This window comes from Callospermophilus lateralis, chromosome 5, assembly GCF_048772815.1.
Source record: "Callospermophilus lateralis isolate mCalLat2 chromosome 5, mCalLat2.hap1, whole genome shotgun sequence".
Classification (NCBI taxonomy): Eukaryota; Metazoa; Chordata; class Mammalia; order Rodentia; family Sciuridae; genus Callospermophilus; species Callospermophilus lateralis.
Window position 1 is genome coordinate 149,122,735 of NC_135309.1, and position 72,089 is coordinate 149,194,823.

Below are 72,089 nucleotides of genomic sequence, written 5' to 3' on the forward strand. Positions count from 1 at the left end.
GTGATTGGAATTGGTTGAATTTCCTATAAAGAAAGGCTAAAAATACATAAAAATATATATATTTCAATTTCAATGAGGTGTCTTAATGTGAGAGAAGAAATAATTTTAAATGGAAAAAACATAATGTTTTGGATTTTTCCCTTCAATTTTTAGGGTAAAAATAATATTTTGGTGTTTGTTTCAGCTAGTCAAATTTAAAGTTGCTCATTAATAAGTGTTAGGTGGAATCTAACAGGCTTTGGAATCAATAGTTATAACTGAAGATATGGTTCACTTTAGTGAAATATATTGACTTTCTCATCTTAATGATTTACAAATCAGTGGTATTTTATAAAATAGTAGAATAAGATAATTTATTAAGCTATAATTTAATTAAGAAAAAACACAACTAATTTCAAACTTATTGATTTTAAATTCTATTTCCATAAATTTTGAAAATTTTAAATATTTTAGAAAAATTGTTTTAATATTTATATATTTTAGTTATTTATATTCTTACTTTTGCCTTTGTTTATATTTCTAATGAAACTATATTCAGGCTTGTTATACTTTGAATATGTTTGTATGATATTTTTAATCCTTAAGATTGTTACTGTTAGTAGAAAACAAGTATTGCAAAAAATCTTAATTATCATAGTCATCTTATGTTAAAATGAAGACAAGAAGAGTAAATTCTATTATATAAATATACATTTCCATATGAATTATGCATGCATTTCTTTTATGTCCTCTAAACACCAGTGACACATCATGAACATGATAGATGTTATAGTAATTTATACTCAGCCTTTGATATTTTACTCTTACTTAAATAAATTCATATCTTCAAAAATATTCACAGTTTTATTGTTTCAAAGGCACATTTAGCAATGTAGGCTAATGGGGTATCTTTAATTGGTTTATAACTTTGATTCATAACTTTTAAGGGAATAAACATATGGTATGCAGACCTTCAATTGTTCCCTTGCCCCAGGTCCTTCAAATGCTGGGGCTGGCTATGTTTTGGCAGCCCAGATGTAGCTGGAATTTTACCTTTGCAGATGTGTGAAAAGAGCTATTTCCCTATGTATGTTTCATTAATGTGAGAAACCTGAAAACTCACGCTTTACCGTTGACTCAGATTAGAATAAAATATAGAGATGGATTCATACAAAATGTTCTTAACTTGTAAGATAAATTATTTAAAAGGTGTTTTTAAAGTAAGAAATAATTTATAATTTCAGTTATGTCCTACATATTGAGCTTAGATTTGCTCAGTAATATGTCCCCTATAAAACAGATCTCCTGGAAAAAAACAACACCAACACCACCACTTATTTGATTATTCACTATTTTTCTGGTTATATACTTGATATCCTTTTATGTAGGGGTTCAGGTGACATATTAATTCCACTGGAAGAGAGAAAGTTGAGGCTGTCCAGAGATAACATTAGGAGGGAATCCACCTGATCACTCATCCTTTCTCTCCCTGCCCAATTGTGTGGCCTCCATGACCCAGTCTTCGTGACTCAAGATGACAGTCTGTCTAATGCTTCAGTCTTCCCACTCTGTCAGAGACACTTGGTGTCATTATTATGCTTCAGTGGATTCTTTAGGAATCTGAATCAATTGAAAAATTCTCCTCTTTTGATATTATTTCCTGGTTTACCTTAAAAATTTTGATAATTTGTATTTCGTTTTTAAATTATTATTATATGCCCTGCATTTTGTGGTCTTTGAATTGTTTCAATGTTTACCTTCAAATAAATCGTAACTCATAAATTTTACTTACCTTTCACTCTTCCAAGTTAAAGAAATTTTGCAAGAAGTGGTGCCGGGAGGTTAGGGTAAGGTGTCTAATATTAGGTAAGTTGTTGACTGGTTCACTCAGTATTTAACAAGTTTTGGGGGCTCTCTCTTTACTTCTTTGGATGTTGTATATTATCTATAAAATTAGTGTCAGACTGAACATTTAGATGACTTGCAACTCCCCGCTTTTCTGAATTAGTATTATTTTTTTCAACATTTAAAAGAAATTTTAGTTGTAGATGGACACAATATCTTTATTTTATTTATTTACATGGTGCTATGGTGCTAAAGATGGAAGTTAGTGCCCCATGCATGTGAGTCAAGCACTCTACCACTAAGCCAGAACCCCGGCCCTATTACTATTCTTTTAGATACCTAATTTGGTACCCATTTGGTCACTTAAAGAATAATAGGTACACATTTATAATAATATGTAAATTGCTACACAAACAAAAGAAGAAAATAAAATTTATTCTTCCTTGAATTCCTTTTTCTTAATCTCAAAGAATATTGTGCAGTTTTATGATTGCAGGAAATAGTAAATAATGTGCTGTTCTTTTTGGTTTATGTGTGTGTGTGTGTGTGTGTGTGTGTGTGTGATTGTATAAGCATGGTTCCTTTCACATCCTTCCTTAATTCTTGTGAGTTGAAGGGTTCATATACAAAACTGTCTTAACACAATGGTCCACTCTATTGAGATATTAGTTACTCAGTTCCAATGTATTGCCTTTTTAAATAAAGTAGAGTTTTATTGAGAAGTAATTTACATACCATATAATTCTCACCTACTTAAAATGTGTCACTCAAAGATTTTTATAACACAATAAAAGATAAACTACACCACAAAGTTAAATTATAATTTTATGCTGGGATTGACGAATGCCATAAATTAGAAGAATACCTTGTATTTGTATCTATAAATGTTTCATAATGACCTAACTCATCATTTAACAATGCACATACATGCATATATCCTTTTTTTTGTTCTTGAAGAGGATTACAAGAAACATATGGAAACATAATATTTTTCTTTATATATATAGTGTTAAAGTCTTGGGGAAAACAATGTTATACTGCATCTTGTATGACATAACAAAACATAATCCAGTTATTTAGCCAGGTAGTATCCATACCAAATTATCTCATACAAGTTTTAACATATCCTAGTTCTGTTGCATTGTAGAAAGACAAATTTTACCTACATTTTTGTACCATATTTTTATCATTTCAAAAATGAAATTAAAGAGGGACAATTTTCATATAACATATTTTGTTCATTTTTCTCAAAATACCCAATCCTATTTTGAGGACTTTCCTCCTACTTTACTCATCACCATTTTCAGACCTTCTCTAGAAACATTCTTCAAACTGGAGCATGTGCTTCCCTGGGGTGTGCAGACTTCCCATGGAGTAAAATGTCATAAATAAAAATTTTAAGGGGATCAGTTCATAGAACTTCAACAGTTATATATACTGTTTCTTAAAATATTATTCCTGAGAACTCATCTGTAGTCCAAACACCTCCTTCAAATTCACTTTCCTCCATTTTTTTCACACAAACGCACACAACAATATTTAATCTTATCTTGGTGCAGGCCCCTAAATACCAAAGCTCTTGTGGCAACAAAAAAAGATTTGTTTGAAATATTGGTGTGAGTGATGAAAAGGTGAGTGACTATGAGTGGGTAAGAAATACTTTTGCAAAAGAGGTGGTTTTCAATTCTTTACTTTCAAAAATATTAGCAAAAGACATAGTAAGATTTCTATCCCTTAATAAAAGAGAATATTAAATATAACTAGTGAAAGGTCACTATGTGCCTTGTGGCATAAAACATAGATGGAGCTTGAAGAATTGACAGACATCCTGAGTTTATGGATCTAAGATATTAGTAAATGCCCACACTATAATAACTGACCTAGAGATGTAATGCAACTGCTATCAAAAATACCAAGTTTTTTCATAGAAATAGAAAAATAGTTCTGATATTCATCTAAAATAAAAAAACACTCAGAATAGCAACAACTACCTTAAGAAAGGACAAATTTGGAAGCCTCAAACATCCTGATTTCTAAACATAATAAAAAGCTACAGTACTTACAACAGCATAATACATAAGGACAGACATATAGACCAACCAAACAGAACAAAGAGCCCATAATGAACTCATGCATATGTGGGCAACTGATCTTCAACAAGGGTATGATGAGTACACAATGTGGAAATAGCAGTGTTTTCAATGAATTGTACACATACACACACACACACACAAATGACATTGGATTCATAACTTATACCATGCATAAGAAATCTATAAAATGGCCTGAAATCTTAAAGGTAAGACCTTAAACTAAAATTCTTAAAAGAAAACATAGTAGAAAAGCTTTATGTCTTTGGCCTTGGTAATGATTTCTTGGATACAACATTAAAGGTATAGGAAACAAGCAAACTAAAAAGTTTCCACACTTTAGAGCAAACAGACAACCTCAGAAAGTGGAAAAAAAAAATTCTCAGACCACATATATGATTAGGAGTTACTATCCAAAGTGCACAAGGAACTCTTGCTACTTATTAGCAAAAAATAAGAAAGATTAAAAAGTGAGCAAAGACCTTGGACAGACATTTCTCTGAAAAATATAAACAATTGACTCTTGGGTATTTGAAAAAGAACTCAATATTGCAAATCATTGGTGAAATTCATATCAAAACTCTAAGGAGACATTACCACAAAGGTCATAAAATGACAGTTGGGAATAAGTAGTGTAATTCCACACATGCTATGTATAGAACCACAAACCTCACCCTTGGAGTAGTCTACTTGTCTTCAAAATGAGGTCCCTGGTTGCATGGGACACTAGTATGGGTGGAACTGGGCAAAAGATCACCAGTGCTAAGTTGTTTAGGGTCAAAATTTTATAGACTAGAAAATATCATAAAATCTTTTTTTTTTTATGGCTGATATTTGGATGCTCACATACAACACAGGGGAGGGGGGATAGAAGTTCAGTACATTAGACAAAGGGGAATGAAGGGAAGGGAGAGGGGACAGGAGTAGGAAAGACAGTGGAATGAATCAAGCTCTCCTGTGCTCTAATATGAATACATAACAAGTGCAACTCCACATCATGTACAAGACTAGGATCTAATTATAATAATAGATAATACAATAATTAGATGTACTCCATGTTTGTATGATGAAATATACTCTACTGTCATGTATAACTAAAAAGAACAAATAAAAATTAAAAAATCCTATACACTGATATCACAGCAGAAAGCCATCTGATGAGTAAATTGTATCACTGGAAAAGCAAAGAAATTAAGTGTAGTGTAAGTTGAAGCTTTTCTTTCTCTTTCTTTCCTTCCTCCTCTGTCCCACTCACACACTCCCCCCTCATTTCTTTTTCTTTTTTTTCTTTCTTTCTTCTGCAAGACTGAATTTACACAGTCTGAAATCCGATTTCACTATTAACATTATTCTAGGGGAAAAAAAGGTTATAGTGTCATTCTTAAATTTGATTTATGCCAGCCCCAACTGTGCCAAGGGAGAAAGAGAGGACCGATCACATTTTGTCCTTGGAAGTACGTAATATGGTTCATGTAAAATGACATTCTGAAATACTTTTTTAATGTCATGGGAACTGTAAATGCCACATTATTCTCTGAAACAAACATGAAAGATTAAAAGACAATTTCATAGGGGTTTTCTTTCCCTTTTCACGAAAATTTTTGCCAGATTTTGCATATATTTCCTAATTCTGAATGACTTTCTTAGCTTTCCTACATAGAAACTCTTTACCCAGTATTCTGAGATTATTATGGTAGAAAGATAGTTTGATAGATAAAATATGAGTTAGAAAAAGAAGTCCCTGGGTCAAGGAAAGGAAATGGAATCCCACCTAAAAATGTCAAAATTGTAAATAGAGAAAACCCAGAGTAAAGAGGATGGCAATGGGTTAAATAAGGTTACCTGCTTTAAATACGTCCCAGAAATGGGGAAAAAATAAATAAACTACATGTTATGAAGAAATACAGAAAACACCAGTGGATAATAATTTTAAAATTGGATACTTTTCAAGGTTTTAAGAACATGAAAGAGACACTCATGGCTATACAAAATGGAAGATCTGAAAATCACCTTCCATGAAATATTATTTATAAATATTTTAAGTTTATTATTGGCTTATTTATAGTTAAAATTAAATATATTTTAGAAGAATATTAATACACATATATTTGATTTTATAAGTGGAAATGTATAAAGGATTTGGGGATTGAAGGGTAACTTTAAAATTGTCAAGTCTGATCATAGTTAATCTATTAATCATGCATGAACTCTTCCATCATTCATTCAACAAATCTATTATTAATTAACTGCTGATACAGCAGTGGATAAAGCAAGTAAAATTGCTGGCCTTTGGTGGAGATTAGATGCTGGTATGGGAGACATGGGTGATAAACATGTAAATAAGTCACAGGGTGATAAGGGATAGAAAGAAAAAAGTAAGGGAAGGTCATAAAGAGAATGGATATTGTTGCATGATCAACATGGATGACCAGAGGGAGAAGGCCTGAGAAGGGGACATCTGTGTAAGCTCTGAAGAAGGTGAGGGATGGGATCTGTAGCTACCTGCTGGAGGTGCTGTGCAGAAGTAGCAAATGCCAAGGGCCTGAAGTGCCCAGGCATCATGACAGGTCCCAGCAGTACAGAGCATGTCTAAAGTCCACTCCAGGTAGAAAAGTCATTTAAAGTGTCCTGTTTCAATGAACTGTTGTGGAATCTCAATTAGGGTCACCCATGAAGTATCTGGGGTCTCAGGTAAGTAGTTTCTGGGCACCACAAAACTTAAATAATTTAACTAAAAGTGCCATATTTTAGTGAGTCCCAGTGTGAAGACTTAGGATGATAGTAAATAAGAGTTACATGTCTTATCTTCCTAATCATCAATTCAATCTCTAGTGCTTTGTAAGATTCTGTGCACAAATTTTGTTAAACCAACTAGCATGTTTGCAACATAGATAACAGAGGCCATTTTAATAATCCAGGATTAGATTATAGTGATCATCTGTGTGAAATGCCACTAATAATCACAAAGTATGGGCAGTGAGGAATGATCAATGGATCATAAGTCCTTACTTCATGCTGCAAAATGATACTAACAGAGGAAGTTCCTTGCTAAAACATTCATTCCATATTTCCATAGGTCTGGTCATTAAATTTTTGCATAAAGTACACAAGATCTGGAAGTTGATACTTCACACACTGATGTATCTATCAATGCACTGGTTCAAGTTTTATATTCTGATAATACGACAAAGAACACTTTGATACGGCAAATATTCCTCCTTCATTACGCCTGCTAGTAAAAGACATTTGGAAACTTTGGAAATTGAGTCAAACAAACCTTAAATTGTTGCTCAGAAAACTAAAAATAAATCTACCATATGATCCAGCTATCCAAAGTCTGGGATTTATATCCAAAGAAAGTGAAATCAGCAAAGAGACCCCTGTACACCTAAGTTTATTGTGTCATTATTTACAATAGATAAACCAGCCTAGGTATATATAAACAGATGAGGGGATAAAGAAAATTAGGTATAGATACACAGTGGACTATGCATCACCCATAAAAGAATGAAATTTTTGTCATTTGTAACAAAATGGATGGAACCAGAGGACATTATGTTAAGTGAAATAAGCCAGAAACAAAAAACACAACTACTGCATGATCTCTCTCATCTGTGGAAATTTTTAAAAAGTCAACCTGGATAGAATAATGATTACTAGAGGTTAGGAAGAGTGTGGGCATACGGGAGGATAAAGGAGGTTGGGCTACATCAATGCATGCTATATGTATTTGTGGAAATATCACACTAAATGCTAGTATAGTATACAATTAATACATATTAATAAAAAATAAAATGAAATAATTTTTAAAATTCTAACTCAATCTCTCGGTTTCCTAATAAATGAATCCATTGTTGCTTCCTTATTGTTGTGAGTGAGCTATGCCATTAACACAGACCAAACACATTTGTGTCCTTCCACAATATCAGTATTTATTGACTTAACAATAAATTCACAAGCTACACTAATTTTAGCAGTTGGAATACACTGAATATTTGTGGGTCACCTGGTAGTCAGAAACCTGGCAATCACAAGCTCTTTTATCCCATCCCAATCTTAATTTCTCTTATCTATAACACTCAAGTCACACATCCTACTTCACACAAAAAAAGTATATTACATCACGAGAAGAATAAGAAAGACCTCAGGCAGCATCAGGCTATATATAGGATGCTGTGCAAGAAGAGCACAGGCAGAGAGGTATGAATGCAAAAAATCGCTATAGGTGATCAGATAAACCTTTTAATTAACCAGTTTCACCGAGTTGTCAAGGCAGAGTGTGCAGAACGTAGGCAGCTTCACTGTCAACTTGAGATGTCAGTTTGGAGTGGGGTGTGTGTCATCATCATAGTCAGGAGAAATCTCACTGAGGTGAAGCCTGGGAACAGAATCAGAGGTTTGTCTCTGTGGCAATTTTCCTGGACAAGGATCATCACGAATGACCAGGTGATGGGATTGGGGTGTTGCTGTGCCCAGTGTTGGTGGACTCCTACTCCTATGGATCTGAGAATGAGGGGGTTAAGTTTGGTGAGTTTCATAATCTCCTGCGTCTGGTATTGCTGATAGAATTTGAGATAGCAACATGTCCAGGTGTTCTTAATTTACTGTTGTAAGTTGACATAAAAAGTTATTAATCAATCTATGCCTTATGATTATGCTAGGCAGATGGTGTTTGTTCATTTGCACAAACAAATTGTAGATTCATTCTACCTTGGCACTTGAACCCAAAACGGAGTAACTAATGTTGAATTACTGCTTCACTAAATGAAATAACTCAGAGCTAGCACGCCTGACATCCACACTTCTACACATCATGAAGTAACTCAGGGCAGGGTACAGCCGGCTCTCCGTACTCACCAACAATTAGAAGCTATATTGGTGGTTTAGGCAACAGGACAAATTAAATAGCCAATGGGATTAGGATGTTAGAAAGCAACTGGGTTGAGGATCTGGGTACCAGGGGCTGGAACAAAGGTACCATACAATAAAGCCAGATCTAACTATAGGCTATACCTGGTTAGGCAAAATGTACCTACAGGTGTTGGGAGACAGTTGATCTGAGACTGAGAAGTAATTCAAACTCTAAGACAGGCGTATGTTCATAGAGTCTCTTCACCTCAGAACACAGGGAGGTAGTCATTGTGGAATTCCCAAACAGACACTTAGGTCTATTTCCAGCAGTTGTCTGATCTTCTAGAAAAACCTGGTTTGTATGTGGTCCACATGAACAAAGGTATGTGGAATACTTAAACAAACTTAAAATATTATTACAATAGTCCAGGGAGCTGTGCCTTTTATATCTGACTTATATTTTATAGCATTCCCAGCCTAACTTGAGATATTTCTGGTAAATGAGGTACAAAACTCAAAATATCAATTGAAGCTGCAGACAGTTTTCTCTTTGTGCTTTGTTTAAAAAATATTTTTAAAAAATAATTTAAGATTTAGTTCAGGATATAAATAAGAATCATCCAGGGATAAGCTCCATCCATGAGTCAGCATGACTCAGCAATTCAGTGAGCCTGGGAACTGGAAATGAGTTGGAATGTAATAACTTTCTAGCACTTTAAAGTGAATAAAAGCTTTTGAACCCCTGAAATTTCAAATGTTTGTGGTCGTCTGTTTGAAGACAGTTTTGTAATACAAAACAATTCAGGGAAAGATCTTTCAGACAAGACAAAAAGTTGCTACTGTGTCACACTTAAGAGAAACATATTACTTGAGCAACTCAACCAAGATGAAGTAAGAACTTTTATTAGATGAAATCCCAGAACATTCACAGCTAGTGAAAGCTTGCATTGCCTTAAAAAAAAATTCAGGGAAGAATTTCAATAAGTTCAGTATTATAAAACAAGTGTAACTATCAAGTCTCCAAATACTGTAATCATATAAAGAGGGCATTCTACTTTTTGAAAGAGATAACTACATTTATTTCATCATTGTCTCCAGATCTAGAAAGAGTAGGTGCCACAGTGATGATAGGAAAGATCTCAAAATCAGCTGCCGTGAATTCCTGTTATAGAAAAGCAAACAAGCAGACAAATAATTATCTGTTACTATTGGAATTAAAACTGAACATTGAAAAATTAAGAATTCTAAACCATCGTGAGATTTCAAGTAATTAATACAGAATAACATAGTCACGGTCCACTCAGAATGGGTGGCCAGTTCTTCAAAATGGACTCCAGCAGTAGCTAACTAATAACACCTCATTGGTGAGTATTTGTTGATTATTTCAATAATAGTTTCTGAGAAATGTCCTCTAGCAAATTAACATACAAGCGAGACTTTAATTTCCACCAAGTTTACCGAATGATTCTCCCTTCAATGTATAAAAAATTTATCCATCTTTATATGTTGGAATTTGATCACTGTCTCAGAAGCAATTTGGAAAAGTATTCTATTTTTTTTTTTTTTTTTAATTTCAAAAAGTAAGTTGGAAAGGGGTGGATGGTGATACAGTAAGTAGTAATTGTTTTTCAGAGGCCTTGTATAAGTGTGTCAAGACAGAAAACAACTAGAAACTGCCTCAGTGTGCAGGATCGAGGAGCCTTAGCTGAGTGTGTGCTCTCTGTCCTTGGGTAACATTAGTGGTTTGCTTTTGAGTGCTTTCTTAGAGAGATAGGATCAGCCTAGTCAGTTTCTTATTTATGGCGCTCTAACTCTAAAAGCAACAAATTGGATCTGCTGATCTGGCAACTGATAGCTTAGCCCATTTCTAAATTGTACTGTTGATTATAAATCAGAGCTTGATGCTCCTGGACATGTTCCCAAGCCTCTTCCCATTCAGTGCTATTGTAGGCCAGTGGTAAGTTAGCAAAAGTTAACAAGTCACAGTAAACATCATTTGACAGGGAAACAAAAAGAAAACACTGTAGAGGAGGCAGTTTAAAACAGGGCAGGGGTTCTCATTTTTTAAAATATTACCCTCAATCACATTTACCTCATGAACGACTTTTGCTTTTCATACATTATTATATTGTCACAAATTATCCGAGGCCTATTTGATTTTCTTCATTCTTATGAAATACTTTTTATGATGTACTAAAAATAGACAGAATTCAGTTTTACAAGACAGACTTATGGAGATTGGTGGCCCAAGAATGTGGTTGCACTTAACACTACCAAAGTGTGCATTTAAACATGTTTAAGATGGAAAAATCCATACAATTATTTTTCTTCCACAATTTTAAATGATACTGAAAAAATAGGCAAAAGCCAACTACAAAATAATGATGCCTGTTTGGGAAACTTCTCAGCTACTTCACCGATGAAGGTTCTACAAAGGTGAGACTTCAATTTCCACCAAGTTTACTGAGTGACTCTCCTTTGAATGTACAAAAATTTTATCCATCTTTATATGTTGGGATTTGATAACTTCACTCGGGTAGTTTCTTGATTAAAGTATCCTTAGTAACTTATTTTCTGTGGACTGGATACAGGAGGGCAGAGATTTTTCTTCCTTTTTTTTTTTTTTTCCCCAGTGCTGGATCTCATCCAAGAAAGATGGATACTGGATAAACATGAAACCACATTTCTTGCTGTCTGTGACATTTAACTTACTAAAAGTATAAAAAAATAGAATTAAGTTATGAGGATACATATTTTTATAACTTTAACTTCTAGAAGAAATCTATTTTCTTTTTTGGGAGGCTGGTGGGGACTGGGGATTGAACTCAGGGGCACTCAACCACTGAGCCACATCCCTAACTCCTCTTGTATTTTATTTAGAGACAGGGTCTTACTGAATTGCTTAGCATCTCGCTTTTGCTGAGGTTGGCTTTAACTCATGATCCACCTCCCAAGGTGCTGGAATTACAGTCATGTGCCACTGTGCCCAGCTGAAATCTATTTTCAAATCCTGTTTGCAAGCATAACATGCATTCCATTTAAAAAAAAAAATGAATGCACCCTTGTTTGACATGCCATTGCACTATCTACCAGATTTAAATTCTACACAGTTTATGGTGCTCTGGAAGTCTTGTAGATGTGTTTGGTACAAAAGGATTTTGGATTTCAGCAAAATTGAGAGAGTCTGGGCTACATCTTCATAGTTTTGCCTATCACAGGAATTTTCATGACTTTTAATACCCCAATATAACCTTAAAAGAGGAATTCTACTTTGTTGTACTTCCCTCTTTAATAGCAGAGTGTTGCATGTGTACTGCTTGTTAAATATTCCTTGAAAGAATGTGTTCCAGGCCCAGTATTCCATGGGAAATAAACGGTGAGTCTACATCAGTGACGCCAACTGTTAGGTGGAACCACATTCAATAGCTGCTTGGTTGGTTGATGTGACCCATGTGTTTTCAGTATAGACGATCCAAAGAAAGTTTTAAAATCTACAGAATCTCAAAGAAATACATAAATCCTCTTTTGGTATTGATTTATCATTCGGACAGAGATGTGTTTGGAAAAACAGCATTCTCAAGGCTATTTGTTTTTAAATACTATCTGTTTCCTAGCAGTCTTTTCTTTTACTATTTTAAGCAAAACTTTCCAATATTCATCTCTGAAGATAAAATAGTTGTTTTATTTCTAATCTTGAGCAATCCGCTTAAACAATTATGTTAACTAATGTGATGTTGCAGAAGCTTAAAGTAATTAAGTTTAAGTTTATGCAACAGGAGACTAATCCTCTTTTGCTCAGGAATAGGTATAAAAACATTTTATGTTGGCACCATGCATTATATTTAAGAAAAAATGCAGAATTAATTTAACAAGATCATGTTATCTATATATATGAATATACCACACAAAATTTAACTTTTATATGTTTGTGTGCAAAGCACATATCAAGAATGAATAATGGAGGAGTAGGGGGAGGATCAGTGGAATGGAGTGGGTATCTGGGGGAGAGGAGGTGGAGACTGAAATGGATGCAGTCGGTTTCCATTTATGTGAGATTTTGTCTGTATAAATCCAGCTACTATGTTTAACTATTATTCTCTAATAAAAAAAAAGATGTCTAAGAAAACTCTAGGTTTACCTAAATCTTCTAGTTGATATGCACCCCATCCATTCTGTTTTAAATGCGTGTCACTAAGATGTAGCTGAAACTTAAATTGAGGTTCACTGAATTGAGCCTTGGTTCTTCTTTCATTTGTACTCTTATTAAAATATGAAGTAACCCAGGAAATTCAACAACTGTAATTTCACAATGAATTCTTAGAAAAGGAATTGTTGGATGAAAGGATAACAGACATTAAATTTTCCTATATATTTTCTCAAAAATCTTTCTAAAGTCTCAACTATATTTTCTCAGGAGAATGTCTATCTACTAATGATCCAAATGTAATATATATAATCATCAATTTAAAACTTTTAACTATATATAACGATTATATATAGTTCAGTAGTAAAGCTACAGTAGTAGATGTCAGGCACTGGGGATCCTCAGCACCACCTAAAAATAAAAATAAAATAAAATAAAGGTATTGTGTTCATCTACATTAAAAAATCTTTTAACATTTTTTTTTATCCAGTAGTTTTAATTCTTAAGGGGCAAGTTATTTTAAGGAAGGGTTATTTTCAGAATTGGAGATTGAACTGAGGGCCTCTGACATGGTCTCTAAACCACATCTCCAGCCCTCTGTTTTTATATGATATCTTTCATTGCCTTGTTCTTTTAGGAAAAAAAAAAACTGCTAGTTTTCCTAACTGATACACAAAAATTCATTGTATTTTAAGATTAGCCTAAATTTATTGGTATAGAAGTTAGTGTGGAATCCAATTTTTACTTTATGAGAAATGTTTCTTAGTTACGTGTGTGTGTGTGTGTGTGTGTGTGTGTGTGTGTAGCATTTTTAGGTGGGAATTCAACATACTCCATGGTGCATTTCATCTGTGATTGACTATATCTGTACTGGTATTAGCTTTGCTTTCCATCAGCTTTTCTTTTTTTTCAAAGTGTGGATATGCTCATGGGAAAGTGTTGCACATACAAAAACATCTGTTGTAAATGTCAGAGAAGAAAACACTTTGGGAAATATTCTTCTATTCTCTGTCTGTGTGTGTCTCTCTGTCTGAAGTCGGGAGTACAAAGTAGGTGGAAGGGGAAGAGAGAACTTAGGTCCCATGAGATTTGGCAAAGCCAAAGACCAAGACCTCATTAGGATCCTGACATCTCTACCCCTGCTCTCACACACCAGTTCAATTGCTGTGCTGTTCCATTTCCTCTCTAGACTCAAGCAAAGAAAAACAGCCTCCTAGGAAGCTCCACCACATTCTTGATATGGTTTCCCATAAAATCCTCTGGATAATCAGCTAACACGAAGCTTTCACATGAATTTATTTGGGAATTGGCTGATGGTTTTGTTTTCTCTGTTGTTTCTGCTGCCGACATAGTTTGCATCTGAAGTCATTCTGGCTGTGGTCACATTTCTATGGCCAGGGGATATTGTGAAAGCCTTTGTCACCACAGAAGCAGATGAACGTTCCCCTGGAAATTCACTGGAAAATGGTGAATTGGTGACAGCAGCTCAGCTGCTTCATGGGAGGCCCTAGCTGTGATTCAGACTCGTGAGTTCAGGCCCCCAAACATCAGGATCCCTTTCCTCGCCAGATCCTCCTCACTGCTGTTCACAGGATCTGTGGCCAGCCTTTTGGAAAAGACAATTACTTTTACCAAATATTTTTCAGATTTCTGATGACTATTAAAAAGAAAGGATGTCCTCATTATCTTATCTAGGGGAGAAAATTCTTTCATGTAGGTGAGAATTTAAATTTCTATATTCTGATGCTTAAGACATAATCTTTTCTTCTAATATTCCAAGTTAATAAGTGGAATTATAGAAAATTTACAAGATAGAAATAAGAAAAATAGAATCTCCCCAAAATTATTTACTATGCCAGCAACCCAGATTAATATTATTGACATTATAGCAAACACCTAGTTTCTTTTCTATGAACTTAGGTTTTAAGGCCTTTAAAAGTCTCAGTTTAATTAAAAGTAAGCCAAAATAACAGAAGAACAACTTTTTAAATATTCATATAATGTGGTATTTTAGTTTGGGGATTCATCTCTATGATATTGAATTCATCATTCATTTCTAGGTGTTAAAAAAATCAAATATGAAATGTAAACTAGGTTATAACCAGGTGCATTTCAGAAGGTGTACTTACCTTGGAGTTTCAGTATGTTCAGATTCCTATAATAAAAATATCATAAACTAGTATCTTAGGAACAACATTTATTTCTCACAGTTCAGGAAGATGGGAATTCCAAGATGGTGTCCCCCAAAGGTTTGCATCTGATGGGGGTCAATTTCCTGGTTTACAGTGAAGACTTCTTGCTGCATTCTCACATGGTAGCAGAGACAAGGCAACTCTAAGACCTTTTTTATGAGGACCCTGAGGATCATGAAGACTCTGTCCCCATTATATAATTGCCTCCCAAAGCCCACCTCTCAATACCATCACCTTGGGGGATAGAATTTTGGTGCATCAATTTCAAACTTGGATCTTGAGTGGCGATGAACATTCAGAAAATAGCACTTGGTTCTTTGTTAAATTGGTCATTAATCTTTCTATTAAAAAAAATCTCCTTGACCCTTTAGCCCTTCTTTTCCCATCTCTAAAATGGGGCTTGATGACCTAGAAGTTCTTTTAAAGAGCCCTACTCTATGATTCTAATCAAAATCAAACATTGAGGAAAGCCCCCACCCACACTCCCAATTTTGTGTGTGTTAAACATGTGCTAGTCATAGAGCTTAATTTACCATCTCAGAAACAAACAATGTCAGATATCTTGTTTTTTGGGAAGACCGAGGAAATGACTCTTCCATTGCATACATGCTAACTGTTGCATAGTTCAATATTTTCTTTCAACATGTGGTTTCAGTCCTGACAGTTTTCTGCTATGTATCATGATAGTATCTTTTTTTTCCATATAAATGATGACTTCATTATTTTCATTAAAAAAACATGAGCTCTTTATGTAAACAATTCTAAAAAGTACAAATAAAAAATACAAAAATGACTTCAAATCCTGCCACCACAAAAAACTAAAAATAGCATTTGATGAGCCTCATTACAAATACTTTCCATGCATTGATATATAGAGACAAATAGACTAGTAGAACGGTGGAAAGGAAATATGGGCAATACACATAGTACTTATATTCTAACTGTATAGAGAGGATTTGTTTTATAATATTCTGATCATTCTTTACGTACATTTTAGTAGACTCTTACAGGTAAAATGTATTTAAAAGGAAGGCAATATTTTTCATGTTTTTAAAAAAAATTTTTGCAAACATAATTCTCACTGTTGCTAAGTATTTGTTCTATATTCAGCTGCTTCCAAGATCATCATCTGTTCTTTTCCCAAAGCTTATCCATTTCTCAGGTATTTAATCTAATCTCTTTATTTTTGAGAAGGACTCTGTGAAAATCCTCAAACTTTCTTATTTAAGAGTGACTACTTTTGCCTTTATAAGGAACTTAAATTCAAGTAATCATGATTGTTATATGCATTATGATTTTTCAGGTGTAATTCTGAAATGACTTTCCCCCTCTGCATTCTACAAGTCACAGTAATAATTTCGTTGTATTATATTACTAAATGTCCCTGACACACCAGTTGTCAGGCAGAACAGTGCCTAGAAAGCACATACAAGGTGCCATGTAAATGTATGGTAACAAATAAAGTTCTGAAATTAAATTTTAAAACATTCATTTTAAGTACCATTCTGTTTGTCTAGGTGATTGAATATATATTTTTCATTTCTATATCAATGCTTTGAGCAAGATATGGCACAATATTAGGTTTTCTGCTTCAATATTTCTTGAAATATGATGCATTGTTTCAAATAACAGATTACTGTTTCTTTTAAGAAATTTTCTTTCTTTCTTTCTTTCTTTTTTTTTTTTTTTTTTTGAGTACTTTTCCCCCACTGCATCCATTCAGGAACACCAATTCCAATTCTGTTCTGTTGTGTATGGACAGATATCGCACCTCTTCAAGCTCCTTGTGGTTTTTTTCCCTCTGTTTACTGGGTTACCTCAAGCCATTCCACATTAGGTATATTTTTTGTCATGAATGTCATTCCTCCTCTTAACATTTCTAAATAATTCACTAAACATGCAAGAGTGTTGGTTTGGTAGATAGCTCTGCCATCACTATTTTTATTCTAATATCATCTTTTCTTTCCGTTCCAGTTTGATCAATACTGTTTTTAAAGTGCTTTCAAGGGGATCTACTTTTCTTCCTTGGATTCCGTTTTTTATTTCTTTAAGATTTTTTGTTTGTTTGTTTCCCTCCTTTCATCTTATCTTTCATCATTGCCTCCTCTTTTTCTTCCTTTTCTCCCCTCCTTCTGACCATAAGTGGGTCTCTCTCCCTTCTCTGGGCTTTTGCCATCACCACCTTTTTCATCTTGCTCATGCTGATGTGCTAAAAGCTCTATGGTGTGGGCAAAATCTATTTAATACCCTTTCTGGATTGTCTAAGAAGATTCTGAGTCTTGGTTTTATTTGTAGCCAGTATTCACTGGGTCAGGATATGTGCCTTGAGGAAACAGAGAAAAGAGATTATCTGAAATTGCCTTTGGTGAGGGGCAGGGACTCAAGGTCTGCGTTTATTTTTTCCAACATTCCTTCAAAAATCCTGTTTGAGGGCCCACTTCACCTGATTAGGGATGGATCCCATTTTTATGAGCTTAGTCTCACTTTCTAACACAGCACAATATCCTGACGAATGGAAAGACCTAATGAATAGACAAGATATGCTATTCAGTGATGGAATCATAGTGTTTTAATACTAAAAATTAGTCACTTTTCTGCTGCTACAACAAAATAACTGAGGAAGAAACTTAAAGGAAGAAGGATATATTTTGTTTAATCAGATGGGCTTGTGGTAAGATAGTGAGTGCCTCATGGTAGAAGGGAATGGGGGAGCAAAACTGCTCACTTCAAGGAGGCTGGGAAGAGGAAAGAGAAATGGGCCAGGGACAAAATAGACCTTCCAAAGGCCTGCCTGCAGAGACCCACCTCTTCCTAATAGGCCTAGACCCCACCTACAGTTTCCCCCACTGCCCAATAGAGCCACTTGTTCAAGACTAAGCCTTTCACAGGAGCTTTTGGGGGACATTCCACATACAACCTATAGCACAGTGCAAATGTGTATTTCTCATTTGTGATAAAGTGACCACTGTTTCCTCTTCCACTATGACCACAGATATATGTAAGGATAGGTACCCTTGAGGATTCTTCAGTGTCCTCTCAGGTTTATGTTCACATTTCCATTTTCTTTCTTTCTTTTTTTCTTCTTTTTTTGACAGTTTGCTCAAAAGCACAAAACAAGGAACATTTTATTGGCTCAAAATTATAAAGTTGCATTCAAATTCCTTAGGGTGTATAGAGTATCCTTCCTTAGTTATCTTACAAAACATTCAGGTTCTTGAAGAAAAAAAAAAAAATCAGCACGGTGCTATGTAGAGCCCAAGATAAGCATTTCAATTTCATAACAAAATCAAATCTGACATCTGTAAAATAAACACCAATAACCAGTGTATACATATGGAAGTATCATTCCCAAGGCAGGAAAAAATCCAGTTCATGAATACAGCAAGCTGATGGTAATATTTTCAAACCTGAGATTACATATGTAAACACACACCAGCCCACACAGTGGGAATGCACTTCTTCATTGAACCCAGATACCCAGGGCTTAAAAGGTGATTCTGCTGAGTCTCTTCAGTTCCTAGTCTGAAAAACTACCACAAGATTTAACCCTAGCAGGCCATATTTAAATATGATAGAAAGAAGATCAATGTGTTTGAACAGGATGGAGTTCTTCTTCTGATGAACCACTAGTAACATTTCCAGTCCACCCCAAAGCCTTCCATGCCAAGGGTGCACATGGTAATCAGTCCACGGGATGCAACCCTGACTCTCGTGAGGCATCTGAGTTCAGAGTCAGATGTAGGTGAGGAGTCATAGGCCTGAGTTTCCCACAGTGGACACTGCACTGTAACCAAGACATTATAAGTCAACACGATATAATGAAATGGTGTGTTTCCTAATCTGCTGGGACCAGATGGCTCAAAAGCAGGGAATGTCAACATGTTAACCCTTCCTCTTATTATTACTTCAAGCATGAATGACTAGTCTTTTCCAGAATGATCTTATAGACACTCACAGGGTTACCATGTTTTCTTTCTTGTGACCACTGGGCTCCATCTTTACACTGAAAACTTGGAGTTCGGTTCTCTTAACGAGTACAACCAGACATAAAAATAAACATTGAGAAGCAGATGCAGCAGCCAATTATTTGCATTTTGATGTTAGGGGGGAAATCACTGCTAGAAAGATCAAGCGTAGAGGAAAGGAGGTGGGGGTAGTTTGGGGCGAGGGAAGTGCTGAACACTGAATTAGAGCAAATTATACTCCACGCTTTTGTGATTATGTCAAAATGTATCTTAATGTTTTATATAACTTAAAATAATCATAAAAAATTACTGTTAGTATGTGTTTTTTTTCCTAAGTCATTAACATTTAACAACTGTTCAGACCAAAGGTCATTTCCAGGTAGAAAACTTCCAACTTCTCCATTGGCCCATGTGCAGCATAATTTATTCTGTTCACCAAAACTTGTGACAGACTTGGCTCTTATTGATGCTGAATAGGCTTGTAGACACAAAATGCCTTAAGGATATGGGTCACCAGCAAGATGCTGAAAACTGTTCCTGTCAACACCATATTCTGCCCACGCAGCATTACATATGGATGTCTCTGCTCCAAGGCTCCTCCAGGCCTGGGCCCTCCGCCTGCCCCACCAGGAAGCTATACAGGCCCAGGCAGCCACAGCCACACAATATCTTCCCCAGTACAAGTGACAAATAGCCATCCTTACATTTTCAAACATAAGGCTATTTCTGTAAATTCTCAAGTTTCTGTTGAATGGTAAAATAAAAATTTCAAACTTTCATAAGAAATAAATTATTTTATAATATAATTATAAATTATGTAATGATCATATCTATTTATAAAATAAAAAGAATTTTAAGTGTTTCTAAGAAACATTGGGAATTGAATCATGACCAGAAATTTGGGTTCTGTTCCTCAGAAACCATTTTACAAGTGGCATTATGGTCCTACCTATTCTTGTAAGATTTTACTAAGATTTTACAATTTTGGTTTATTCAGTTAAGTATTGGGAAGGGAAATTTCTGTTTTGGTTTGTTTTGCTCATTCTACCTGGAAATTCAGATGCCTTGGTTTCTTTCCTTTCTAATTTGCTTCTCCCTTACTCCATCTATTATTTCATATTATTATTGTTCAATTTAACTTTTTAATAGATGTAATATATTAACATGATTTTAAAAACTAAGAATTTTATTAAAAGTCTACATCTCATTCCTATTCCCATTCATGCAAATTTCCACTCACTTCTCATAATAACTACCACTATTTTCACATATATATTTCTGAAGGTTCTTTATATAAATAGAAGAACAAATAAATATACCACCTAATATTTCTTATTTACACAAAACTTGCCATGTTATACATTTTATGTTTTTAGGATTTTTATTTTTAAGTCAGAGCAAAGAAAGTTCCCTCATTACTTTTGTAAGTAACATCAAATTCCAATGCATGCTTATGTCATAACTTATTTAACCAGTCTTCATTGGTAGACATTTGGGCTGACTTTAATATTTTACTGGAATAAATAATACTAAAATATACTACATGCAATTGTAAGTGTGCTGTTTGTAAGGGTTTTAGCTCCTTACATTCTCCATAAGTATGTTACTGAGCATCTGTTTTCTCACAGCTTCATCAACAGAGTTTGTAATTAAAGTTTTAATTTTTTTCTCATTCAATGAGTAAAATTAATATATTTCTAGAATTTTCATTCACACTTCATTTATAATTCACATATTGTTTTGAATGGACATATACTAACATACATAAATTTGCTCATTTATCCATTTGGTTCTTAGAATTTTTGTAATGCAAAGAGCTCTTTTTATGTTATGAAAATAAGATATCAGTCTCAGCTCATTGATTAGGGTGCTCTTCTTTGTCATTGAGGTAGATTCCTATCTACACTGGGCATAAAGTTTAAGATCCACTAGTTTAGGTGAATCCACTTGTTCCTCTCGACAGTAGGTGTATGTGAATGTCTGTTTAGTACACATAAAAATATAGCTACCCCTTATGAGTCTGATCTTACCATCCTGGGGCTTCAAAAAGATTTAAGTTTCCTTTTTGTCTCCTGCTGTGATGGATTCCTTACTCAGTGTTGAAAGTTGGATTCCCTCAGTACTTTACTCCATGCAGGAGTGCTTACTCGCCTGTGGTACAGAGCAGATAATAATACCTCACATGTCATTTGCATACTAAATGGTCCTGGCAGAGAAAGGCAAATTCTGCCCAATCAATTCTAGTCTTTATTCTAGAAGGCAGAAATTGATTCCAATTTCCAAACTGATGTTATTTCTATTTTCTAAAAATATATTTCGATTTTACTACGGGAATTCTGATACACACACATGGACATCAGATAGCTAGAAATTATATATCCAGTTTATTACTCTGTGTTATGGTTTAAATAAGTGTCCCCCAAAAGCTCATGGGCAAGACCATTAGAGGTGAAATGATTGGATTATGAGAGCCTTAACCCAATCAGTGGATTAATTCCCTGATAGGGATTAACTGAGTGGTAACTTTGGGCATGTAGGGTGTGGCTGGAGGAGGTGGATCTCTAGGAGCGTGCCTTTGGGGTATATATTTTGTCCTGTTTTGAGCAGAGCTCTTTCTCTGTAACTGGTGATGGCTAGAGCTGCTTCCCTCCACCACATTCTTCTGCCATGGTCTTCTGCCTCACCTGGAGCCATGAGGAATGGAGCTGGCTGACTATGGTCTGAGACATCCGAAACTGTGAGCCTCCAAATAGAATTTTCCTCCTCTAGTTGTTTTTGTCCAGTCTTCTGGTCACAGCAGTGAAAAAATTATCTAAAGCACTCTGTTAGTCCTTTTCCATTCATATATCCACTGGGTTGAAAGAATATAAACAATGAGCCAGCTTTCCTTCAAAGCTACTTGTGACTATGTTTCCCTTCCAGGGATATCGTAGAAATCTTCAGAATTTATTTTCATCTCACCTTAGGTAATAAGTCCTCCAACTCTCTACCAAAAATAGTTTTATTTCAGAATCAGAAGTCTTATTAAATTTCAGAAGCATAATTTCTAAGTGACATTCAAACTAAACCTTTCCTGCTCCATGGGCAAAGAATCCCCGGTGAGAAGCCTCCAGGGGAAGATACCGCGTGGTTTGAGTTGAAGTGACCCAAAAAAGGAACTCTGTCTCTGAGCTGGGGGTGTGAAAGGAGAGGGGCAAGGACAATGGAAAGTTGAGGGGTAACTTTGTCTGGTACTTTTAATCTTATGAAGTTGGTGTTTTATGAATATATTCTATACAAAAATATGTTGCAATTTTATAATTAACCTTTCCATTTATTGGGCAAATAGTATGTTATTTAAGAGATGTCCTTGAAAGACCTGGTTAACAACTTAAAAAAAAAAAAGATCTTATGACACAATGTACTGCAAATCAAAATTACAGATTTAGAAAAGAATCATAGTGAACTGTCCCCTTTCACCAAAAAAAAAAAAAAAAAAAAAGCTTAAAAGAGCGAGGAAAGGAGAAAAGTTATATAAATATTTACCTTACTGAAGCATGGGAAAGGTCATTCTTTGAATAAAAATATAAAAAGACAGATTGTTAAATTATGCTGCATGAAAATTAAGGTATTCTACATAACAAACTTGTCACAGAATTGCTAAGCAATTTGAGAAAAATATTTGAAAATAGATATTAACAAATAGGTAGCTAGGTAGATACAGATCTCTTAATTTATTTATGAATATGTTAAAATGAACCCTACTATTAGCATAACAATTCTTCCATAATAGAAAGGGGGAATCTCGTGAAAATAGAAAAAATAATAGCACAGTAAGGAAATGGAGGGAGGTTGAGAAAAGAATGAGAAAATATAGAATGAAACTGACCAAATTATTGCTATGTGCATATATGAAAATACTACAATGAATTACACTTTTATGTATAATTATAACCTATCAGTTCAAGAAAACAATAAATAAATAGAAGGAAGACCAGTAAAGTAGAAGAAAAGGTTCAGGGAGAGGAGGAAAGGAGGGGAAATGGAAGCACTGGGTGAGGATATGGAGCAAATTATCATGTATACAATTAGGAATATGTCAAAATGAACCCCATTGTTGTGTATAATTATAACACACTAATAAAAACGTTAAAACCACTACCTCACTAAAATTGTATATTTTATCATGTTAAGAAAATGTTAGGTGACACAGGAAAATGGTCATGACCTTGTATCCACTAAGATTACAGAGGCAATCAGTTGACAATGACGTGTTTTGAAATGTCTGTGAGGGTTAGTTTTATGTGATCGGGTTGTGGAAATTTTTAAATGTGTGTATACTTTTGTGAATTGCCTGAATTTACTTTTATATTCAGGGAAAGAATATTTCATTTCTAAAAATGCAGAAAACTGAAATAAAGTCAATTATTGATCTTTATTAAATGCATTTTAAAATAATGGTGTGAGAAGACATTTTAATTGTACATACACACACACTATTTTAGAATGATCACATTTGTGCTATTAGAAATGTATGGGGATTTACTTATTTCAAAGCAGTTTTGTGTAGGGCTGAGGATATAAATCAGTGCAGAGCAATTGCCTAACACACTCAAGCCCTGGGTTTGATCCCCAGTACCACACACACACACACACACACACACACACACACACGAGCTATGTTCAAAAAAGTTACTTTCATGTCTGCATATCTAAATTGCTTATTGATTGTAGGTTTTTTTTTTTTTTTAATGTGTTGCTGAGGATCAAACCCAGGGCCTCACACATGCTAGAGAAGTGCTCTACTGCTGAGCCACACCCCAGCCTGATTGTACTTTTGTAAGGTTCTGAAAAGTCCCAAGTGAGAATAGTAACATGTTAATTTATGTGCTGCCCTATACCCTATCACTGACTGCGTGTTGGGGAGAATCATTTTTCATTTCTGCTTTTTAGTTCATTTATAATAAACCTGAGATCTGAACTTAAGCTAAATAATATTTGAGCATGTCAGGGAAAGTCTAGATGTGGAAAGCTAGAACTCAATTTGCTTTGAGGACAGGGAATATTTAGGCTATAACTTATCCCAGTACTACCAAGGAATCAGGTGAAGCAGTGAGACAAATTAACCAAGTATCAGTTGTGGGCACAGGGAGCTGAGTCTAAGTATATCAGTGTACATGAGGTTATTTCTAGCTCATTTCCCATATCAACATTTAAGTAAAAGCCATAAAGCAGTTTTGGTAAGAATTCTATAAAGTAATAAAGCACAAACTTCCTCAAAAGTTCTCAGTTATCTCTTGCATCTCCCAAGGCTTTCAAATAGTCATTTTTTAAAAATTTTATTTTTTAACAATTAAAAATAGCTTAAGTTTATTTGGCCAGTAACTCAGTTACAGATAAATTAAAAATTTATAGCATTAAATTATTACCTAGTATTCTTTTAAAAATCAAGACTGAAACATATTTCAGATTGCAAGAATTTAATAATCTATGAAAAAATAAAAATTATCTGAATTCCTTCCTTTTGGATGCTAATAAACAGTGCATTTTGACACATATTCTGTATCTATTCACCCCAACTCTCAGACCTGAAATCTGAAGTCCTATCTAATTTCTCATTCTCATTTGAAGACTGGGTTGTTCCACCATATAAGCAATACCCCCTGGATGTCATCAATGGGGTTTTAGCTCTTAACAAGGACAAAAAAAGTGGGTTTGGCTTTTTGTTGTTGTTGTTGGTGGTGGTGGTGGTGGTGACTCTGCATTGCGTTTCTGTTCTTTTTTGTTTTTTTTTCTTTAAACATCAGGGTAAGTGACAATGCCCGATGGGTTAGGACAGAATAACCACAGTACCCAAAGATAAACATTGATTAGACTCAATAATGGGCCTTCCAGGGGAATTGCAGAGAGGAAAGACTTTCAGAAATTTGGAATAAACACAACCGAACGATTCAGGTGTAAGAGCAAGAAATACCTGAGTCCTAGTTTTACATAAGACACAAATGAAATATGATATATGAAAGACTTTGAAAATACAAAATTTGCTCTGAACATGAAAAATGTGTATTTGCTCAATCCAGACGCAACATAATCCATTGAAAGGACTAAGGAGAAGAAAGCTCAAGTCATGCATAAGGTGATCACTTATTGTTTTCTTTTATGGGTGCTACAACCTTAATGATCTATAAAGCAATGTATATGTAAGTGAGATAACTGTAAAAAGATTGACAAACAAAAGACCAGAAAGAGCTCTGTTTCCTTGTTGCAATTTCCTGAGCTGCTTTCTTCCTCCATTCCCTTCCACCATAATGTTTTCTACCTTACCTTGGGCTCAGAGCTATGGAGTTGGTCAACTATGGATTGAACCTATGAAACTGTGAGCCCAAAATAAACTTTTCCTTCTCTAAAACAAACAAACAAAAGAACAGAAAAAACTTAATTTTCTTCATGATGGCTCCCATATTCGTAAACATATAATTTATGTAAATATGCATATATAATGCATATAATTTGGCAACAATTCTTTTACTCAGCACTATTCATTAACAGTTTCCTAGAAGATATATATCTTGTAAAGTTTGCACAGTATGGACAGCTTATACTTATTCATTCAACAACTCGTTTTAGACCACATGTTATGTAGTTGGCAACTGTGCTCATATTGTGGTCCTAAGCAAGTAAAGATAATTTGTGTTTTTAGGAATATATATATGGCCTATATATATATGGCCTATATATATATATGGCATATTTGGATTTGGCCTGGATCATGAATTCCAAATACTGATCTTTTTTGCACTTGCACCAACTCAGCTGGCCCTAGAGATGGGGGAAATCTCTGGATCCATCGCCTCTGGCTGTGCTCATCCCCTCATGGTGCTCCTCAGAGTACAGCAGTGATTAACAATGCAGCCTATGATCCTTGTAGGCAGTGATCAGAAAGTTGGACCAAGCATATGCTGTTATATTACAGCATGATGAAGGGTAAAGGATTTCCTACATAGATGTCTACATTGTGGTCAGTTTCAGAGCTCACCTTTGTGTCCCAGTATGGCTAAGGGCCTGTGGAGCTGCTGAAGGAGTTAGAGTTGCAAAAGACCATGCTGAAAAGACCAGCATGCGATGAGATGTGGGGCAAAGGAAAGGAAGTCAGATAGGGGTACCCAGTTGGGGAGGTTCTAAATGACATCCTCCATTTCTATTTCCACGTATCAAAAGTTTTATTCATTTGTTCTCAAGAAGCATTTGGTGGGTTCACAGTATCTGAAATATGATTTCTCTGACAAGTCTCATTCATTTCTGCAAATTGGAGCATCCTGGACATTTTGGAATCCTTGATATGAAAATAGTTTAGCTGGATAAAAAATTAATTACCATTATCAAATCCAAGTTTTCATTTTTTATAGGTTATAAAAAGAAAAATTCATTAAGATTTCTTAAGAGGTGTAATTTAAACTATTTTTATCTCAATGCAAATACCAGCTTTACCAAAACAGATTTGAAATTCTCATTTTTAAATGTTGGAAAATAATTTACTTGATTCAACAATTAATGTCTGCATTATTTTGAATGCTATATGGTGTAAAAATGTATTTTATTTTCCTAACTCCCATTAGAAGAGAGCTAAATACCCTAATAAATTGCAGTGTGCCAAACAAGTAATATTGGCTTCTTCATCTTTGCTACCAAAATGATATAGGCTAGGAAGAATGGCCCGATAATTGCTTCTTAGGCTATGTGTAGTAAATATGTGTGTTGCATGTAAATAATATATAATGTTGTCTTATAATTTTATATCTATATACATATGTGTAATTTTAGTGTGTAAAATACCATTAAACTTCTGATAAAATAATTATCAGTGTAAGTTAAGAATTAGAAAAATGAGAAGAAAAGAAAGACATAGAATACAAGCCCCTATTTTTTCCCTATTTTTAAAACTGTTACATTTAATGTTTCCTTATTGAATTGCTATAAAAGTGTAATGTTTACTCTCAATTCCTTACCTTATCAAGGTAGGTACCCACTTTGACCAACCCTGAATTGTTAAGTGTTTGACTAAAATTTTGGGGTATTAGAAGTAATGCTGTGATTGATGTTGTTAGACATATAATTTAGTAATTTTTGGATTATTTCCTTGCAATAAGCTTTCATATATGGAAACATAGAAGACCTTGTTATGTGTTTTTGATTTAAGTTTATTTATTTTTTGTTCTAATGACATGATTTAATTTGCTTCTGAATATGTAGCTGTAAACCTCATCCTTTGTGTTGTTAATTTTGTGTGACACTAGATTTTGCCTGTTTTTTTCATATAACAAGTAACATGTCCTACAATAACCAAAATTTATATTGAAAAATATTAAAGTTAAATGAATCAATTTTCCCTATGTTAAGAACACAGTGATCAAGACAAGTTGAAGGTCCATAGGAAAAAATATGAACATCAATATAAACCTTATACCTTATGTAAAAATTGTCCCTGAATGGATCATGAACTTAAATATAAAACTACAAAAGTTATAGAAAGAAAAAAAATACAAGAGAAATTCTTCAGAATCTGAGGAAAGTTCTCAGGCTTAACACTAAGCATGATCTATGTGTCAGCTTTGCATTGTAACAAAATACCTGAGACAATCAACTTTAAAAGAGGAAAGCTTTGGCTCACAGTTTTGGAGGTATCCATCCATGGTCAACTGGCCCCACTGCTTTCTGGTACATGAAAAGGCAGAATCTATTACTGAGAGCACATGGCAGAGGAAGCTGCTTACCTTCTTGCAGCAGGGAAATAAAAAACAGAATAAGGAAGAGACCAGTGCCCCCAGTTACCTTCCACGAGGCCTTACCTTCCAAAGGTTCCACCAACTCCCGATAATGGGCCAAACTTATAACACATGAGCCTCAGGGACACATTTATAATCCAAACAATAGCAATCCATGCAAGAAAAACATAATAGATTGGATTTCATCAAAATTAAAAATTTATGCTGAGAAATAACTTCCTAATAGAATAAAAAGACTTGAAGAAAATATTTGAAAATCACATATCATGGTTTATCATCATCAATACACCTTAGAGAAATACAAACTAAAGCCAAAAGAAATATCACTATACACCTACCAAAATAGCTAAAATTAAAAAAAAAAATCATAATAACCCCAAATGCTGAAGGGGTGCAGAGAACCTGTATCACTCATACAGTGCATTTGGGAGTGGAAAATTGCACAGCCACTCTGGAAAATAGTTTGGCATTTATTTTCCATACAAAAACCAGAATTACCATATGACCCACCAATTGCATTTTTGTATGTATACCACAGATACTTTTAAAATTAGGCAGAAAATTTATCCATGAATGTTTATAGCAGTTTTTAAAGTCCTAATAGCAAAGAATTATAAATAACAAATATATCCTTCAGTGGGTGGACAGAAGAATCAAATTATGTTATATTACTCAGCAATAAAAAGGAAAGACCTATTGATACACACAACTTGGATCAACCTCAGTGGTCTTATATGGAGTGGAAAAACGTCAAACTCAAGACACATATTTGGATCTATTCATGATTCTATTTGTATAACATTTGTGAAAGAGCATAATTATAAATGTGGTGAACAAATTAATGGTTTCAGGGGTTAGGCAAAGTATTAGGACTGGGATGGATTTGGTTATAAAGGGGTAGAATGATGGACTTGTGATGATGTTAAAATGATTATCTAGAGGGTGATGACAGTTACAAAGAGGTACTCGTGCAAAAAATTGCAGAAAATTACACAAACACACGGAGAAAGAGTGCATGTATAACTGGTATAATCAAAATATACCCTATGAATTGTATCAACACCAAACTTCTGGTTTTGATGTACTACACAAGATGTGAATAATAAGGGAAATATTAAATATCAGACAAATCTATCTATGTATGTGATATAATAAATGTTATAATAAAAAATGTAATTTTCTAAAGGACTCACTTGAAGAAAGAAAGAAATCACACTATGATGTACAAGGAGATCATCCTGGAAAATTTTCAAAGCAGAAGAGAGAAAGCATGACATTTGCCTATATAAGTCATGTGTATATTTTTATCAGAACTTTACGTTCTTATTTTATGGCAGAGAAAAATTGAAGAAAATAAACAAAGACCTAATCATAGAAGTCTTAGGCAAGCTGATGGGTAGGTGCTCCATAGTTAAAGCACTTGACAGTTCTTGGTATAAGGGCACTGTCCAAGTTCATGACATTATTATGTCTAAGACATTAAAAGCCTTATTGGGTAAAGCAAGGGAACTTTGTATAAATATCTTACTTTTATCCACATGATTTCCTAGAACAATACTAAAAATTGATGGGGAAATATTAAAGGAATGAGAGCCAAGCAAGAATATTGCTTTTGAAATTCTGCCTAGGATTATTTATACTTTACATACTAGGACTTAAAAGAATTTTCACTTCCCCTCAGAGATGGCATTGTAATTACAACGAACTTTGCCCATCCATCAGTTCCCTATATGGTGCCCTTGTCCTTGAGTTGGTGGGAAAGTTATGGCTTTTCATTCCTGGTGTGTATTGGGATCCCAAATGAGAAAAGAGGTCCCAATGGTAAGTTGAGGGGAAATGAAAAGGAACTGAAGAGAAAGAATGAGAAAGAAGAAAGTTCACGTGAGAAAATTTTAAAAATAAAGCACCAAAGCTATGCGGCCCTCTCATGAACTTATTAGAGGATAGCAATTATCCAGGATGCAACAGAGGGCTAAAATTCTCTGTCTGGTCTGCATATTCTCAAGGCAGAAGACAGAGAAAGCAATTAGAATAGAAAGTTGATGCTGCCCCGAGGAACCCCAGATAGAAAGTCTCCACCTTCAGCCATCTCAAGTGAGGCGACTTACCCTTAGCCCTGGATGTGGTGACGTGTGGAGAGTGTGGGGCAGGGAAGAAGGGAATGAGAATCCCTCAGTGTTTTTCCCCAGCTCCTGAGTTTAGTCTCACACTGAATTTTTGCTGGTGAACCTGTTATGGCTAAATAGATGTATAGCAGCATAACTTTAATTAAATTGTGTGGAATGGTTATAATTTTAAGCAAAAACTTTTCAGAGACTAGGTTAAAATTATGCACAGACAAAAGTATACATGTACCCTTAGGAAATCTAGTGAGCAATTTACTTGCACTATTAATTACCTTTGAGAGGATTATGGGGCAGGAGTCCAGTCAATGCAACTAGCAAATTATAAAATACAGTTTATTTCATTTAAGATAGGAAATAATGGTTCTCCCAAAGGAGATGAAATTCTGAAGTGTGGCTAGGTCATAAATCCATTTGAGAGAACCTGTTATAATTTATATAAAAAGAGAGAGAGAGAGAGAGAGAGAGAGAGAGAGAGAGAGAGAGAGAAAGTTGAGAATGTTCAAAAAAAAAACATCATTCGCTTATCTTTTTTTATATAAAAGATAATTCACACTGGAACCAGTTGTGTGAATTTGAATAAGTTATTTAACTTTCATGTCTTTCATCTGTAAAACAAAGCTAATTAAATAACTTGCATTATAGAGTTGATTTGAGGATTAAACAAAAAAGATGGTACTTTACCAAAAATTAAAGAACATTTTACCTCCAAGGAAAAAACCATTAAAGAAGTGAATAATAAGTCACAGATGGTATAAAATATTCACAAATTGTATGTATCAAATTACTTGTATTTAGAGTAATAAAACATCCTTACAACTTTACAACAAAATTCAAATGATTAAATTTTTAAAAGAAACAAATGATATGAATAGAAATTTCACTAGGAAGACACATAAATGTTTAATCAGCATGTGAACAGATTCTTACAATAATTAATAATAGGGAAATTTATGTCAAAACCACTTTAGGTCCTATTATACATTCAACTAGAATGGCTAAGTTTAAGATTTGAAAATTCCAGGATGTAGAACAGAGGCCCTCCACAGTGTTGGTTGTATTCAAAATTGACACTGATATGTTGGATAGCCGTTTGGTGGTTTCTGAAATAATTTAACATATACTTACTATTTGATCCAGAAATCCCACTTAGATATTATAAGAAATTAAAATGTATATCCACACAAAGACTTTTTAATAAAAATTTATAGTAGTATTATTAATAGGAGCTGAAAACTGGATAGAATTTAAATGTCTACCAAATAAATAGCAAAATATGCTATATCTGCATAACAGAATATTGTGTAGCAATGAAAAGAAAAACTATTGATACATAATAATATGGATAAACTTCAAAATTACTATAAAAACCTATATATTATATGATATTATTTACATTAAATTTCTAGAATAGGCAGAATTACAGAGACAGCAGATTTGTGGTGTCATTGGACTAAAAAAAGAGAATGAATTGAGTGCAAATGAGTACATGAATTTTAGGAGTGATATGTGAATATTTTAAACTAAATTGAAAGTATTTTAAACTAAATTGAAAGTATGATTACAAAAAATGTGTAAATTTACCAAAATTTATCAAATTTGACATTTACAAAATGTCAAATGATATGCAAATTATATCTTAATAAAACTCTTAAAATACCTATATTGTCTATAGATTTTTTATTTATAACCTTTACATATACTCAATATTTCATTCCTGAAAAGGGCATTTTAAAGTACAATTAAATTATATCATTGCCTTTTTTAAACTGCACTATAAATTTTATGTTGAATGCCCTGGTAATGTAGCTGTAGTCAGAATTTGTTTTCTGCATCTAGTTTAAAACTTTCCTAACCAGAATTCATAATCCAGAAAACCTGTTAAAAATGACCAAAGTAAGTTTGTTTCATTGATTCCTAATGGAAGGTTAGTGATGATTCAGTACTTAACCCACAAATAAGAAAAAGTACATATCAGAAATAAGAGTCTAAAGCTGACACATAAATCCAAGATATCTTCCGTAATCCATCCACAATTCCTCTTCTCCTGATAGGAAAGGTAGAACATCTGAGGCAAGACTGGCTATGGAAAGAGACTCAAGAACTCACGTTCAAATTTACAACATTTACATGTGCATGAAGCAACAGAGGGTCTGATTTCACATTAAGTCTCAGCATTGGTAAAGAGAAACTCATTAACTTTTGAATTCCTTAATAGCTAAGCACATTTTGCTAATGATACATTGGCATTCTGATAAAGAAAGTGTCATGTGCAGATACAATGTCTTTTTTTATTAATGTAGGGGTGCTGCTGCAAATTTTCTAGGTGTCAGAAGAATGTCTGGACTATTACACACAATAATGATATAGTTGTCATCTTCCTTTTGTGGGTTTTGTGCATTATAAACACAGCAGAATCTAGTTTGATAAGTGTCTAAATTACTAGACTTAATTCATTCTTGCTAAGCCACAGTGTCACATTCAATACGTTAAATATGTACCATGACTAGCAACTGTGCATGCAGTTTCAAATGCAGTTTGAGGAAGGAATCTTGTCAAGTTGATCAGTCAGTTCTACCTCCTCAACTTTTTCTTTTCTCTCCCTCCCTCCATCCCTCCCTCCCTTCCTTTCTTACTTTCTAGAAGTAAAAATTTCTGTTATTATTCTCAAGCCTGCTGAGGTTCACCCTTAGCAAGATATGGTTCAGAGCTCTTCTGTGTATCTACTGGGAAAATATGTTTTACTTTTTACTGCCATAAATTTAGTATAAAGATGTTAGGTAACAGAACTAAAGTGTTTTTAGAATTTGTTTTATAAGCTATGTAAAAGAAAGTCTGTGGACTTTAAGAGAGACATTCTGGGATTTAGTGGCACTGGTTTGTTAAAACCTGCCTATCTGAATAATTTCTGATACCTCTCTGAACCTCCAGTTTTTATGTGTAAAATAAGGCTTTTATGTAAAATGTGTAAAATGAGTCTTTCTGCTCTCACATGCTCTATCCTTTATGACATTAAGTTCAACAGTGTCACCTACATCATCCTCCCTTCACATTCTTACCACTAGGAGAGATTTCTCCATGTCCCAGGGACTCAAGAAGACCACTCTGGGACGTTACCATTCTGGGAGGGAATCCTGGGTGAGAAGTGTGAAGAGATTGAGCATCGCATTCTCCAGCACTTGGAATTGCTTCTCATCCTCTTTAAATATCTAATATAAGGCTTGATGGTGTTGAATCTGGGGAAGCAAAGAGAAAAATAATCAGAGGGAATAATGGAAAGTAAGCAAAACCCCTAATTAAGCATGTCTTCTGGTGTTGGCTTCGGCACACCAGTGAAAAGCTGATGTGCATCTCACAGCGGCAAAAACATCCTTCAGTCCATCTCTTCTCACTAACAAATAATTACCCCCCCCCAAACAAACAAACAAACAACAACAACTAATGCACTGAGTTCGGTTAGGTATGTGCTGGATGAGAAATCCATCCATACCTTTTCATAACCAGTTATAAAATCCTGTCCCTGGATACAGTCAAAGACTGGTTTACTGACCACACTCCTTCCTGTGTTTCATCTCCTCTGCTTAACACTGCCTTTCTTGTTTATTATGATACATACAAACAGTTTATAAAAACTGTTTATGAATGTAACCAACTCAGGTGTATTTATACCCATTTAGAGTTTTAGATCAACCAGTATGAAAGTATCCTGAATTTAAAAACATAATCATCTTTATGCCTTGGCAGTAAGCAAGACTTAAATCTGGTCAAGCACTGAAGGTCAAAAGGACATAGGCCAATTTCTAGAAAAACAAATTATGAAACAGATTCCAATAATAACTTTGCTGGATTTTCCTTATACATAGTGCATTTTCTTGCCTGAAGTCATTGGAATGAAGTGCTGTGTTTTTAGCAGTTACAAAAGAATGAAAATGCATTTTTTCACTGGAATTATTTCTAGTACCAATGGTATCTCAATTTACTATGATCTAAAGAATTATAATATAAAAGACCTTTGGGAATTGTAGTTCGATAGAAAATGCCTATGGAAGGAAAACTACTTCCACCTTGCAAGGCAAAGCTCATTGCCTAAATATTCCAGGTTAGTAGTACCCTTCTTCTGCGGGGAAAACTATTGGGTTCAGCGTGAGCTCCAGGTACGAGGTTGTCAGGAGCTGAGGGGTGTTTTGCATCTGCCTTTACTAAACCAAGTGAAATTCTTCCTGGTATTTTCTATCTCTCATGCAGACATTTTCTTAATGTGGGCAAATTCTTGCCAAGAAAAACTGAGCTTTGAATCTGAATAGGTTATGATGCTGGTCAGTGGGTAACTATGAATCCATTTGGCAATGTTTTCCCTCAGTCAGGCAAAGCAGCTGTTGAAGTTAAGCTATACTGGGAACACATAAAAACAGCTCCAAACATTTCTCATGCTTTCCATAATTGTATTTCCCTGAATCTGCTCCAGGGGAGTCTTTTAGCAGATGTCCCGACAATATGGAACTGCCCTAGCAATTAATTTTTATAACTCACGGGTTGAGAATGTGTTCAGTGGAAATACGCCTGCTGGAAACATATGTGTCGTTGACAGTTTTCACAGAAACTGCTAAAACTGTGTTGGGGCAAACATACCTCATTTATGAGAAGTTAAAAAAAATTTTTTTTGAGCCTTGTTCAGACACTTTTCTTCCATTATATTGTCACACAACTTGTCACAATACTAGATATATTTTGCTCTAAGCACTTTTGTCTTCTTATTGGGGTTTCTGACACTTTTTATTTATTTATTTTTTTGGTCTATGTGAATAGATAAGTAGTTTATTTGTTTTTGATTTTTTTTTTATGGTTGTTGTTTTAATTCTCCTCTGAACACTTCATGGGGTTCTTCAAAATCTTTACCTTTCTACACTTAACCCAATAGATGACCATGAATTCTGACTTTTGAAACCCACTAGTTAATCATGTCCATTCAAGCTCCATCAATGGGCTTTCTTTGATGTATTATTTCCCCTCCTGGAAAGCATGTGCAGCTTCTTCAGCAATAAGAGAAAAGCTGTTCGTCATCTTTCAGACTTTGTCACAGTCATGCTCAAAATGTGCAAGACGAACAGGAATGTAGGAGTCAGAAACAGTATTTTAGAAACCTTAGTTGGATTCCTACCAATGCATATTGCTTATAAAAGGATTTGAGTTTAAATAATAAATTGGATTTCTTAATATATTTCTAAATAAATTTACATTTTAATTATTATTACTATTGTTTTAAACTGGGTACGTTTTAAATTCTTTGGGCACCTAAGAAACACAGTATCACGTTTCACCCACATCTAATAAAGGATGAGAGTTAAAGTTGTTATTTACATCAACAGTGCCACATAAAAGTGTCTCCCACTGTAACCTGCCCCAGATCCTAATTTCTCTGTTTACTCCTTTGGCTTTTCTGAAGTTTTTGTCGTTGGTGTCATATTCAGTTGATCTTCTCTTACCTTAGAAGTGGGCGAGCAACCCTGAGAGAAGGAGTAGCCAATGCTATAGGATGGAAACTGGAGCCTGTAGTGGTCCTCGGAACTGCATGGAAGAAAGGAGTGAGGGGCTGCACCCCCTGGTGATGGTAGCCAGCGTGGGATGGGAACTGAGAAGTTGCCACTGACTTCGTGACATGGGGCGGCTTCAGTGGAGCGAGGGTGATGGCATAATTGGCATGGATTTATGGAAGAAAAGGATGGGGAAAAAGAACAACAAGGTGGTAATTATTCTAAAATAAATTTTGTAGGATGGAGAAGCAGAAAAGTGGAGCAGTGAATATAGGAGGAAAAGCAATCCAAGTTTTTGTAAGTTTCCTTATTGGAAAATATTATTGAGCAGTGCTATCAATAGTGTCTCCATAGAAAATTAATGATTCAGGAAGAAGAGGGGAAGTCATTGTAGTCATGTATTTGAATAGGTGGGGGAAGGGTTAAACTGCAAGAGGTAAGTTGGTTTTTGTAGGAAGACAATGGATCCCTGTTAATAGATGGGAAGCAAGGACATGCTGTCACACATGCTTGCAAATGGGTGGATTGTTGGTACCAAAGGTTGCAGGAAACTTTCTGGTTGCTTTTGTTTCTTCCATGAAAAAAATTTGTTTTTGACTTATGTAAAGTTGAGGCAGAGAGTACAAATTTCCAAAAATTCCATTTTCTAATGCAACTAATGATAGCACATATGTTCAGATACTTTTTCCCATGCATCCACTTCACTTTCTGTAATGATCATTTCTCACTCAGTGCCTTCCTGTATAATTGTAGCTTCAAACTCAATCTAGTACTCCCAAATCAGGAAAAACTTTCAGGTGTCATCTCAGAATCTCATGGTAAGTGTTTTCACTTCAAGGCTGCTTCTGAAACCTAGTCTTCAGAAAGAATAGCCCAGGAATTTTCATCAATGTGTGACAGGAGCCACTGAATAATCTAACTTATAAATATTCTGTATGAGAGTTTGTTTCCCTGCCTAATGCCTCCAATCGTGTCCTTCAGGACCGATTCAAAGAGGCATGCTGTACATTTCAAATGAGCATATGACCAAGTTGGAACCCAGTAACCATGACAGTGACATTATTGATGTCCCTTCACATTTTTCAAACTTTTGTCTCTCTTGTCCCCCTACTCTTTCCTGCAATCATTCCCCTAACAGACCATCTGAGCCTAAAAACTTGTTGCAGATTGTGAGCATTTAAATAAAAAAAGAATACGATCATAGAAGTGGCTGTAAAATAAAATATAATACATCAAGCCAATATAGGAACTATATTTTAGAGATTAAATTTTATTCTGAACTTCTTAAAAATGTGAAGATAATGAACAAATAATTATTACAGCCTTATAAAAAGAAGCATGCTGATTGGTTTGAAGAAACTCATTTACCACTTAGAAAAAATTATAAGAGAAAATTCAAATTTGAATAAGACATAATAGCCTCTTGAAATGCAATTTATGGTAGAGTAGCCACATTGTTTATATTTTCTCATCAGAATCGCTGAGGACTTGTCTTTAGATATTGAGCATTTTGGTGATTAAGAATGTTTAAAGCATCATGAGTTGATCATCTGCATTTTTCAGTTAGTTCAAAAATCTAAAATAGCATATTATTCTGTGATGCTGCCATCTAAAATCATGATATTGTTTTAAAAGTAGAGTATAAAAATCTCAATCTGATTAAATATTTTCTCTTTTTCTATAGACCTTAAAATCATTTAATGTGTTTTGACTTGCTTTGTCACTACCTAGCAAGCTTTTCTCCAATTGGGAAAAGGTGCATACTCTAGATTTTCAATGCCATAAAAATTTAGAACATGTTATATATTAAAAAAAAACATTGTTCTTCAGGTTTGAACCATATGTTTACTGACATAAGAATGCCTGGACTAGTTAAAAAAGATTCTCATTGTCCTATTGTTTACAGACATCATTACATAACTAGATTAAGTAAGTCAGTGCCTGATACTTTTGTGTAGTTGGTTATTGCAAAAATAGTAGTTTTGTAAAAGAATGTAAAGAGAAACTTCTAATAATGCAATGTTCCCAGTTTGTAGAGTGAGTTTTTTTTTTTTTTTTTCCTGAGGAGTCTAGGGCCTACTCCAAATACTGAGTCAAGGCCTCCTACATATGTTACTTCTTTTAGCAGCAATGGTTCAGCCAGAGAAGTGGAGCAAGGAAATGTTTACTAAGACACTGTTTTGTGGGTGAAGTTCAAAATCCACAGGACCAGCTATGAAGACGGGCAAACTGGAACTTTCAGACAGGGGAAGCTGCTGTTCACAAGCTGAAATTCTTCTTTTTCTGGAAGCCTCAACTATACTCCTAAAACCTACTGACTGATTGACAGTTCAACTAGATAGTCTAGAATGATTTCCCCTCCTAAAGCCAGCTGAATGTGGTGTAATCATATCAACAAACTATTTTTGTACCAGTATCTATATTAGCGTTTAACTAAATAACTGGAGCCTGGAGTCTAGACATGTTAATGTGAAAAGCTGAATATCTCTGTCCTAAGGAAGAATTAAATACTCTCAAAGGTTTTAACGACGTAGAAGCTACCTGGCAAAATCTGGATAAAAGCAGGAAAGGAATAAAGAATTGTAAGAACCCTTTGATATCTTTCTGATGAAGTACTTTATAATTAATAATCATTCTTCAAATAGAGCAATAATCTATCTCCAGTAATTACATGCCATTTAGCAAAGTGTCTCAGGAACTCCGGGGATTTATAACTGAACTGGACATTTTGCCTGGAGAATCTCTACTAACACTAATTTAATTTCTCAGTGGATTGTTAATGAATTGACTAAACATCTTGGATTAATATCAAAATATCCCCAAATCCCCCTATGAGAAAATTCCCAGTGGCAACTTTTACTATGGTCTCAGAGATGTTTGCATTTGACAGTTGTATGGGGCATACACTGGGAGATTTCTTTCATACTACTGTTCTGATAACATGAGGACAGCTATTTCAAAGACTGGTAGCTTAGATCATGACTGGCCCATGTAAAGATGATTTGAAATCCTGAGAGATCTCTAGTTTAAACCAAGTTCCTTTCTTCTTTCCTTCCTTCCTTTATAAATAAAACAACGGTACTCACCATAGGCATTCCAGGAAAATAACGACACGTTCCCATGATCAAGGGGTTAACTTTGAAATATCTTCCGGAATTAACTTTGTGAATAATTGCAATTGTGAAGCTAAGGAAACAACAAGAGTTCTAAATCAAAGTTGGTGCCAACTATAGGCATTTCAGGAGAAAAACTACACACTCTTATGATAAAGTACATGTTTCTGGAAATTTACTTGTTGGAATTCTCTTTAAAGCCAACATTACATTTTTCAAAAATTTTAAGGAAAAATTAAATATACATATTATCAGAAATATATACATATATATCCAGTGAATGCATTATGAAATACACACACACACATTTCTAGGGAATAATTTTATCTTATTAGCAATAAATTATGAAGTTAAAGTCATATGTAGATATCTATTTAATTAACTGAATCTGAAAATTTTCAAAGATCTTTTAAAATGTACCTTGTTTGTAGCACACACACACATGTCCTTGCAGGTATACAATTCCAATTTACATATGTATTATTGGATAGGTTACCTTAGAAATTAATCTCATATGTGTTTTCTTAGGTACTATTAAATTGTCTATATGTAGTTTTTAATTACCAATTACTTTCCTAGGGAGTCTGAGGATAAGACAAATCATTGATAGAAAGTTGTTATGCTCACCCATGCTTGTCTTCCTGACACATGGCTGGAGTTCACTTTCCTACCTGCCTGTAACTAGAAAGGGCTATTTATATAGTTCGGTCAATAGGTTGTGAGGAAAAGTGAGGTATATAACTTCCTGACTGAGACAGTGTAAAACCCATGCACAAAAAACTCCACCAGAAAGCTTCTTGAACTCATAAACAAATTCAGCAAAGTAGCAGGATATCAAATTAACACCCATAAATAAATTGGGTTCCTATATATTAGTGATGAATCGGGTGAAGGAGGAATTGGGAAAACTATTGCATCCAAATAGCCTCAAAAACAAAAACAAAAAAAAATACTTGGGAACCAACCTAACAAAAAAGATGAAAGACCTCTACAGTGAAAACTCTGAAACACTAAATAGATAAATTGAAAAAGACTTTAGAAAATCGAAAGATCTTCCATGTTCTTGGATTGGCAGAATTAATATTGTCAAAATGGTCATACTACCAAAAGCACTATACAGACTTCCTGCGATTCCTATTAAAATTCCAATGATGTTCTTCATAGAAATAGAAAAAGTAGTCATGAAATTCATTTGGAAAAATAAGAGGCCCAGAACAGTCTGTTCTTCTGCTGCAACAAGACCACACTTTCTGCAGGATACAGCTAAAATGTTGTGAATCATGCATCAGCCTGGATCGCTGAGTGATTATGTGGAGCCAAAATGCCTGCAGCCCATTCTGGACATATTGGGTGAAGAAGAAATAACTTCTTGTGTACATATATTGAGTCTTTCTGATTCTTAGTACAGTATAATGATAGAACAAAGCCAGATTATTACTACAAATATTTGTATATTTTCTTGCCTAAGAATTTAAAGAAATGAGTGTCATGCAATCTTACAATGAAACCTAATCAACACATCCTTCACTACCAGTATTAATTATCACATGAACTGCTGGAGTTTAATGAAAGCACTGGGTTGAGTATTCAAATGGACTTATTATGGTTAGAAGAGAAAAGGCTGTCTAAAATATAAAAGCTCTTTTTTTTTCTACCCTGCTGGTGCAGAAATATATTACTCTTCAAAATTCTTTCTAAAGAAGAATTGGTTTTCCAAATTTCAGATTAAATTTGATGCTCAGGCAATATCTTATTTCATAGAAAATGATGTCAAATACTTGTCCCAGTTTTCACAAATACATTAAAGGTGAATATCACAACTTAGGGTCTTGACAACATAGAGAGGTAGTTTGTGAGTGAAGCTATCATTTAGAAAAGACCTAGAAGGCATCTCACACTTGTTCCAGGTGGGCACTTGTGTGGATACACACTCTGTGAATAAGATGTGTCAGGAGGAAGCAATTGCTTGGAGAAGGTTGAGGGCCAAAAGGGAATTTAAAAAGCAAGAAATGCAGCAGAGGGAAATCCAAATGCCTATGTTTCACAAGTTTTTGATATTTAACCTACTGCTCATACTGACTTTTTAATTCTATTTTCTACTTTCCTATCCACTGTCTCCCAGGCCACCTACACCAAACATTCCTAAGAAGTACTTTACATTAAATTCATCAAAGATACTAGTGAAGATTCATTCTTACAAACTAGTAATTTGAGCCACACTTTTAAATCCCTTTTGAAAGACCCTACTCCCCAGTTGATCACATGCTAGCTACAGCTTTAAAATAGCCAAATTAGAAACACATTGAATCTAATAAAATTTGTGAATAATTTCCATGATTTCCTCAGTGGTCATGCTCACCCTTTCGCTTAGTTGGAAAGTAATATTAGATTTCATGAGACCATATTAATTTATTTAAAGTACTTAAAAAAATCTAATTGCAAGCGTTGGTTATAAAATGGCCAAACTGAAAGAATTTATAGATATTACAATTCTGTCATAAAATCTATTCATTAGACAGTTTTGCTTCTATTTGTGTCAGACATTATTTGAGCCAAAGTGAAACTTTTATTGTCTTAATGGTGCTGCTTTTGTTTAAAAAGAAATGGTCTTCACACGTGACAACCACTGGTTATATAAATGAGGCAATTAAAGCCATAACAAAGGAACAATGTTAAAAAAAGTCACAGACTCAGTGAGAGTGAGTCAAAAGCTTCGGCAAAAATCACATGCCCAGTTAATATTTTATTACGTATCATAAACACATAAGTTTGTTCAAATAAATACAAGTGAGTTCCTGGATATTGTAGAGGGATTTGAGTATCACTTTTGGGAAGTTCAGACTAAAGCGTAATACCTTTGGAGTCTAAATATAACAAGAAGAGAGCATTCCGAACTTACTCATAGCAGAAACAAAACATGACAGAAAACAAAGCGATTTCCAGTACTTCTAATTTCAGTCTTGGTTTCAAGGTTACCTTTTGGAAATCTGTAATGCAGTGTATGAGAAGGTTGTGCAGTTTTCATAATTAACCTATTCTAAAGCTCTTTGAAATGTTTGGTCCAAAGTCCCCGAAAATCACTGTTAAGATCAACGTTGTTAGGTAGTTGAGAAGTGATGACAACATTCCCTTGAACTAGTCTGCTAGGGATGCTACAACCAAATGCCACAGACTGGGTGGCTTACACAGCAGAAATTCATTTTACCTCCTTTCTGGAGACTAGATGTCTGTGATCAAGGGTATACAGGTTAGTTTTTTCCCAGGGCCTCTCTCCTTGCTCTAGGCCATCCTCTTTGCTGTACCCACATCAGGTCTTTCTCTGTCACGTACATTCCTGGTATCTCTTCCTCTTCTTATAAGGACACCAGTCAGATTGGCTTAGGACTTACCCCTACAATCTTGTTTCCTATGAAGTATCTCTTTCAAAGTCCTTTCTCCAAACACAATCACATTTTAAGCTACTGGGAGTAAGGATTTCAACATAGGCATTTGAGGTGGCAGATGGTGGGTATAGTTCACCCCATAACAACCTCAGAAATGATAACAGCAAGCTTTCCAGAGTAAGAAGACATTAGTCAGGGAGGGAAGGTTTAAAAGACTTATAACCAATAGTAAGTTGAAGTGGGTTCCTACTAGTTTGTAAGGGCTAATTCTTAATGTTTTCAGGAATTTTGCAAGCTGATTATTTGAAACAGCTATAATAAATATTAAATATATATTAATTTATAATAAAACAATGTTAAAAACAAAATTAATACCCATCACTCCCTAGCTGTTTTACTGCCTTTTACTACATCCCATGCTCTTAAGGTTTTATGTGTATTGTATTTGTATGGTACAAATGCTATGTAATGATGGTAAAGTGCTATTTAATACTTCACATCTGTTTTCAGCTTTGCATTTACTGATATACTGTGAAAGCTTGAGACTTGCAGAAGTACTGCTATCTATCAGGATTTTTTTTTCTTCCTAAGACCCACTTATTTACCAACATACCACTGATCTATATATATACATGATAGTTGAGAATTCTGAATAGAAAAGAGGTACTTTTAGAAGGGAAAGAATCTCATTATTTATTGTTTTAGATATTGTGCAAGGTGGAAAATAAAATGAGTAACTATTAAAAGCATACTAAAATGTGTACACACTGTGTTAGTCTAGCCATAAAGGCAGAGCTTAAAAGTAAAGGTCACATCTTGATCCTGTAATGAAAACCTGGCCCGGCCATGTACTTAATGTCATACACACTGCTTGTGTTCCTCTACTTCTATTTGCTCTTCTGTGATATGGAAATAACCCTTGTTTCTTAAATATATTGCAAAGGATAAATGGTGCTCAGCATGCTCGGTGTGCACATCTGTAATCCCAGCAGCTGGGAAGGCTGAGGCATAAGAATCACAAGTTCAAAGCCAGACTCATCAACTTAGTGAGGCCCTAAATAACTTGGCAATATCCTGTCTCAAAAATAAATAAATAAATAAAAAGTGAGAAGTGCTGAGAATGTGGCTCAGTGGTTCATCATCCCTGAGTTGAATATCTGGTACCATAATACCAAAATAATAAATAAATAGCTCAGCCCAGTGCCTGGCACAGAGCAAAAGTTCATTTGAATATCCTTCACCCAGAAAAAAGTGACATTAGTCATAATGCATTTTACAGCATGCACCACTTAGGAGACCTTCAAGGTCATGAAAAAGCAGGAGCTCTTTGAGGTATGGGAGGCCTGGGTGACAGAAGGAAGCTCAACCTCTGAGCACAGAAATTGGACTTGATAATTTGTTAACCATTTATCCACTTAACAAGAAAGACCCTCTTATCCTCTGGAAAGGTGTTACTCCCTTGTTGGCTATCCCCATCCTGGCATACATCAAAAGTCTATTTTCTTCACAGACCAGACCTGTCTCTGGAGCTCTTAGCTTGTGATAGTTTTGTCTGTGTTTTTTTTTTTTTTTTAATGTGTAACCCCTTAAAAATGTACCTTTTAGATCTAAGACTGCATAGAACATACCACATCAGGACCCCCAGCTGCTGCACTTGGAAATTTCCAGTGCCTTTGTACAGAAGATACAGTTCCCTTGAGCTTCTCTCAGCCAATACCCCAGTCAGGCAGGGATGCTAACAGCATTTACCCAGGATACACAAAAGTCTTCTGACAGATGACTTGAACTCAAAGCATGCTATCAGTCTTGCTGAAAGTCTGCAGAACTTCATGGTAGACTATGATCTGTCTGCCTAAAATTTATTTCTTCCTACTCTCTTTCATAAGAATCAGACCAATATTGTGATATAACAGTACCTTCAACTGTCTCTGACTGTATTTTCCCTCACAGGCATTTCCCCTAATAAATCCATTACATGTGTTAGTGTGGATCACCTGAGAAGTAGACACCAGGTAAAAATTACACATGTAATGGATTTATTTTTTTTTGTGTGTGTGTATCCTGGGTAAATGCTGTTAAATCTTGTGGTACCAAGATTCAGCTAAGAAAAGAGATGGTGAGCCTCTCATCTGCTGCTCAGCAGGTGTTTTGAAGTGGGCACACAGATAGGCCCTGGAACACCACAATGGCAGTGAAACCCCCAAACACGTTGGTAAAACATCCCCATGGAAAAGAACAATGTAACAGGTAAGATAATGAAAGAATTTGTAATATGTGGGTAGACGGATGCCTACAAAGATAGTAGAGTGGGTTGATAATTAGAAAGTTGTACCAATAGCATGAAGAGGGAAAATGAGAGACTAGGTTATTAAAAGCGGTTGATGGCTATGTGTCAGAACGAAAGACCTTTACAGAAAGGCCCTTCTCCTCTGCAATGGAAGCAGAGGCAGAGCTGAAAGACAGGCTGAATCAAAGAGTTCCAAATATGTTTAGGTGCATAGTCAAAGCAGTTTTATTATGTGGAGATAATGGTCCTGGTGGGGAAAAATTTGGGCCCTTAAATATGAGATGGTGACATCCGCCTGGATACCCTATGGAATTTGACTCTGCAGCTCCTCTGAACCCAATAGGCTACTTCTTCCCTGGTAAGAACCAGCAGTCAGCACTGCTGGCATATGGCAAAGAGGCCTCCCCACCATAAAGCAACAGGTGTGCACTATCCTGTCAGGCAAAAAAAGAAAGAAAGAAAAGAAAGAAAGTAAAAAACAAAGGACAGGGAGCTTAATCCTAGCATGACTTGGATAGAGGGTGTGCTGTGTCTGATAACAAAAGAAAAAGAGCATACATAAAATGATCTGTAAGAAATTATCTAGTATGTACCAGCAGGAGTCAGAAGAATATTCATGTCATTGAATTTTAAGAGAGAACTTGTAAGGCCGAGTAAACAAGAATTCAGTGACTTGGGGTCACTTTCTCAGGACACAGGATTTAACACCCTGGCAAGAATTCCAGAGGACAATTTTGCTGCTAGGATAACTTTTAGAAATCTTAGCAAAATGATTTTGCCAAAACAGAAGTAGAAATGCCCGAGTTTCTTTGGCAGACAGAAGAGGAAGTAATAACAAGGCTGAAGGAACTTTGCATATTAGAATTAATATGTTATGGAAAAACAGAATATTCCACAAAAGATTCTGTTCCACGGGAAAACCCAGAGGGACACATCACTCACTAAGCCCATCAGGAATGTGCTTGCAGGAGGGACACCAGAACCATTAAGAGGTTCAGAGGTGGTTCTTCTCTGAAGGCCAGGACTATGGTAGAAGAGGCTTAACAGAGCTTGGTTGTTAATATCCATGGAGTTGCAATAGTAAAGTAGGGAGGTCAGATGGGAATAACCAAACCACCAGAATCCAGGAGGCAGCAATTACTGTAATGACCAATAAAATTAGATGAACAACCAAGAAGCCTTGACCACAAAAAAAAAAAAAAAAAAAAAAATTGTGGAGATGGAGATAGTTAAGAGAAAATTTTTCTATATGTACAAAATAAATGGATGTTCTATAGATGCTGGTTAGCATTGACATCTAGAGAGAGGGCCAATATGAAAGACCAGGATACTGAAGATCGCTACTCTGATAAAATATCAATCGCTCCTGATTACTGACAAACTTCAACAAGTTACAAGGTCAGGATCCCATTGATGGAGGTTCCTGGGTCATGAGGAAAAAGGGTCCTGATGTATTCAACATGCAAACAAGCAGTTGACTGGTTTGCTCAAGGGATAGTTTTACATCAGAAGCTGAGAATATGTTTCTGCTGCAGAACATTTGGACATTGCAGTTCAGTAGAACCTCACAAATAAAACGATGTCAGCCAATGTGGTCTCTAAGCCATGTGACTGTAATGCCCACTTTGGTGTGGCTAATGATGGGAAGGGGCAGAAGTCAGCTGGAAAGGCATCTGCTTATTTCTTCCATGATCTATATTTTCTGGTTGTTCATTTTCACATGGACATGAACCTGTCTCTAACCCAGACTGCCTTGTGTCTCATCTTTCAGACTTTTCTTCCAGGTCTCTGTCAGATAGACAGGCTATAGGCTCTTGCTCAAGAATCTCTGTATATTCTTATTTCAGGCCACTTTAACCCCAAGTAACTAGACACTGAGCTTGAAACTTCTCCCCTTGGGAAATTTTCCCTCTTTATTTTCTTTCATGGATGTACCTAAGTGGGATATAACTTAGCTGCTGTCCTTTTATCAATCAGACCCATGTACTAGGCTGGTCTATTTATAAACCAAGTTAAGGGCTTACAGTTAAAAATATTTCATGGTCATTTAAGTTTTATAAAAGTTTGCTTGTTGTTCCAATTGTTCCAGGAAGCAGATGCTGAGATGGGATTAAATGTGAAACAGTGAGATTAAAATGGAAGGGAGTGATGGAAGTTTGAACTCCAGTGAGACAGAGATGGAGGGACAGTGTGGTACACGGATCCTAGCCTTCAATGCAGTCTAAGAAAGATTTGATGAGATCCTTGAGGAATCCTCAATCAAAAGCTGTTCATCAAAACAGTCCTGTATTATCCCAGAACTGGAATGCTATAACATTCCTGTTGTAACTCACTTGGTTCAACCTCTGAGAAGTGTTACTGTTACTTCTGCTCACTTGTAGTGATGAACTTTCAGAGTCAGCCTCCGGTGTCCTTGATTAGTTAAGCTCCCAGTAGTTGGAGGTCTACGAGGCACAGGAAGTGAAAAGGTGACAGGTCAAGCCACTCTGCCCTCAACCAGAAAAAAGGGCTCTTTACATTACCACATATGGAACTCAGACTTGCCTGTCCCAGTTCACACACCCTGCAGGGTTAATCAGTAACATTATGTTGTGTGGCACATCCGTGCTAGTTGCTAATTATCTTAAGTAGAAAGTGAGAGCCAGGAAAGCACTAATCAGTATGCATTTTCCAACATTACAGTAAGAGTGGGCTGCAGAAGTAGAAAAAACACTGAGCTGTGTGGAATTAGGAACCTTGTATACACTATCCGGCTGTAGTGACCACCAATTAGCATGGCTGTTTTGATGAATAAACATCAGTTGAAACCTGGTCAAGACTTATTTGACTGACTTTCACCTGCAGACTTTTTCCTAACTATGACATTTATATGTAACCAATTTGATGGGTTAAGTTCAGCAAAATAAAGCACTCTGCATACAGGCAGAACTTACCTGGCTTATTTTCTCTTTGCTTGCTTCCTTCCTTCCTCTCTCCTGCCTCCCTCCATCCCTCCCTCCATCCTTCTCTTCTCTTTATTTAGCTTGTTTGATTTATATATAATAATAGGGCTTATTTTGACATAATTAAACAATTAGTCCTCAGTATTTGCTCTTTCTCTCCTCTCATCCCTTTTCTCTACTATAGTAATCTTTCTTCTCTTTATTTATAGTTTTGTTTTATTAGTGCATTGTGAGTATATATAAAGGTAAATTTCAGCGTGTTAGATTTGTGTACATAGGAATGCCTGGACACACTCATTGCACTGTACCTCCCTTTTCTTGTCTTTCCTCCCTCCCTCTCAATCCCCTTCCTCTATTCCACTGATCTCTCTTCTATTTTTGTGGAATCCCTCGTCTTATTTTGTTCTAGCTTCCACATGACAGAGAAAGCATTTCACCCTAGACTTTCTGGGTCTGGTTTATTTCACTTAGCATAATGTTGTCCTGTTTCTTCCATTTACCATCAAATGTGTAATTTTATTCTTCTTTATAACTAATTAAAATTCCATGTTTTTTCTGTTCATCTGTTGAAGGGTACCTATGTTGTTTCCTTAGCTTGACTCTTGTGAACTGCACCGCTATAAACACTGAATAGCTGTATCCCTATAGCATGCTGATTTTAATTATTTTGGGTAAATGCAAAGCAGTAGGAGAGCTGAGTCATAAGGTGGTTCCATTCCTAGTTTTTTAAAAATGTTTTTCAGAGTGGTTGCATTAATTTTTATTCCCACCAACAATGTATGAATGTACTTTTTCCCCCACATTCTCACCCACATTTATTATTATTTTTATTCTTGATGATTGTCATTCTGATTTGAGTGAGATAAAACCTTATTGTAGTTTTGATTTGCATTTCCCTAATTGCTACAGATGCTGAACTTTTTTCAAGTGTTTATTGACCATCTGTGTTTCTTCTTTTGAGATGTGTCTGTTGAATTCTTTTGTCCATTTATTAATTGGGTTATTTAGGGGGTTTATTGGTGCTTTTTGACTTCTTCATATATTCTGGATATCAATCCCCTGTCTCAGGAGCAGTTGTCAACAATCTCCCTCTCTGTAATAACATGAGGGATTCTTCTGGAGTCATTGTGGTCACTTTCATTCTTCTGGACTATATTTCTCTTTATTCTTTTGGTATCATCATAGGGAACTCAGGAATAACTATGTGAATCAAGACTCTGTTACTGTGTTAACTCTCATGTTTACTTTTTAGTGACTTTGTATTGTTGACTATCACATACGGAAACAATAAACTTAGGAACATTTTTAAGATTTTTTATTTTATATTTATGTATTAAGCTGTATTCCTTTTTGCAAACTATTCTATGAGTCTTGACAAATGCATTGAGTCATATAAACCTAATTCCTTGTGGTAGCCAAAATCTATTCCCCTGGAAACCACTGATTTGTTTTTTGATTCTTTAATGTTGCCTTTTCCAGAATGTCATATAAATAGAAAACATGAAACCTTTTGAGGTTATAAGGAATTTGGATTGTTTTCTGTCTTGGATAATTGTTAAAAAGCTTTTATAAACAGATTTTTTTTTTCTGTGAACTTAGGTTTTCACTTATTTTAAATATATACCTGGGTGTGGTATGAAAATGTTATCTGAGTGCATGCTTAACTTTAGAGAAAATGAATAATTATTTTCCAAAGTGACCAAACCATTTTTCATTATTAACAGCAATACAAGCAACTTCTCAGTGCTCTCTATCCTTATGAAAACTTGTGTTCATTTAAAATCTTTATTTTAGCCATTAAAATAGGTGTATAGTTGTATCTCACTCTGGTTTTATTTCACATTTCTTTATTTGAATGTCGTTGAGCATTTTTTCATACACTTTTTAACTCTCCATGTATTTTCTTTGGAGAAGCATCTATTCAAAAGTTTTTCCCATTTCTTTATTATATTGGCTGATTTTCTTTTTATTGTTGAATTTTGAGAACTTTTTATATTTTCTGGATACAGATATTTTGTAGTTATTCAATTTACAAATATTTTCTATCAGTGTTTGGTTGCTTTTTCATTCTTGTAGGAGTATACCTCATACATAAAAACTTCTAATATTCTTATTCAGTTTGAAACTTTTACTGTGATATGTCAGAACACTTTGCCAAATTAAAAGACACAGAACTAAAAACAATCTTTAAATTTATGTGGAACTGCAAACAAACAAAAACTCCAAATAAATAAAGTCATAAACTTAGCATAAAGAACAAATCATGGGGCATTACACCACCTGACATCAAAATATGCTATAAAGCAATAGTAATCAAATCAACAGAATTCTGATGTAAATACAGGCACACAGAACAATGGGACAGAACAGGGGGCCCAGAAGTAGATTCACACTTCTATAGTTAAATGAATTTTTTAAAATATAAAGATGCTAAGAACATGCTTTGGAGAAAAAACTGTCTTCTCAATAAACTGTACCTAGTATATCTTGATATCTATTTAATTTTTTTAAAAAATCAATATTTTGTGTTTTTAATCACATACTGCATTTTAAAAAGATACTTAATGTTTGATTTTTTATTAATGATTATAAAAGGTTATGAAAAGTGAGTGTGCACATACAGAAAAATGAAACTAGACCCTTTCTACAACCAGTTGCAAAAATCAATTCAAAATGGATGAAAGATATAAATGTGTAACCTCAAACCATAAAACTATTAGTAGAAAATACAGGGAAAATGCTCCAAGACTTTGGAATTGAAAATATTTTTGGACAAAACCTCCAAAGAAAGCAAAAATAAACAAATAGGATTCCATCAAATAAAAGCATATACAAAGCAAAATAAATAAATAAATAAATAAATAAACAGATTGAAGAGAAAACTTACCGAATGGAAGAAAATATTTGCAATCATTATATCTGACATGGTATTGACATACAATATAATATAAGGATCTTCAAAAAACTATAGCAAAATCATAAGAAAGATAAACTGATTTAAAATCAGGCAATAGACTTAAGGGAGATTTCTTAAAAGAAGACATAGAAATAGGCAGCATATGTTTTCAAAAGTGCTCAACATCACTAATTATCAGGAAAATACAAATCAAAACCCCAATGAGATATCACCTAACCCCAGTAACAATGGCTATTGTACAAAGGTAGCAAGTGCTCCTAGATGTGGAAAAATGGGAATACTTTCATACTCATCCAGTTGGTGGGAAAGTAAATTAGTACAAATATTAGGGAAAACAGTATGGAAATTTCTCAAAAAATTAAAATAGAACTACCATAGTGTCCAGCCTATCCCACCACTGAGCACATATCAAAAGGAAATTAAATCAGTATATCAAAGAAACAAGTGCACTCCCATGTGTATTACAGCATTATTCACAATAGCCAAGAAATGAAGACAATCTAAGTGTTCATCTGTGGATGAGTGGATAAAGAAAGTGTGATATGTAATACATAATGGAATACTACTTAGACAAAAAAAATGAAGTTCTGTCAATTGCAGCAAAACAGATGAACCAGAGATTATTATATTAAGTGAAATAGGCAAGCACAGATACATTTCTATCATATGTGGAATCTTAAAAAGTTTATCTCATAGAAGTTGAGAGTAGAATGTTAGTTACAGATTCTGGGAGAAAAGGAGCAAGGAAGGATGGGAAAAAGTGATCAATAGGTGCTAAGTTACAGTTAGGAACAAAAAATTCTGGTTTGCTGTTTCCAGTACGATTCCAAGAAAATCCAAAATGTAATGAATATTTCAAAGAATTTTAAAAACTTTTACTATTACTATTATTTAAAGTGATTCCAACTAGGGAAGTCTATTAATTATTAAATTACAAATAAGAATATTAACAGTTTCTCTTAATCATATGCTCTTTTCTCTTTTCAAAAAGATAACTAATTCCGCCCTTTGACATTCTATTTTCTTTTGTGTTTTGTACCAAATAAAATGCTATTGTACTTAAAAAGTGCATGACAAGTAATTACACATTAAAAAACAAATAAATTTTTAAAATTTTGTAAATGTTTTTTACATTTATAATTTTTGAATATTTTCTTTCCTCCTAAAGTTTTTTTGTAATTTTAGGGTTTGTGTTTATTTTATATTCAAGTTTAATTTAATTTTCTTTAAGATATATGAATTATAGATCTACTTCCTTCTCTCCTTCCTAATTTTGTTTCTGTCTTCTTCCTCCCCTTTCTTCTTTCTTTCTTTCCTTCTTTCATTTTTCTTTTTCTTCCTCTTTTTACTTTTAATTTTCTTAGCTCCATTTGTTGAAAGACTACTCTTTCTCCATTAAACTGTATTTCCACTTTTCTCAAATATCAATTGATCATTTTATGTGGAAGTATTTCAAGATTTTCTATTCTAGTCCATTGATCTATTTCTATCCTATCAGCAATATCACACTGTCTTAATAATAGTAAGTCTTGAAATCACAAAACTTGTCTCCTAAACTGCTCTTTAAAAAAATAGAATTTTTTTAATATTTTATTTTTTAGTTGTAGATGGACACAATGTCTTTATTTTATTTTTATGTGGTGCTGAGGATCAAACCCAGGGCCTTGCATGTGCTGGGTGAGCCAGCTACTGCTGAGCCATAACCCCAGCCATATAGAATGTTCTGATTTCTTTCCCCTTCCATACAGAGTTAAGCTTTTGGAGACCAAAGGGAAAAAAAATCTTGCTGAGACTTTTTTCAACATGGTGTTGAATCTACTGGTCAATTTCAGAAGAGTGAACATCTTACCAACAGTAGAGTCTTTCAATCTAGGAACACAGTATATCTTGATATCTATTTAATTTTTTTAAAAAATCAATATTTTGTGTTTTTAATCACATAGTGCATTTTAAAAAGATACTTAAGGTTTGATTTTTTATTAATGATTATAAAGAGTGACTTATTTTAATGCTCCTTAGTCTATTGCTAGCATACAGAAATGCAATCAAGTTTTATATTTTGATTTGCTAAATCCAATATTTGATATAAGTGCCTTCCTAATAGATTCCTTCGGTCTACACAGAAAATCATGTTGTCTGTGAGGGATGATACTTTTTCTTCCTTTAAAATCCATATTCCTCTTATTCCTCTTACTTGTGTTATTGTACTACCTAGTGTCTCTAGTCCAATGTCTCTATGTGATCTATAACTTAGCAATGAAAGGAGTCAATATTGCAAAATCAAAGTAGTCATTGAAAAAAAAATGCAATGTCTGTGACTTCACTGAATTGAAACTGATGAACTAAGTACAATATTTTCAAAACAGTTGGTAGGTAATAGAATTCATATATTTAGAAAGAGTTCTTAGAAGAAGCTGGCATGAACTAGAGTAGGCATGGGTCTGGTAGTGAACAAGGACAAACTGAGACCCAGGAAGAGGAAAAGAGTGAGCATAAGATATGGTTCCTCTTACTCAACCTCCTTCACAGGGAAGTATAAATCCAAGAAACTAGGGAACACTGGATCTTTTTTCAGCTGGCAACTGTGTATGAAGGAATCCTTATCTATGGTATTGGAAAGATTAAAAAAATGGAATAAAAGAAGTTGAAAACATAATGAGTGGGTAAATTCTTGCCCAAGCAAAATTAAAAGCAGAAATGGGATGGAATCATTATAAAATAAAAGAAGTAACAGGTAGGATTGATTAAGTATAGTCTTTTTTTTTTTTTTTTTTGGAAGAAGGGGGAAGAGGGAAGAGGGAAGAAGGGGGCTTTGTTTCACATGGCCTCTTATTCTCTTCAAACCTTGTAAAGGTGAGTGGGGCAACTGAGACTGATAAAACTTCCTTGTGTTGTATATTGATGGGGAAAATTTTCTTGTTATGGATATAAAGGTAAGGATTGATTATGGATAAATTAAAATTATCTAAAATATTTGGAAGCCAAATACTTCTAATGGTAAAAAATGGCAGAGTTACAGGGGAAAGCAGAGCAAAATGGTAAGAAAGATTACAGGTAAAAAATCAGTACCCAGTTGGTCTTCAGGAATTTAAGGATTGCATGAAGCACAAGGAAATGAGTTTACACACCTGGGATCCCTACTAATTCAGATAAGAGAGAGTTCATGCTGCCTCTCTTAGACCTAGAACATTTTTGGACTGCTGTTAACATCTAATTCAACTCAAAGAGTGGAGATACACAAAGGTTCCTCAAAAAACTAAAAACAGAACTGCCATATAATCCAACTATACCACTCTTTGATAATTGTCCAAAAGAGTTGAAGTCAGTGTACTTTTAGAGATACACACATGCCCATTTTAATCATGGCACAATTCATACCAAATTATGGAATCATCTAGGTGTCTTTAACAGATGAGTGGATTAAAAAATAGTGGCAAAGATATACAATAAAGGTTTATTCAGTCATGAAAAAGAATGAAATTATATCATTGGCAGGACAGTGGATGGAACTGGAGACCATAATTTTTAGCAAAATAGGTCAGATTCAGAAAGAAAAGTATCTCATATTTCTCTCATAGATAGAGACTAGAAGGAAAAATAAATCCAGGAAAACAAGGGAAGCCATGAATGCAGGAGGCCATTAGAGTAGAAGAAGGGGATCAGGGAAGGGAGGAAGGAAAGATAGGAGAGGAAATGGAGAGTGAAATTATCAGATTTCATCTTTGTGTATATACAAATATGACACAATGAAATCCACCACTCTGTATAATTAATAAGCACCAATAGAATCTAAAAGGAAATAAAAAAGGATAATGATCAATTGTGCTTCTTATCTAAATTTTATTTTTAAAACAGTCATGAATTAGTCAATTCATCTTTTAGCAATTTATGAAGTGAGATATGTAATAAAATATCACAAAAGAAAATGTCATGATTCTTACAGGTCTGTCTCTCTATTGTGAATTGTATATGATTATTTCTTGGTTCCCACTAAAGTAGCAGATATTCAGTTAATGTTTATGGACTATTTTAGTTTGCAGCTTTGACTAATTTTATATTCATTGGTTCATTTTACCTAACTAGCAATCCCTTAGTCTTTATCCCAATTTTTGAAACCAGGATAACTAAAATCTGTACAAGGTCACAAAAGTAATAAGTAGTGAATTCTTAAAGTAGTAAATATTGGATTCTAAACCTGTTTCTTTCTTCATTAAAATTATGGGGGGAGAGAGAGAGAGAGCAAGAGCGAGCGAGTGAGCGAGAGAGAGAGAGAGAGAGAGAGAAAGGGAAGGAGGGAAGGGAAAAATAAATGCTTAATTACATGTCATTGCACAAAAAGGCATGTAAATTTTACAATTTTAAGTTAATATTTCAATTGAAATTTTATAATTATCAATTGATAAGAATTGTCTTTATACCAATAACAAATTTGCCTCAAGTTTTCTGTGTATAATCATCTATGTAAATTTCTTCAGGAATTTTTGGATAAAATACCAAAATACAAATGTAAATAAATATATTAAAATATGCCATCACTTTAAATATCACTTCAAAAATTGAATTGCATGTGATTATGAATGTGCTTGAAAGCCAAAATATTGTATATACTTTGAAGAAAATATTATGTCAGAATATGGTTATATTTCAATCTATATATTTCAGGAATGTGAACTGTTGATAGAGATTTTAGGTTTCAGATTGTCATTTAGTCCTTGAATAATTTTTTATGGAAATAAATGAAAAAGATTGGCGATAAGAATTAGCAAATAGTGAAATTCAATATTGATATATTTATGTGTGAAAATATAGGAGTAGATGCTTTGTTTTCTGGAAAGAGATGAACAGGATTCAAATCTTCATTCTGACATGGATTAGCTTCATGGCTGAGATCTTGCTACTAAAATTATCTCATTTCACTTCCCTTTATTGTCTCAAAATATTAAACGACTAACCAGTGAGGATTAAGACTTTCCATTTGGAGTGCCTATGGACAGCAATCTAGGTGGAAGGCTAGAAGTTAAAAACCTCTCTTGAAGCCTCGGTTCTATAAATGGCCGAGATGTAAAATAGCTTACATGTATGTAAGATGGTTTTTCATGCAAGAAATAGTTATTTGAGGTGTCTTTGCTTGATCTTATATGTAGAAATAAAAGATAAAAATAAAAAAATAAAAAATAAAAACCCTGTTTGCAAGCTTCCCTCTGCGCTGCTATTCATGCTACAGTTGTTTGGTGAAACAGCAGCATCTCACTATTTTTATAGACCCTAGCCAGTAGTAAATGAATGAACTAGTCAAAGGTCATAGTGTAAAAAGAGTTAGTTATACTGCTTACTTGCTGAAAACCCCAGCTGGTGACATCTATTAAATCATCCAGTAAACAAAGATTCCAAGAGGGAGATGGAAGTTCAGAAGTGTTTCTTATTAAATCCCTGAGATCATGATTTTCTGTGTCTCACTGGTGTTCATAAACCTCAGTGACTCTAGCTTATAGCCCTGAATGTTACAACAACCTTTTTTCTAAGACACACATAGGAGAATGGCTGAACAACTTCTGACTGTGGGATTTGACTGTTTTTAATGAAAGGTTGCTGGGCTGTTGTAAATAAACTCATAAAGTAAGACATGCTCCTCTGATACAAATCAAATGCTCTAAAGGAGATGGGGAAAGTGTAACTGTGAAGCAAGATTAAAAACCAATGTGTAGGGTTTGAACAAGTCAGCTTTTTGGAAAAACCTCAGGGTATCAAGGTTCTACCCTGAAAGTGTTCAGGTTCTATTCTGAAGAGGAAATGATTACATTAATAATGTAGGATCTGAATATAGTAAGAGCTAAAGAAATAATGATGAAGAAAAGGAAACACATGCAGACACTTTCTTGTCATTTAAGGTCTTTAGGAAAAGCATTGCATGGTGATTGATCAGGAACTAAGTGTTATGCTGAACATGTAGTTACTTAAAGCAACCAAAAGGGAATGCTTGAACGATTTTGTTCTGCCTTCATCACTGCCTAGAGGCAAACTGGTCAACTCTGAAGTTTTTACAGATTGTAGAAGTTTGTTGGCCTTTTCCATTTGCCTGCTTTCCCTTCTTCTCAAAGAGTAAGCCTTTCTGTAATGACATCTTCTTCATGATACTGCATGATTTCTTTGTTTTTTCCAAACTGTTGAGCTTTGCTAACACACTAAGCAGATGTCCATTTTTTCTCTCATATTACATGAAACTTGCCTGAAACTGGACTTGTTTAAAATTATGGATGAATATCCAAGCTTATAAATTTGAACTTTTATAATAAACCTAAGCTTAATTTCATTTTTAGGAGTATGGAAAATGTGGAAAATCAAACAAAGGCAACATTACCTTCTTCTTTCAAAGGGAAAAATCTCTGCTTTAGAGTACAAATTGCATAAATTGCATTCCCTCTCGACAGTATTAACAGTATATATAATATGCTGTCAATATTTATGAGTATATAAGTGTATGTGTTATATATATATAGAATGTATATGCATATATATATAATATATATAAAATGTATATGTATATGCATATATATATATAACATATATGTAAGGATGTGTGTGTGTGTGTGTGTGTGTGTGTGTGTGTGTATCCATTCCACTTCCTTCATTTGAAACTATCAATTCCCACCCCACCAATGCCCCATTACCTGTGCAGACTACTCGGGCTATGTTCTATCAGGCCTTCCTTTTCTCCCTGGTTTCTCCACAAAAACTGTCCCAGACAGGGAACTCAGGACTTCAGTCAAAAGAACATGCACTGTTGCCTCTACCCCTTTGTTCATGCCAATTCCTCTGACTACAAAGTTCTTTGCTCAGTTATCTCTATATCTCTAATTTCAGAACTCACATGGCCTTCTATATATATATATATATATATATATATATATATACACACACACACACACACACACACACACACACATACAAAAATTTTCATCTAATTATTACCAAAGTTATTACATAACCTTTTGCCAAATTAAAAAAGCAATACATTTTTGCATAATGTGGTATGCAGATAGAGGTAGCCCTCACCAACATAAAGTATAGCTTTCTGGGGGTACCTAATTCTTGGGCTAGAGCATTCTTAGACTGCAACATTCTGGGAGTCAAGTAATCTGGGGATATAGAATACAGAGATTATAGGATCCTAGGGACCCACATTCCTGGAGGTATAGCATCCTGCTGGTGCAACATGTCAGGTATCTGGTTGGCCAAAGGATTTGGAATGCACTTCCTCATGGATCCAAAATAATAGAACTGAGAAAATCATACAATGGACAGCATTCAGAAGAAAAGCCAAAATGAAAGCTGTGTTAATTCTGGAGTATAAATGTGAAAGAAATAGCAGAGGGAGATAAACTTAGTAAAATGCTGGATTAACAAATGGGAAATCCAGACAAGAATATTAGAACTAGGTCTTGGAAGAAATGTTTCTTTATAGACTTAAGGGATTTTGTGACTCATGGTAGGCATACAAAAGTATTTGTGAATGACTGACCAACTGGGTGGCTAAATGCATACATAAGGGCATTTTTTACAAATAGAGAAATTCTCTTTAATTTTCTGTAAGAACTAGATCAATGGCAAGAAGACTGAGATTGATGTAATATTGTGAGACTAAGTTTTCAATAAAGAAGAATCCTCATTGTAATAACCAATCATAGGTAACAAGGTAAATATGGAGTATAATCAAGCCACCTCCTGAATTTTTTGGAAAATTGGCTCATGAATTCCATAATACTTTATATTTTACATAAGAAAAGTAGTATCAGCAGTTTCTACTTAGACTTCTAGCTTAGTAACTCCTAAACTTTTTGATCATACACTACCATTAGTAAAATTAGATATGACTAAGGACTCTCAATATATAATTTTATCTATTAATCACATACTTAATGATTTTTGTATATAACAAAACTTAAAGTAATATAAACATTTAAAATAAGATAGAGAATAATTGAGCTGGCTGTAATGGCACATTCCTGTAATCCCAGCAACTCTGGAGTCTGTGCGAGGAGGATTGTAAATTTGAGACTAACCTCAGTTTCTTAGTGAGTCCCTAAGCAACTTAGGGTGTGTCTCAAAATAAAAAATTAAAAGCCTGGGGATATGGATAAGTCATAAAGCACCTCTAGGTTCAATTCCCACTACCAAAAAAATATTCAGTGTTATGTACAGTAAATTCTTGCTATTGATGATAGCATTTCATGATTTGTGATAGCTTGACAGGAAGGATTGTAATGAATGAGCACAGATTTTGTATCCACACATTGAACTCAGTCTCTATCACTTAACAATTGAGTGATCTTGGACAAGTTATTAAACATCTCCATTTTCTTCAGTTTTCCTAACTATAAAATGAAATAACTATATTCCCATATCATTTAGTCTTTATAGAAATTAAATGAAATTGTACATGTTAAGAACTTTGAATGTATCTAGGACAAGGCAAATGCTCAAGTAATTTCAATTGTTATTTTATTGGTTAATATCTTACATACAGTAGGGTTCAGCCTTAATGAGAATGAAATCACACAATATGAATGAATTCCTATAATTTCAAAGGAATTCTTGATTCCTTTTGCTTGCCTTTGGCTGTCTCATCAGATGTGATTTGGTCATTGCTATCAATTCCTCCTAATACAGCTGAGGAAGCAGCAGTCAGAATGGGAAAACTCTTAGCTTTATTTTTTTAACTGCTGTTTTCTGTTACTTTAATTATTAGTATAAACTTCAGTCCAAGGTTTCTCAAGAAGAGTTAAGTTAATTCATTACCCACCCCCACCCTGTCATGTTTAGCCACACTGAAATCAGATCATGTAATCCACAAAGCAATTCAATGATTGTAAGTAATTCCCATCAGGTCACAGCTTACGAAATAGAAAGGAAAGATGGACAGGTGTCATCATGTCTTTTTTATTGATCTATTGCTGAATGGCAAATTGCCCCCAAGCTTTGTGGTTTGACACACTAAGATTATGTGTTATGTCTTAAGATTTTGGTGAGCCAGGAATTCAAGCAGGTTTCACAGGGCAATTTTTCTGGTGCTCAGCTGGAAGATAAGTGAATCTATGAGGTATAAGACATATTATTGTTATTATTGTTGTTGTTATTATTATTGTTTGTTCTATTTAGTTGTACATGACAGCAGAATGCATTTTAATTCATCATACACAAATGGAGCTCACTGTCCCCTTTATCCAATCCAAAGTTCCTCCATTCTTCTCATTCCCCACTCCCAAATCATAGATCAGCATCTACTAATCAGATTAAACATTTGGCCTTTAGTTTTGGGGATTGGCTTACTTCGTGTAGCATGATATTCTCCAACTCCATCCATTTGCCTGCAAATGCCATGATTTTATTCTCTTTTACTGCTGAGTAATAATTTCATTGTGTGTGTATACACACACACACATCTCACAGTTTATTTTTTCATCCATCAATTGATAGGCATCTGTGTTTAACACTTTTTTGTGTGTTTGTTGATCACTTGTATATCTTATTCTGAGAAGTGTCTGTTCAGTTCCTTAGCCCATTTATTGATTGGTTTGTTTGTTTGTTTCATATTAAGTGTTTTGAGTTGTTTATATATTCTGGAGATTAGTGTTCTATCTGACATGTGTGTAGTAAAAATTTGCTTCCATACTATAGGCTCTCACTTCATCTCAGTTGTTTCTGTTGCTAAGAAGCTTTTTAGTTTGAATTCATCCCATTTATTGATTCTTGATTTTATTTCTTGCACTTTAGGAGTCTTGTTAAGGAAATTGGAGCCTAATACAACATGATGCAGATATAGACCTACTTTTTCTTCCATTAGGCATAGAGTCTCTAGTCTAATTCCTAGGTCCTTGATCCACACTGAGTTGAGTTTGTGCATGGTGAGGGATAGAGGTTTAATTTCATTATGCTACATATGGATTTCCCATTTTCCCAGCACCATTTGTTGAAGAGACTACCTTTCTCCAATGTATGTTTTTGGTTATTTTGTCTAGTATTAGATAACTGTGTTCATGTGGGTTGGTCTCTGTGTCTTCTATTCTATATTGTTGGTCTACATGTCTATTTTGGGCCTTTACCATGCTGTTTTTGTTATTATTGTTCTGTAGTATTTTTTAAGTCTGGTGTTGTAGTGCCTCCTGCTTCATTCTTCTTGCTAAGGATTGCTTTGGCTATTCTGGGTCTTTTATTTTTCTAAATGAATTTCATGATGCTTTTTCTAGTTCTATGAAGAATGTCATTGGGATTTTAATAGTAATTACATTAAGTCTGCATAACAGTTTTGGTAATATGGCCATTTTCACAGTATTAACTCTGCCTATCCAACAGCATGAGATATTTTTCCATCTTCTAAATTCTTCTTCAATTTCCTTCTTTAGTGTTCTGTAGTTTTCATTGTAGAGGTCTTTCACCTCTTTTGTGAAATTGATTCCCAAGCATTTATATTTTTTGAGGACATTTTAATGGGGTAGTTTTGCTAATTTCACTTTCAGTGAATTCATCACTTATGTATAAAAATGCATTTGATTTATGGGTATTGGTTTTATATCCTGATAATTTGCTGAATTCATTTATTAACTCTAGAAGTTTTCTGGTATAATTATTTTGGCTCTTCTAAATATACAATTATGTCATGGACAAATAGTGATATTTTGAGATCTTCTTTTCCTATGCATATCCCTTTAAGTTCTTTTGTTTTTCTGATTGCTTTAGCTAGAATTTCAAGGACTATGTTGAATAGGTGGGGAAAGAGGCCATCCCTGTCTTGTTACCATTCTTAAAGGGAATGTTTTCAATTTTTATCTGTTTAGAATGATGTTGGCCTTGGGCTAAGCATAGATAGATTTTACAATGTTGAGGTATAATCCTACTATTCCTAGTTTTTCAAGTGTTTTTAAAATGAAGAAGTGCTGTATTTTATTGAATGTTTTTTCAGCACCCATTGAGATAATCATATGAACTATAAATATCTATGTCCCAAACAATGGAGAATCTACATTTATCAAACTAACCCTTCTCAATTTCAAGAAGCAAATAGATCACAACATAAAAACTGGGTGACTTCAACACACCTGGATAGATATTCCAAACAAAAACTAAACAAAGAAACTATAGAACTCAATAATACAATAAATGATTTAGAGTTAACAGACATATATAGAGTATTTCATTCATCATTGAGTGAATACACATTGTTCTCCACAGTATATGGATTCTTCTCTAAAATAGACCATATATTATGTCACAAAGCAACTCTCAGCAAATACAAAAAATAGAGATACTACCTTGTATTCTATCAGATTGTAATTAAATGAAACAAAAAATGAATGATAAAATTTAAAAAATGGAAGCTACTTCAACACCTGGAGACTAAGTAATATGATATTGAATGAGCAATACATAGCAGAAGACATCAGGAAAGAGATAAAAAAATTCTTAGAAGTAAATCAGAACATTGATAACATATAAAAATCTCTGGGACACTATGAAGACAGTGCTAAGAGGAAAGTTTATTGCATTGAACTCACTTATTAAAGAAGAAAAGTCAACAAATAAATGACCTAGCATTACATTTGAAAGCCCTAGAAAAAGAAGAACAAATAAACACCAAAAGTAGTAGAAGACAGGAAATAATTAAAATTAGAGATGAAATCAATAAAATTGAAATGAAAGAAACAATTCAAAAAATTGACAAAACAAAAGTTGTTCTTTGATAAAAATAAATAACATTGACAAACTCTTAGGCACACTAACAAAGGAGAGAGAAAACTCAAATTACTAAAATTAACAATGATAAAGGAAATATCATTATGGACACTATTGAAGTGCAGAAGATAATTAGAAACTATTTTGAAAATTTATACTCAAATAAAATAGAAAATTTCAATGACACCAATAAATTTCTAAAAACATATGATCTACCTAAACTGAATCAGGAGGACATACACAATTTAAACAGACCAATTTCAATCAAGGAAATAGAAGACACCATCAAAAGCCTGCAAATCATGAAAAGCCCAGGACCAGATGGTTTCTCAGCCAAGTTCTATATGACCTTCAAAGAAGAACTAACACCAATACTTCTCAAATTAGTCCATGAAATAGAAAAGAAGGAAACCCTTCCAAACTCATTCTATGAGGCTAGTATCGCTCTGATACCAAAACCAAAGATACATCAAGGAACAAAAACTTACCCTGATGAATGTAGACTCAAAAATTCTCAATAAAATCCTGGCCAATTACATAAAAAAAATATTAAAATGATAGTGCACCACGATCAAGTGAGGTTCATCCCAAGAATGCAAGGTTGGTTCAACATACAGAAACCAATAAATGTAATACACCACATCAAACAACTTAAAGCCCAGACAGATTTATTTATATATTTGGTGACTTGTCTGGAATTACTGAAAGGCTGGGTCATTTGGGACTGTTCAGAACACCCACTTATGTTTCCAATCGAATAGTGTCTTATGATAGTTGGCTTCTTACTTGGAGTCTGAGGAGTCCCTGAAAGAATGCATGAAAACTGTACCCAGGAAGTAGAACCAGCTAGTATCTTAAAGCTTGGACTCAGAAACTGGCCAAATGTCACTTATATTCTATTTGATTAGTCACAGTTACAGAGCCCACCCATGATAATCTTCATGGGAAGATTATCAAATCATAAAATCCATTCATAATTTCCCAGAATTGTTAATCCTAATACTTTTGAATGCCCCTGAAATTATTTGATGTACAAATGAGGTGAGTGTAGCTGTGTAATTCACATGTTAAAGATTAATAAAGCTTGGATATCTATTTAAAAATAAATAGACATATAAATAGAAATCTTGATATAGTATTCCCATATACCAACTTGCATGAACTGATTGAAGCAATGCTGGACAAGTTTATTCTGCTTAATATATTACTGAGTCTAATAATGTTTTTACATTATTCATTAATATACATCAACTTGGTCTTCAAACTGCCTTGAATACACTCTGAAAGGCTCATTTCTATCCTCTGTGTTCTGTTCTTTCCCCAAAAACAAACTAGTATGTTCTTTATGTAAATTTGAGTAATGGCAAAATCTTATTGAACAGAAAATTGTTCATGTTCCTCTTCATGTTGCGGCCATAAAAAAAAAAAAAAAAAAAGAACCATTTCTTTTTGTTTGTCCTTGATCCTCTTCTGTCTTTCACTCCTACACATCACTACCTCACTACCTTCCCCTCCTCCACTAATAAAATTTAGGTAATTGGCAATAAAAAAATCCCAGGTACTGAAAAGCAAAGTCAAACAAACAAACAACAATGATGACAACAACAACAAAGAACTCTAACGCAGCTGGCCTATCTTTGCAGCTGCCTAGTGGGGTTGAAATCTAATGATTTCCTAATGTCACAATAACTGTTGCCCATCCATTCTGCATGTGAGCTACAAATATTTATGTGGGCTTTTAAGATTACTGCTAAGAAGCTAGTATATAGCAGTATGGAAGCAAGTAATAACAACCATTAAGTGTCTTATCTTAAAGTCTATGTAATCTGCACATGAAAGCAGCTACAGTAGCCAAAGAGAATGCCCTGGTAGTGTTTTTTCAGGTTAGGAAATCATTACAGGTTTTGGCATAAACCACCTCTGTAGGCCAGCTGCAAAGATGAGAAAGAGCTTCTTTGTTGTTGTTGTTTTTTTCATCATAATATGAATAATAACATGCACAAATTGTAGAGAGATTATTCCTGAGGCAGCTTTACTGGATTAAGAATTATTTATTTTCTCTTAGTGAGATCTGCAATTTATCAATTTTTTGCTACATATTTTTTAGTCTTTCTGGAAATGACTACTTACTCTGACTATGGCTCTCATTAATATACCTCTTAATAGCAATTTCTGTTTCAAATCATTTTTTAGTTTTGGTTAGTACTTATGACCTGGAATATGGGTGCTGTTTATGAACAATATTTTAATAGGCAACATGTATCATGGGTTCTTGTAATAGATAATTTTCTAAAATAATATTACCATTTTATGAAAGTCAAAGAATTTTCATATATAATAAATGAAGATTATACATTAAGCAGGCACAGTGGCATGTGCCTATAATCCTAGCTACTCAGGAGGCTGAAGCAGTAGGATTGTAAATTTGGGGCCAGCCTCAACAACTTATTAAGAAGTCTCAAAATAAAAATAAAAATAAAATTAATACGACTAGGAATGTAGCTCAGTGACAGAGTATCCACAGGTTTAATCCCCAGTACCACATAAAAGAAAAAAAAAAAGAGCAAATAAAAGAAGGAAAGAATATTCACAGCTACTTTAGCTGAGGATTTTCTTTTACAATGCTATTATTTATATGGACAACAATTTGGCTGTTTGAATGTATTTCTTCATTTAATCCTAAATCATCTATGGCATGGTTCCACGTTATAGATAGGAAGACTTTGGGAAAAGAGGCCTATCTTTCTCTTGCACCTCCAGGAACATGTTAACTACTTGATCATAGGAGTGTATAGTTGTTTTCTTGGAAAACCTATGGTTGGCACCAACTTTCATTTAGAACTTTTGTTGTCTCCTTAATTTCACAATTATAATCATTTAAAGAGTTAATTTAGAAAGATATTTAGAAAATTTTCAGAAATATGTTAACTCCTTGATCATGGGAACGTGTAGTTATTTTCCTGGAATGCCTACAGTGAATAACGTCATTTTATTTAGAAAAGAAGGAAGGGAAAAGGGAAGGAACATAGTTTAAGCTGGAGAACTCTCAGAATTTCAAACCATCTTTACATGGCCAGTCATGCCCTAAGCTTCCAGTCTTTGAAATACCCGTTGTCTTGCTATCAGAACAGATACCACGTAGCATGAGAGAAATCTCCTAGTATATGCCCCTTGAAATTGTGAAATACAGACATCTCTGAGAACATGGTAAAATTGCCACTAGGAATTTCCTCATAGGGGATTTTGGGATCTTTTGATGTAAATCACTCAAAGATTAATCAATTCATCAGCATTCCACTAAGAAAGTAGATTAGTGTTAGTAGAGATTTTCCAGGCAAAATGTCCAGTTCAGCTTTAAATCCCTGAAGTTCCTGAAACACTTTGCAAAGAGGCACATTATTACTGGAGATAGATTGTTGTACTTGAAGAATGACTGTTTTAATTATAAAATACTTCATCAGAAAGATGTTATCAAAAAGAGTTCTCACAATTCTCTGTTCCTTTCTTGCTTTTATCCAGATTCACCTCTCTGTTGTTTTCTTTCTTCCTGTTTCTCTTTCTTTCTTTCTTTCTTTCTTTCTTTCTTTCTTTCTTTCTTTCTTTCTTTCTTTCTTTTTCACTGATACATAAAAGCATATAATTGTACATATTAATGGCATGCCATATGAGGACTCGGCACATATACATTGTGTAACGTTTACATCAGGTTAAATACCTATCTCCTCAAACACTCATGGGCAAACTTTCAAAGTCTTTTCTTCTAGCTTTTTGAAATGCACAACATAGGATCATTATCTGTAGGCCTGGTACTTTGCCTACCACAGGAAGACTCCTTAATTAATAACCTGTATCTTGATACCATTGATTAGTCTTTCCCCACTCATCCCTCTTTTCTCTTTCCAGTCTCAATTAAATGAATTAACAAAATAATTGGACACTTCTGCTTTTTCCATTCCCAAAATATTTTATTATATATGTGCAAATATTCAAAGATTTGAAACAATTCTGGTCACAGCATTTTGGATAACATATGCTGTATTTTAATCAATCTAGACAATTGGGTTAGGTCTTATTTTATTAATAAATAAACAAGTGTAAACTAAAATGATATATTTGGCTAACAAAGCATTATCAAATAATTGAACATTTCTTGAATCCAAAATAAATACAAATTAAAACTACTATTTAACTTAGTGCTTTATGCAAAGTAATAAAAATTTATATTTTAGTCAATTACTTTTTAACTATAATAAGACACCAAACCTTGTTAATGTCAATGCACTGAGAGGAAGTTTGGGGTGTTAGAGGAAAGGTTACATTGGTGAGAAAAGAGTACGTTGTGTTTTCTCTGATAAGGTTGCAAGTAGTTTTGTGAAGAAATGGGCTATTCTCAAAAGTACAAACATTTATCTCATATACTTGCTGATTTTCTTTCATTCTGCTGTATTTGGCAGCAATAAAGTGCTGATGATGCACTGTCAAAATATCCGTTGCTAGGGTTTTTGTTGCTTGTTTGTCATTTTTTAAAATGGCAATAAAAACAGATTTAAGACAATTTATCTGTAAACTCTTCTTCAGTACTATTTGTGACCAGGTATATGGTGTCTGAGATTAACTACATACAGTAGTTAACTACTCATTAACTCTCTTAAATAGAGGAAGTGTTTAGATTGAGAATAGCATTAAGCAGTGACTTCAGTATTATCTTGCTCTAAGAAATCTAGATAATAATTCTGGCAGTGTATCAACTCCTTTAAAGTGATGCTCAGAATACTATGGCATTAGAAAAAAATACAAATGAATGATAAATTTAAGTACACATAGGTGGAAAGTTCTTTTTTCTAAAAGCCACAAGAAACACAAAAGACATGATTAGGAAAACATATTTAGGGAATGGGTGGATTGGTTGGATTCCCAGTGTTTATATAAACAAATAAGGAGGCAAATGCCAAGTTAGTGGAAATATTGGCAAGGGGTATTTATAAACAAGTCACAGAAAAATACAAATTCACAAACAAAAGGACAAATGTTGTATTTCACTTAAAATTAAAGACATACAAAAGCAAAATAAAAGTGATTTTAATCTATAAATATATCACCAACAATAATGTTTGATATTATTTATTGTTGAAAAGACTTTAGAATAACATGGCTTTTGTTTTTACTTTATAAAAGAATATATTGATATATGTTTGGAGAGTAACTTGATATCAAACAAAACCAAAAATACACACATATTTTGACATATTTTCAGTAATTCACTAAAGTTATTCTCACAGAAGAACACCAGAATCGTGAAAACCTTACTTTAAATAACATTTTTGTTATTGGAAATATCTAAATGCACCTTCGATTTCCACTGATAAGGCCCTGGCTTTTGTCTGTTCCTTATTCCTAGTTTCTGTGTGTTTATCATATGTCACTCTCAAAAATATCCTGGTTTGAGTGATAAATTATATGGTCACTCTTATAATAGATCACAAATGGGCCCTATTTTTCAGTTTCTACCTTTCTGTACTATTTTAATTTTTTCCAAGTATATGTATGATTCTTGGAATTTTTTTTGTAAAACATATGACATTGTTTTCTAAATTCTGAAATTTTATTAATGAAATTAGATTTTTATATTCCTCCACAAACTATTAGAATTCATTATTTTTACATTGCTACTATATTACTTTCAGTGCACATAATTGCTGTTGAACTCAAGGTTCTAATCCTCTGATTTTGATGCAGAGAGTATCCTAGTTAATGAGGCTTTAATTATTTTATTGAGGAAATGTGAACTGTTCTATGTAAGACGATATCAAAAACTCTTAGTTTGGTAAGAGCACAATGCTTGCTAATTTCTTAAGTAGGACATTAACGATTGCCGAATGAATACATTTTATGCCTGAGTAATGTTTTCATTTTAAGCTGCAGTCATTTGGTGCTAAGGATCATGCTGGAAATCAGAAGATACAATTAAAAGAAAAGCTCATCAACCGTTCAACATGACCTTGAAAGAATAAAATGGCAGAAATTCATTGCTACTAGTGAAGGTGCCAGACTTCATGGTTAATAGCGAAGGTGCCAGAATCGGATGGCTAGGTTCAAACCTTTTATCAAGTGGAATCTATGTGACTTGGGGCAAACTAGTTCACTTCTCTGTGTCAGAGATTCTTTATCTATAAAATTAAGACAGTAACTACATCTAATTCATAGGTATATTCTTTTTCTGTGGCTGTTAACAATAAACGGTCACACAGTGGTTCAAAGCATCACCAATCTATTGTCTCACAGTCTGATATTGGGGGTCATGAATGTGTTTCAGTGAGCTGAAAATCAAGGTATCAGTGGGTGTGCGCCTCTCTGCAAGCTCTGTGGAAGAATCAGTCTTTTGTGTTTTCTGGCTTCCAGAGCTGCTCTCCAGGTCTCATGGCAACTGCATCTTCATAGGCTGAAGCACCACACTTTCTCCCTCTGCCTCTGCCTGTTTCCATTACAGGGCCTCCTTTTACTGTGAAGATGCACCTGCATTTTCTGTAGTGTGATTTGCTGTCTAAGGTAACATTTACAGGTTCCAGAGATTTCGATCTTGATGTCTTTGAAGACCATGATTCAGCCTGCTCACAATAGTGTTAGAAATAATAAATATGAATTCCTTTACACACAAACAATTGATCAAGAATTATTGTATTAAGAATATTATTGTTGATACAAGTTCTAGACAGAGAACAAAGTTCTAACCTATACATTATATTATCTAGTCAAATTGACCCTGAAATACAACGACAACACAGATCATGCAAGCAAACAAAATTCAAGAAATACTACCTAGGAAACGTTTAAATAAATAAGTAAATAAATAAAATCACTGTGATGCCTGAGTAACCAGAGTTTTTATTTTAAAAAAGAAAGATAAATCAGAGCTGGGGTTGTGACTCCATGATACAGTGCTTGCCTTGCCTGTGTGAGGCACTGGGTTTGATCCTCAGCACCACATACGGATAAATGAATAAAATAAAGGTCCATCAACAACTAAAAAAAGAAATTAACAAAGAAAAGAAAGATAAAGCATAGTAACAGATCATTGGTAAATACTAGATTACTGTGAATATAAATCTTAGCAAAATTATGCTTATTGTAGTTATAGAATGAAATATGCTTCAACAAGTCTCATCAAGTAAAAATATAACAAAGATATCATTAATAAAAATTGGGAATAGGGGAAGGAGGAGGAAATGTGCATGCTAATTTCTTTATGTTTCTTTCAGAGATTCAATAAATATGATATAACGCTTCCATGTGCATCTAATAAAAATAATGTTGTTAACTTCAAATTTTCCTTTAATCTTATTTTTCTTAACTGTATAGGTGTATCTGGAGGAAATAATACATTTTTGGCAATTTAATATTTATTCACAATTACCACTGGATCCAGGTAAACTCTCCTTATAAAATAACCAAAACAAAATTGAAAAATAATAATGCTACAATGTGGAAAAATTATATAGGTATTATTAAATGATTAATAGTATATTATTATGTATAATAAGTATAGAAATATAAGCAGGAAGTTACATTAAGCATATTGAATTATTGGGGTCTGTCTGGAATAGGTTAATCTACCATTTTGTCAAGCACATAAGGAATACATGGATACAAATTTGTGATGCTTTGATAGTTTGGTAGTAATAATCATTACAGTCTGTTAAAATCTTTAGAAGTTTTCTGATATAAATGAAATACTTAGTAATTTTAGTGGTAGGAGTACTATCTTGCTAAAGTTAGAAAATGTGTTAGTCACATCTGAAAACTTAAAACATCATTACATTATTTTTTATAATAAACCATAATTTGACATTGTTAATTGAGCCTGTATTGTGGAAAATTATTATTTTTTCACTCATTCAACCCTTTAGTAATTAAATAATAAAGTACATATTTAGCATATGAACAAATAGTGTTCCACAGAGCTCTCAGAATTTTGTTATATATTCATGTAATTTCTGGAACTTCAGTTTTTTACAATGTTCTGTTGGGAATTCTATTATAAGAAAACTCATTGTCAAGCATAATTTTCTTCTCAACCTTCTCTCTGGGGGCAAGATGTAGTAAAGGTTATGCTAATGTGTACTTAATGAGTACTAAGAGTTAGCATTTTAAAAAATGGAATATTTTGAATCTATATGAAATGAAAATCCACTTGAAATTTCTCCTTGAGCAAATATTTTAGCTAGATATTTATTTCTACATCCTTTCAAATAATACTTCTCTTCAGACTTAGTATTTTACTCTGAAAACAACTTACATTTATGCATTTGATGATACTTGTTTTATTCTGAGTATATTTGAAGGATATAAATACAAATTAAATTAGCAAATTCTCCATCATCTGATTTTAATTTATGGTAAAAAAAATAGTGAACTCCATAACTATCTTAATACTTTCTCTTACATTGTTGACTTTAATAAACATGTTTCTTTTATAGATTATTGAGTTATGGCATCCTTATCTATGTATATTATATGGGAAGCAATTAAAATTTTGGCTAGTAATGCAGTCCCCTTCTGAAATCCACTGAGGTGAGATGTATACATTTTTTATTTGTTACACACAAATTAAAAATAAAAATTTCTCATAGATTTTCAAATTCTCACAGTTTCATAACATCCCAAAACACATTGGTATTTCCTGTGAGGCTCTAAGAGGAGCAGGAGGATTTATTCCCATTTTAGAAATGGCTGTGCCTGGGCAGTCTAGATACTTATCTGACTGATTCTTACAACAATATAAGAGAACTTCAGAGGAGAAGGAATTGAATTTTCCAAAGTCCCTATGGTAAACACGATTGCTATTCATCAGCTAGATGTTGCCTAAACTCAGAGTCCTGTAGACGTATCTTTTTTCAGACTTTTAAAACATAGGAATTAGAGGATGATTACAAAGGTCTCTCCCAATGTTAAAATTTTACATACTGAAATGTCAATCCTATTTTTACATGACAAAATAAAATATGCCCCCATGAGTTTTATTGAAAATGTTGAGTGAAGAATCAAACTCAATTCTTTCGTTCATGTCTCTTTTTTCTGATTGTCATAAAAAAATTATCCTTTCTCACTACAGAGAATTTTGAGTCAGAAAATTTCAAATTGGAAGATAGTAAAACTATCATTATATTGACTTTCATATTCTTTAATTTTTTTAACCTAAGTTTTAGGATGAAAAATTTTATAGATTTAAGGAGCTTATTTTAAATGCACTCTAGATTCTGCAATTAACAGTGTGCTATGTATTTTGCTTTATCACGTATCTATTCAACACAGTTTTCTCTGTTCACTCATCAATCTATCTTTTCTTTTCTTTTTTTTGGGGGGGGGTACTGGGGATTGAACCCAGGGGCACTCAACCACTAAGCTACATCCTCAGCCTTTTTTTGTGTTTTATTTAGAGACAGGGTATCAACTGATTCACTTAGTGCCTCACTAAGTTGCTGAGGCTAGGTTTGAACTCGTGATCCTCCTGCCTCAGCCTCCTAAGCTGCTGGAATTACAGAAATGCCCTACCACTCCCAGCCAATCTATCTTATTTTTGACATATTTTAAAGTTGCAGGTATCTGAACTCTTTACCCCTAAACATTTTGACATGCGTATCATTAACAGAAATTGAATACTTATATAAAGCTCTCTTCCTCTCTCTCTCTTTAGTTTAAAATGACATACAGTAAATTGCATAAACATTGTTATGTGATAAATTTTGATAAATATACATAACTATGTAACTCAAACCTTCATGGATAAAGAATATTGTCATCTCCCCAGAAACTTGTCTTCTGCTTTCCTAGTCTCTGTACATAACTCCCAGAGAAAACTAGTTTTCTGATTCTTCCCCCACAAGATAGTTTTTTTATGTGTAATTTCATAAAAGTGGAATCATACATTATGCACTTTGTTGGGTAATTCTTCTTTTTAATTATGAAAACTTTTCATATCCTTCCATGTTGTGTGTAAATATGTCATTTATCTTCGTTGCTGAACAGTATTTCACTGGCTGAAAACACTGTTCCTGTTCATTTTATGATAGACACATAGACTGCTTTCAGTTTTTGTCTAATAAACAGCTGCTATGAACATTTATTCATTTTATTGTAAAGCTTTTCTGAAGATGTGAGAAAGTTGACTTATACACAAGCAATTTTCATATGCTTCTTGTTTATTTATGTATTTTCGTGCAATATCTATTTAAATCATTTAT